Genomic DNA, 65,414 nt, shown 5'->3' with positions numbered 1-65,414 from the left:
GCATCAGGAGTTGGATTTCTGGTCACCTGATTCAGTTTCACACCCCAGTGAAATTAAAGGAATTTTTGTCTTATCTTTCCCCTAAATATTGCTATGACTACAGGGCCAGATCTCACTGCAACTGTCTGCAGCTTCCCCAGGTTGGTATTGCAGTCTTTGCTGTCCGGATTACTTCTCGTCAGCCACTAGGTTGTATGCGGTGTTGTTGCAGCCTTGTTGGTCCCAGGATATTACAATGACAAGGAGCGGGGGGATATTTTTTACTCTCTCATCAACAGAAGTTGGCCCAATAAAAAGATAATTCCTCACCCACCTTGTCTCTCTTACTTCTAGAGTATCAGACCGCTAGATGGCAATATAGCAGCACTGATGTCACCTTACATAAGGCATTGCCTACAACTATCACCTTCTCCATTTGTTCTATAGGACAAAATCTGGACATTGCAACATCTAGATGTGTGGTTGCAGGTTGGGATGGATTCCAATACCTCCAAACTTTGGGGAACGTTCGAATCCAGAGTCAAGTCATGAAGCCCCGCTCTGCCCCGCTCTGCTCTCCAATTTATTTGCAAATATACACGAATGATTTCATGAAAACATTCATGCGTGCGCTCGAATGGGGTGTGCTTTGGGCACAGTTAGTGAAATGTTCAGGAACAGCTCGTGATTATTCTTGTGTATTTGTGAAAAAGCAACAGACACTCCCGTAGGCTAGTGAACAATCAGCGACTGCTCAGGTGTTCGAGGAGGCTGTGCAAGCTGTTTGCAGCTCAATTCTGCATTGAGGTCCCAATTCTGCTATGTATTTAAGCCCAGGCGTGAACATGGACCTCAGTGGGACTTTAGCATGGGCTTAAACACTTTGCTGTTTGCAGGGGGTCTTAAAGCAATTCTGTGCGTCATACTGCTGCCTCAGCGAAGTGATCATTGATCTGTGATAGCAAAGCAAAGGTTTCTGTACTCTTCATTGGCCTCCTGATGAGACCCTGGCAGCAGAGTCTCCTTCCTCCAGACAACAGGGTGGCAAAGATCCACGGGGTGGGGAGAAGATGGTACATTGAGGCAGAGCATGAAAGAGAAAGGAAGGGGAGCTTGCAGCATGGAGAGACTGAAGCTATAGAGACCCCAATAACCTCCCCCAAACGCTTTGTGGCAGATGCAGGGTGTCAGCTTGGTTGCTGTTATCTGACCTTGCAGGACCATTACAGGTAGACCCTGAGCATTGTAGCAATAGGTGTTGCTCTCTCGCACCCCCTGGGCAGGAACATCAAGACAGACTTCGAGGTATACATTGATTTTAACAATTTATTGCAGCAAAGGTTATTATTACTGATTGAAAGAAAGAAAAAGAGAGCCCAGAGGAAGGTTAGTTCAGAAGAATCCGTCCACAGGAACTGAAAGGAACAGAAGCATGTGGAAAAAACAGACAAGCTGCCCAGCCCAGCTCAAGTGATGGTCAGGGTGTCTAAGCAATGGTGGCAAAACCGATCCTGTTGTTGCCGATGTCGTAGACGGAGCAGTACTGCCTGAGGAAGACGTCTCCCAGGATCCAGAGGGGCTGCCCGTTCTGGGAGGGCAGGTATGTGGGCATAACCACAGCGGAGCAGTAGCCATTGTTCTGTGAACCAAGGAGGTAGGACATGATGAATGAGGCTCAGAAGGGTTGGGGCATCATGAGCACAAGGTGGATGGGAAACTGAACAAATTACATCCAACCCGCGTAAACACCCCCCTACTTCAGCGCCCTCTGTGGGGATTGTGAGAATGCAAATGACAGGCTGGGCTGTTACACAATGGGTAAGGAGAAGAAAAACGGGACTGCAGCGTCCCCAGGCCCATACAGCTCTGCTGACACCCGCTTCGTTGCAGGAGCCAGCTCAAAGCTGCCCCCCTCATCTGTAAAATGCACCACAGGCTTGTTGATGCCAGCCTGACAAGTTATTTATTTATTATATTGCCACAGCACCTACAAGGGGCTCCACATACTCCAAACACACAAGGGGAGAAGATCTCAAACTTCTGCCTTCTTTATACCCACTGTTTGCATAGCATCAGCCTCCTCTCTAGCTATTCATACAACCTGGCCACCTGTATCCATCCTTCCAGCCATCTAGCACCGTAACTAACTAACTCTCTCAATATGGGTGGGGGATTTTAAAGCCCCAGCTGCTGGAATCTGGAGAAAGCATGAGAGTCTAAGCTTTTTTTTTCTAAAGTACATTTCTAGTTCTGGTCGCAAAGAAAAGCTTGAAAAAGTGAAGCAAATGTGTCTTAAAGGCTCAGAATTCAAAGGCAAATAAAAAGCACCCAAAATGTATTGGTTTAAAGATCTCAGGATTTGTAAGTGCATTTCATTATATTTACAGCCTCACACATGATCTTTATATGCTTGCGGTTGGCAAAAGTGCAAGTATCTCTCAATCTAGGTATTTATACCACATTCACCATTGCTTTATCTGAACTGCCCACAAATGTCTATTTTATATAAACAAGGAGTCAGAGTCTCTATTGCAAAAAGAAAAGGAGTACTTGTGGCACCTTAGAGACTAACCAATTTATTTGAGCATGAGCTTTCGTGAGCTACAGCTCACTTCATCGGATGCATACCGTGGAAGCTGCAGAAGACATTATATACACACAGAGACCATGAAACAATACCCCCTCCCACCCCACTGTCCTGCTGGTAATAGCTTATCTAAAGTCTCTATTGCAGTCCATTCAACTATACCAGTTTACACCAGCGGAGGATCGGGTGCAAAGAAATCTGTTATTCTTACTCTTCTGTTCCACCTGTCATGATTCTTTGCAGCCCCGAGTCCTGTAGTCTGGAACTAACTCTTTGTGCCTGCTCTTCACTGATTCTCCATCTCAAGCCCAGTCTCAACTGGAAACATCCCTTTTCTCTTTTGCCTGTATCTGCTCATTTTTCTCCCTCTCCTCGTGATTAGCTATGTGGCACTGCAGTGCACTGCACTGTATGATATCATATCATCAGAAATATTTCCACACAGTCCCACTACTGGCTAAGAATCCTGGCTCTCCTCTCTGCCGATCAGATTATAAAGAGACGTCAGAGGAGCTCATCCCTTCCAAACCCATAATACGTACGCTGAGGATGTAGGCCGAGGGAGGCAGAGGAAATGAAACTCCATTGATGGTGAAGGAAATGGTGGGCAAGCTCTGGACACGGCTGCAGTCAACCACATACTGTGAAAGGAAAGGCAGGGTCACATGAACTTCCTGTACCAGCAGAGAGCTGGGACTCTGGGAGGGATGCTGTAGCACTGACCATGAGGAGGTTCCCCGGCCTCCGCAGTGCACTCGGCACTTTCAGCAGATAGAAAAGCTGATTATCAGCCTCATTCCTTCCTCCACCCAGGCTCTCATAAGCCCTAGGGGGCCGTACTCAGCTTCACCAGGCCCACTGTGCCGTGCTTCTCAATTCCTGGCATTCCATGAGCATAGAGCAGTGGTTCTCAACCTCTTTACCATTGTGGGACGCATACGCAGCTCTCTGTGTGTTATGTGGGTATCATCCACACAATATATATACTACCTCTATGACCCAGAGGACGTCACAAGGGCCACAGTTGTGTGCTGATTGAGCTGTCAGCAGCCCGTGGACCACGGGTTGAGAACCACTGGCATAGAGATATCATCAGCGACTCTGTAGTGCAGCTGCTCCACCTACCTCGCCGTACTCATTTTCCTGAGCACCTACATGCTGCAGGAAGTAGTTCATGAACTGCTGTGGGATGGTGAGGAGGGAGGTTCCGGTGTCCACGATGGCCTGACAGCCCTGGCTGCACCAGCCTGTTGCCTGTCCACCGATAACGAACCTAAGGAGGAGATAAATGCAGCAGGGCTCACGGTGAAAACGTGGTATGCACTCTCTTTGCTGCACATTGAGCCAAGGGTGCGAGGCTCCCCGTATAAACGAATGGCTTAAGGATCCTTACTCAGCATTGCCTACCTGCGAGGAAGCCAGGCTTCAGTGCTAGCTCTTGGGCCAAGTTATGCCTTGTGTTGCACCCCTGCAATCCCACTGAGCTCTGTGGGGGAAGTATGAGTCAAAATAAGGGCAGAATTCAGGTCCTTACTTTGAACCCCTAGAGCCATGAGTTTTCCTTGCTCATGGGGGCATCAATGCATTTTATAGTGAGGATGATAAAGCCCCCTCCTGAGCTGCGTGCAAGGGTCAGACCCAGCGATATGGCCCCACATGTTCAATTGCAGAAGCCCACTACAGACAATGAATGATTTCGAAATCAGGGATCGAAAACTCAACTCACTCATCAATGCCGATCTGCCAGTACAGCTCTTGAGTGACAGGAGCCCAGTGGATCTGTCCGGAATAAAATCTGCTGTCTACTCCTCCAAAAACGACCTCCCCGCCGTACTGAGAGCTTGGCTGGCTGTGAGCACAAAGGGAAAGTATCAGCTACACACAGTAATCTCTAAATGATCTACCAAAGACACTGTATATCTGGCAGGATTAGAGACTTTCAGTAGCTCTCCAGACTTAAAAAGTCAAGAACATCATTCCCTGCCTTGTGATGAGGATTTGTCAGCATACAGAAAAGCCCCTTCTTGATTGTCTTTGGTTTCTCAACAAAGCACATGGGTCTGAGACAGATCGACAGTTAACACAGGGTGAGGGTTGGGGTTTTAACTCAAGGTAAATTAAATGTAAACATGCAAACAAAGGAAGCGTGTCCCTCTGGCTCTTGACATTACCTACATTCACAACACAATACAGCCAAGACCAGTGGAGTGCAAGGAAGGGAGCACCACACGGGCCATCACAACCGACAGTGGTTACATCAAAAGTGATTTTCCACTGAATGCATTCGATGAAGTGAGCTGTAGCTCACAAAAGCTTATGCTCAAATAAATTGGTTAGTCTCTAAGGTGCCACAAGTCCTCCTTTTCTTTTTGCGAATACAGACTAACATGGCTGCTACTCTGAAACCTATCAAAAGTGATGGCGTCCTCGGCTAGAATTTCTACAGCTGATTATGTTACCAGTGAGAAGAGAAAGGAGACACACAGAGAGTGTGGATAGTTGAGGCAGAGAGAAAAAGAGGGGGAAAGAAAGATAAAGAAAAGCAAAGATAAAGCAGGGAGAGAGACGTGAGAAACAGAGAGAGAGGAGCCAGTGTGAGCTCTTTGGGGCCTGGACTGCCTTTATTTCGTGGCACTGAAATAAATAATAGGATCAATGGATGGATCCATTGCTCCGTTACCTGCACAGATAGAAACTGAAGATTGGCTGAGAAAGCAGGTTTTTCTGCAGCATCCCTTGCAAAGCCGTGGTAACGCCTCCTACCGCCAGGCTAGGGTAAGCCATACCCAGAATGCAATCAAAATGAGCATAAATGAAGTTGGTGCCAGGCTCGTTTTCACTCAGACCGAACTCCTGGTTGGTGACGGCGATGTTCTGGAGCTAAAGAGAGGGCGGGAAAGTGTCACTAAGCCTGTTTGCAGCGGTGGTGTAGCCGTGTCAGTCCCAGAATATGAGAGAGACCTGGTAGGGGAGGGAATAGCTTTTACTGGACCAACTTCTGTTGGTGAGAGAGACACGCTTCCGAGCTACACAAGAGCCTTGGGTAGGCTGAAAGCTTGTCTCTCTCACCAACAGAAGTTGATCTAACACCAGATCCCACCTCACCCACCTTGTCCCACTGATACAACCTCTGAGGCATGGAGAGGTAGAATGCTTCATGGCTGTCATATGGCCGAGTGGCATCACTTATGCCATTCAAGGGTCTCCTTGTCACCCCTTCCACGAGTGGGGGGCGGGGGCACAGGGAGCTGAGCAGCTACCACAGCCCTAAAGGTGAAGGGAAGCTTCCTCAGCGGTGACTCACACCAGTATTAAGGGACCGTGAAAGGCCTCGGATTAGTAGCCACAATCTGCCCCAGGGCCTGGTTCTCCTCTCACTCAGAACAACTCCATTGTGAGAGGGGAGGCAGGGCTTAGGGATTTGTGGCAGAGTGTCGCCCCAGGGCTCTGTGTCAGTAGGTTTTGGCCAGAAAGATCCTAATGATTGTTAGTTATCACTAGACTGACAACACTTACTGTCATGGTGTCATAGCCGAAAACCCGGTGAGACTGCCACTGCCGTACTGCAACGAGAAGGTCTGCCCGTTGGATGAGTAGGTGGAGGAATGGCTGGGGTTGAATCTTGCGTGGTTGCCTAGAAATACAATGCAATTTTACCACTAGTTGTCCCCCCATCTTGCTTTCCATATAAATATGTATTCACATATTCTGTGGTCTCAGAGTTAGCGGATCGGAGTGGGAAACCAGAGTCCTGGGTTTGAGTCCCAGCTCTGAAGGGCCGAAGTTAGGGTTGCCAACTTTCTAATCGCACAAGACCAAACAGCCTGGCCCCGCCCCTGCTCAGAGGCCCCGCCCCTGCTCAGAGGCCCCGCCCCCACTCACTACATTCCCCTTCCCTTGATGGCTCGCTCTCCTCCACCCTCACTCACTTTCACGGGGCTGGGGCAGAGGGTTGGGGTGCAGGATGGGGTGAGGGCTCTAACTGGGGGTGCAGGCTCTGGGGTGGGGCCAGAAATGAGGGGTTCCGGGTGTGGGAGGGGGCTCCGGGCTGGGGCAGGGAGTTAGGGTGCAGGAGGGGATGAGGGCTCCGGCTGGGGTGTGGGCTCTGGGAATGAGGGTTTGGGATGCAGGAGGGGGCTCCAAGCTGGGGAGTGGGGCTGAGGGATTTTGGCATGCAGGTGTGGGCTGCAGGTTGAGGCAGGGGGTTGGGGTATGTGGCAGGGAGGGCTTTGGGATGGGGGGTGCAGTCTCTGTGATGGGGCCATGGATGAGGGGTTTGGGGTACAGGAGGGGGTTCCGGGTTTGGGGGGAGGGCTCAGGGCTGGAACAGGGGGTTAGGGCAGGGGTTGGGACTCAGGGTTGGGGCACAGGCTTACCTCGGGGGGCTCCCAGTCAGCAACACAGCTCCCTGCCTGTCCTGGCTCCATGCTGCACCCCGGAAGCAGCCAGCAGGTCCAGCTCCTAGGCGGGGGAGCCAGGAGGCTCCGACTGCTGCTCTCGCCCACAGGCACTGCCTCCCCCAGCTCCCATTGTCCGTGGTTCCCAGCCAATGGGAGTGTGGAGCCAGTGGTCGGGTCGGGGCGCAGTGGGTGCCAGGACACATAGGGACTAGCCTGCCTCAGACCCACAGCACCGCCAACCAGACTTTTAATGGCCCGGTTGGCAGTGCTGACTGGAGCCACAAGGGTCCCTTTTCGAGCGAAAACCAAACACCTGGCAACCCTAGCTGAAGTCGGGGAGCTAGGATCCCTGACTCCTGGGTTCTATTTCTGGCTCCATCCCTCCGGTTACCCATCTGTAAATTGGAGGCAGTAACACTTCCTGAATAACCACGGAGTTTGTGAGGCCTAAATGATGCCTGGAAAGTGAGTTGCAGTCATCTGGTGAAAGGCTCAACAGAAGGGCCAGGTATTCATGATTCATTATAGGGGCTATTTTATATGTAGATCGGCCTTCAGAATCCAGTTGGCTGTGGCTTCTTGACTGATGAAAATTCGGTATGAATTCAGTTTCTTAGGAATCGAGCTGTCCTGAGGACGTATCTCTGTGCATTAACTGCAGGCTCTAATCACCTAGAAGCAAAATTCTTTAACAGCCAGCCGGGATGGAATACTCACTGCAGGCCTGGCTCTGGCAGTACGTAGAGGGCACCCACAGGTTGGAGGAGCCGGTGTCGAAGAGAACCAGGAAGTTCTGGGGCGGGGTTCCAATACCGATCTCCCCGTAGTAGGATGCCTAGAAAGGGCATATTGCAATATGAATTCCAACAGAGGTTCTGACAGTGAGCCACTCTGAGCTGTGGTGTAACTCCCCATGCAGCCTGAGAGTTACACCAGGAATAACGCTGGTCCCTTGTACACTCTGGAGAACAGACAGTAATCCCCAAATCAGATCAATTTCCTAATTCTTCAGGATGGTCACTGATGGCTGGGCGCTCACAAAGGGAATGGGACATTTGAGTTCCAGACGCACCCCTTGGCCAAATGAACATGAAATGTGATGAGAAGCCCGTCAAAGATCTTGCAAGTTGGGGGCATCTCCTTTTGCACATGGGATAAGCCATGTCCCTTAAAGATAATGTATCCTGTGGTGACAGGGTCCATGGAAGAGAGATGAACAGAGAGTGATTTGTGTTGGTAGAAAGAAAGAAAGAAAGAAAGAAAGAAAGAAAGAAAGAAAGAAAGAAAGAAAGAAAGAAAGAAAGAAAGAAAGAAAGAAAGACCATTACTCACATCCATATACGCCATTGGTTCAAAAGCAACATTGTACTGATTGAAACGGTACTTGCTGGCTGGATCGGGTTTGTGGTGCTTCAGATAGTCCACCAGCACTCCCTTCTCCTTCATTACCTCTCGGATAGTCTTGCCTTTCTTGAGAGTCAGTCTGCACAGAATGAAGAGAAGAAGCCAGGGACTCAGCAGGGAAATTGCTCATCCTTCAAGCATTTGCTCATCTAAGGACCCAACCATGATGCTGTTCCCTAAACTTAGGTCCCCCCACAGCTAATTATGTTGCCACTCACTGGGCTTGAGAAGCTGTGGCAATTAAAGGTTAGCCCTGAACTAGCACTCACTATAGACAGGGACTGTTGTGTTTAGCAGCATGTCAGCTGCTGATGGTTAATTGTAGAGTTTGCCCTAGGGTTAAGCATGACTAGCTGTTGGAATGTCCTTGACTTCATTGAGCGTTTAACATAGTATTAGTTACCGCGGCTCTTCGAGGGTGAGTTCTAACACGACCTACTCTGCTAGTGATAAAGCCAGGTATGGCCTTGCCGCATACTTGTGCATTGCTCCAGCTATCTAGCTGGCTAGTGAGCTACTCTGACCACAGTCACCACCGTAGCCTCTAAGCTGAGATACTCACCTCACCAGCCCTCTGAGAGCTGGAGGAAAGCCAGGGCCAGGATGAGCCACTTCATAGTTCCTGGTTTCTCCACCAACCAGCTCCTATACACGTTGGGCACTGCAGCACAAGTGAGTTGAAGTCTAGCATCCCTACTTTTATACCCGGGGCACTGCCCCATGGTGCCCTATCTGTTTATACTTCAGTTTCCCATATCACTGCACTCACCCAAGGTCAAAACTTTCTGTGTGTTTTCTTGCCTTAAGTATGCTAAGAAAGTCCTTACAGCTCCACTGACCTTTCAGTAAAAGCAAGTATAGCCAGTTACAGTAGCATGAGGTGATTAGGATCTGATAAGGAGGAACAAACTTGCCGATAGATTAGGAAGAAAATTGGGGTGATCAAGAAGTCAAAAGACTCAGTTATTTTAGTCACCTCAGTCTAAAGTTTCTTTCAGAAAATAAAACATCCATTAGATGGTGGGTGTGTTTATAAAATTAAGCAAAATGGATTTCATTTATGAGACACTTCACCAGAGTTTAAATATTTCAGTCCTTGTCCATGCTGTGAGGTGAATTCTGCTCTGATTTAAACCAAAATGAGTCTGGAATAACGCCACTGAAGTCAACGGCATTACAACCAGATCTACAACCTCAATCAGAGCATTCAGCTCCTGTGGCTTTTAAACCATTTAAATGAAAATAACATGTTTTTTAACGTGTTAATGTAAAATTTTTGTAAAGTATGGGTTATGCCCTCTTCTAGTGGCTGGTTTACGTATAGGATAACAGCCTACTTCTGTCATTTGCTCACGAAGTTACTCCTTTAGCTCAAGTAGTGGTCGGGGTATGTACTTTGGTGCTGAAGTTTCCAGATTCTAAATACTGTTAAAGAAACATCTCTGACCTCTGCTGGTCTTGATCTTGATTTGACTGAACAAGGTTAAAATAGGGTTAGAAACAACATGGTCTAGGCTTTACAGGACTGTCTTAGTCAGTCCTCCAAGGCAATCCCACAATGCCATACAGAGCATGCATTTCTAAACTAGAAAGTCAACCCCAACGCCTGTCATCTGATTTCACATACAAATAAGGTGACTGACATATTCATTTGAATGTCCAATGCTTTACATTATATATGGTTTTGTAATTTGAATGCACAAGCATTCAATTCAATTGTATTTGGGTGCTTTGCTGTGTCCAGGCTGATATACCAGAATCCACGCATTGTTAATCCCATCTGGGCCGGTATAGTTGAGTTTGCATGCTCTCAGCATGGAGAAGGGTTATCCTAATGTAACCCGCACACCTTCTGAGTGTGGTGTTCTGTCCGACCTAGTGGCACCAAGACCACTTAAGAGAGAGCGGTAAAATGAGTCTACTCTACAACCTTAGCTAACAGACTTTAGCTTATGCTGTAGACTCATGCACTAAGCTCCAGAGGCCCCAGGTTCAATCCTGCCCGCTGATGACCAGGGTTTGTCAGCATTCTACTAACACATTTTAATCCACACTAAGTTTTTAAAGGCAGTTTTGGAAATTGTGCTTATCAGTCCCCTGCTATTCAGTGGGAGCGGACAGATAAGATTTGTCCTCTTACTCACTCCAAGGAAAGTTATCAGTCACAAACTGAATAAACAGTGGCAAAGGTTCACCTTGATTTACCAGGTATGTTTTGCTTAAGAAAAATCCAAGAAGGCTTTTTAAGAGCTCATGAAACAGAAAACAGCAGGTATGGAGTCTACAGGGCCCAACAAACCCATGTGTCCTGAGGCACAGAAAAGTGGTAACTTGCTATTTTCATTTCAGCCTCCCCTCTTGCTTCTTCATGTCCCCTTTCATTCACCCTCTCAGCCTGCCTGTCTACCTGCATTACTGCTTACATGGTCAGATTTTTAAGGCTAGAAGGGATCGCGATGAGCATCTAGTTTGACCTCCACCATAACCCAAGCCATAGACTGTACGTCTTTTAGAAAGACATCCAGGCTTGATTTAAACCCTTCAGGCAATGGAGTGCCCACCGCGTCCCTAGATAAATTAGCCCAGTGGTTCATTTAACACTCATTTAAACAAGTACACCTTATTGCTAATCTAAATTCATCTAGTTCCAGTCCACCAATTGAATTTCATTATGTTTATGTTAAAGAGCTGGCTTGCATCTCTTCCCCCAACATGGTCTCCGACGCTATAGTACCTGACCACTCCCCAAATATTGAAAAATAGAAATGTCTTAAGTTATTTCCATGGGCCTATGATGATTGCCAAGGCAGGTGCTCCAGGGACAGACTGAGGACTTGCAGGTTCCCCTGCCCAGTGTTGGTGACAAGTGATAGATTAAATCACCTGAAGGGAATTCAGTCTTCAGGCTCCCCACTTCTAACACACTTCTTCAGTATAAAAGTTTGGTCAAGAGAAGAGAAGATGAGAGAAGAGAAAGAAGTACAATGTTTGCTCACCTCAGCAGTTCATGAACCAGCTCCATTCCTGAAACAGGTTTGCCCTATTGGCTGCAACTGGGTCCTGCTCAGACCTCAAAAGCATCTCTTAAACCATCTTTCCCTGATACCCCAGCTACCTCCATTGATTAGGCATGGGAACCAGTTCAAAGGATTCTGGGAACACATCCAGAAAGGGTTGGCGAGTGGCTGAATGTGGAAGGGGTCAGGGGAATGACAAATACGGAATTTGTCTGTAATTGCATCACATGGGAAACCCCCCTATAGTAATGTGAGATGAAACCTTCCAGTACATGGTAATAACAATCACAAGTTATGCATAATAAACAGTTAGGCTGTTCCTGGTGCCTTGAGCACGATATGTCTCTTGAAGGAGCGTGCTCAGTGAGCCAAAGCCAGCTTTCAGTTACACTCACGTAACACGCTGAAGTAGCAGAAGGGATAGGAGGACACCTGGGCGCTGTTCCCCATTTTGTCACTGATTCACAGTGTAATCTCAGGCAGGGATCGTAAAGCCCTGCACCCCACCCTGTGATTCTATGTTAGTAATAAAGAGATAGAATATGAGGACTGAAGATGAGTCATGGAGTGAGGCTAGCAGTTCATAAGCAAAGCCAACTTGTCCCAAAGTCTGGGTGGGTTAGAACTTTCCACTCCACACCCCTTCCCGCAATTCAGGCTCATCTTGAACTGAGAGCAGCTGTTCAGGATGAAGTTTTTCAAAAGACCTTCAGACAACCCCTAAAATTGTATCCGTACATTTTCACCTCTACGTTTTTGTGTGTGCGCATGCAAACACCTGGACTTGTGTGTGCAGACTGCATTTACACATGAAAATCAAACAGTTCTGTATGTTGCACCCAGATCGGAGCAGTCACATCATAACAGTTGACATTTTTTCAGCCTTCTTCCAGCTGATCATCTCAATGCACTCTACAAACATTGACAGGTTTCAGAGTAACAGCTGTGTTAGTCTATATTCGCAAAAAGAAAAGGAGTACTTGTGGCACCTTAGAGACTAACCAATTTATTGGAGCATAAGCTTTCGTGAGCTACAGCTCACTTCATCACTTCATCATAAGCTCAGTCTTGTGCCTCAACCACAAGGTTTCCCTTTCCCCAATCCAGTTTGTGTGCAAAGATCCAAGGGCCAGATCGTCAGCTGATGTAAAGTGGCACAGCTCCACTGAAGTCAATGCAGTTAGGTTGATTTACACTAGCTGAAGCTCCAACCCGATATCTGTGCATGTAGAAACATAGACCTGGAAATCTGTTAGTGCCATTTCAGAAGCTGCTTTGGCAAGTGTGGCCCTTAATTAAAAGTCGACTAGGAAGGACCATATTTTCCATAAAGCTCAGTTCCTATTTAAGCATTTAAATGAAATGGCAGGAGTTTTACAAGTGCTCAGCACAGACTAGTACCCATTATTCCCAACAGGAATATAGTGGGGATTTTCCATTGTTCTCTCTGGGAAGCTACTGAGGTCTCTGCTATTTTGAAAGCCTGTCCAGAAACGTATGACAGAGGGATTAACTTGCTGCTTTATACCCACTTACTAGTTTGTATGTGACAAGAAGGCTGCAAGACCCACAAATAAACAGCTGTGCTAAATCTTTACTCAACAAATGCCAAAGAAGACAAGAGACAATTTGACTCATTGCTGTTTTCTTGCAATGATAGATGTAGAGAGCACTGATAAATATACAAAAGCAGAAGGCAGGTTCACACAGTGTCCATGGTACATTTAGAATGATAGAGTCTGTCCATATAAACTTAGTTTGATTCCATCAGCATCCAGGAGAGAAGATTTAGACAGGAGAGGGAATGGCATGGTTTTGTCCAGCTGACTCCTTGTTTGACTAGGCTGATGGGGCAAAGCCCGCTCTCTTGATGGCCATGTCATAGACAGAATAGTATTCCTTGAGGAGGACATCACCCAGGATCCAAAGGGGTCGTCTGTTCTGTAAAGGCAAGTAAGTGATCTCAACCTCAGCCATGTTTCTGTAAAAGAGAAAACAGACAGAGGCAGCTTCAATGCTATTGTTTGACTACATAGCCTAAATCCTGAAGCACAGGGAGATTTCAGTGGCTTTGATGGGAGCAGGAGCAGGTACCTAGAAAGTCACATTGCTAGAAAACTAACCCCATCATTTAGAGTGCTGTTAGAAAGGACAGTCTAGCAGAGCTGCAGTGTTGGGGAAAGGTCTCTGAATCTGCAGAGAATCTCTGACACCCATGCTTGGTTCACTGTCTCAGTAAGATAAAAGTTGGTTATGTCATTAAGTCAAAAATTAAAGACATAGGCACAGGGGGGCAGAGGGAACTGGGATCCATTAATGATGAAGGTGATGGTCGGCACATTTTGGACATTGCTGCAGTCAGCCATGTTCTCTGGAAGCAAAGAAACAGAGAGGTTAAGTCTGTAACAAATGAGAGCAGAGGATGCCCTTGCAGTGCCTACCAACAGAGGAGAATGGCACTGCCAGGTATCGACCCTTCTGTCCAACAAAGGGGAGAAACCACCCTGCTGCACTCTGCCATCACACGGGCAGCAGCTTCTTCAGTCTCACACCTGCTCCCCTGTCCCCTGCCTTGCATGGGAACAGCAGCAAGGTTACATTCACCATGCCTGCTTCAGATCTGCTGCTGATTTTACACTGGGCCAGCTGAGGTTAGTCAACATAACTCCTCTGACTTCAGCAGAGCTATGTCGATGTATACCAGTCAGTGACAGGGCCCTCTGGCTTCAGCAGATTTATTTTTGATTTATAGTGATGTAAGGGAGGTCAGGATCTCTCTCTCCAAAGTTAAACTCAGGGAAGGACTTGCTGCACTTACTTGCAAATGTAGTTAATGCTGTCACCAGCTTTAAGCCTCCAGCCCCTGGGCTCCTCTAGGAATCTTTGTCTGAACACACCACAGCCCACTTTATGGTCTTGGAGTCCTTGTATTATGCATTGCAAAAATCCTCACAGGATATCTTCAGCATCTGTGCAAAGCCTGTGTAGCACCTACATCCTGGTTGTTCTGCTGAGCACTCACAGCCTCCAGGAAGTCCCCCATGTACTGCTCTGGGATGGTGAGCAGAAACGTACCAGTGTCCACAATGCCCTGGCAGCCTTGGCTGCTGTCCAATAGCAAACCTAAGGAGGGAAGCCCAAGAGACTTCACTGTGTACGTCTCTCAGCCAAGAGAATGCCTCCGATGCAGGCTGAGCCAAGAGCACAAGGCTTCTGATACTCGATAACCGGCAGTTCAGAGACCCTTATTCTATAGAGCCAGCATTGTCGCTGGCCCCAATTCAGCAAAGGACAGAAGCACTCGCTTAACTTTCAATGCATGCTCAGCTCCCTCTCTGTTCATCAAAGCATGCAGCTAACTTTAAGGGCTTTCATGTATCTGAAGTCTAGGACATGCTGAAGAACTTTGTTGAACTGGGGCCTAGGATAGACGCCTTTATCATTACTTGAATGAAAACCCTGGCTCCAAGCGCCTTTTGAGAGTGTCTGAAATCCAGATCCGGACGCCAAGCTCACCTGGGCCAAATTCAGACCTCTCTTTAAGCAGTAATCCCTCCATCTTATCTTGAGGACAGCACAGAGGTTTCTTCCTTTGTTCTGCCTCCTGCCCAGAGAGGATGAGTTAAACAGGGCAGCTGACTCCACTGATGACATCTGGAGAGGCTCCCTACGGACAATAAGAAGGAAAAGTTCATGCCCACATTGATAACAGAGGTTTGCCAACAGGACTTACTCCTCAATACTGAACTGCCAGTAACGGATGTCCATGTAATCTGACTAGGGAACAGCTGAGGGTCAACACATCCAAACATGATGTCCCCTCCATAATTATATGTTGGCTGGCAGGAAACACGAATGGTAACAGATATCAGACAAGGATCAGATAGATTCATAGATATAAAGGTCAGAAGGGACCATCATGATCATCTAGTCTGACCTCCTGCACAATGCAGCCACAGAATTTCACCCACCCACTCCTGCGATAAACCTCTCACCTATGTCTGAGCTATTGAAGTCCTCAGATCATGGTTTAAAGACTTCAAGGTGCAGAGAATCCTCCAGCAAGTGACCCATGCCCCATGCTACAGAGGAAGGCGAAAAACCTCCAGGGCCTCTTCCAATCTGCCCTGAAGGAAAATTCCTTCCCAACCCAGCTACCCTCCTGTGAGGCAGGGAGCATAAAATACATGGGGATGGAGGGTTAGTTGATGGATGTGTGTGAGGAATGGACAGACACAGACAAGACAGGAAAACAACATTTGGTGATATAGAGAATTATAGAAAGAGAGACAGAGATCTTACCGGGAGAAATGGAATCTCTAGATGGGTTCAGTAAGCTGGCCCTGCTTTGTACCATCTCCTGCAGAACTGTGTTGTGTCCTGTCATCACTAAACCAGGATAAACCATTCCCCAAATCCCACTGAAATAAGAATAGCAGAAGGGGCTGGTAGGCTCATCCTCATTCAGGCCAAATGCCTGGTGTTTGAGGACAATGTTCTGGATCTAGAGGGGAAGAAAATAATTGCTCCACACTCAAATTTTACACAAAATGATGGTAATTTAATCAAATGACTGGTTTCAGAGTAACAGCCGTGTTAGTCTGTATTCGCAAATGACTGTATCATTATTAAGGGTAAGCAATGCTCAAAAAATTGAGATAAAGCACCTCACAAAGGTTAGATGCTGATCTGATGCCTTTCTTAATAGCGGCATATACTTGATCTGGGGCTGGAGTTAGTGGAGAAAACACTGCCTCAGAGAAGAAAATTCAAGGCCACTATATAGATGAAAAACAGCAAATAAATATCTATAATCTATCTATCTATCTATCTATATAAATATAGCCGTGGAACTTATGCCTAGTAATGGTCAGTGTAGCCAACATTATTCCTAACCCACCCACACCCTGGTTAATTCAGAGCTTGTCTACATGAAAAGGTTGCATTAGTTTAACTTATAAAGCTTTTAAAACTTATTTAATTAAACCACTGCAAACCCCTCTGTGAATGCTCTTGTTTTGATTTACAGTGAGTTTTATTTCAATGTAGTTTAACAAATTAAGCCAGGCTTATGGTTCTAAGATAGCGAGGTCAAATGATTACGATACAAACTGCTGCTTACAACAAAGCAAGCTGCTATCAAAATGTCAGACCACTGGAGTGTTATCTCTTTGCTTCAGAGGGGCTAAATTGCTGCTCTGTACCTTATATATGTGTACAGAACCTAGCACAATAAGCCTCAGTTTCAATTCAGGCCTCTAAGTGCTTCCGTAAAATCAATATTAAGTAACGATAATGTCAACAAGGTCTCTAGGACAAATCCTTCACCTTATGAAAGTTCCCTGGAATCAAACCACCCTGATTTTTGGGTCTCTTCCAAAGGACATTGAATGGAACAGAATACCAGAAAAGCCACATTGCACCTTCTAGGAATTTCTTTTCTATAGAGGTTCTTATCCCATGTTCATTGATATAGTGTCTGAACACCTTCTAGTAGTGCAATAAGTGATGACAGGCTTTGGACACAGACTGAACCATGTTGTATACTCTGGTATCTAATCTCTCTCACGTTCTCCAGCTCAGATGCCCCTTTTCATTGGTGCTCAAAGGCCAATTAACTAATGCAGCATTCATGGCTGATGGAGTTTTTTCGCCCATGCACTGGTTTTAGTAGCCAGCTCCCCCTCACCAGCTTCATCACATAACGGAACCCTCCTCTGTCCTGAATCCTCAGCCACCGGAGCTGTCTGCTTCTGTCTGTCCGCGTTGCACCCCCAAATCCCGAGTGAATTAAAGTCAATGGCAGAATTCACACAGATTTCAGTGGGCACAGGGTTTGCACAGCTGCTGCTCATGAGTTCTTCTAGTCCAGGGGTGGGCAAACTTTTTGGCCCAAGGGCCACACCGGGGTTCCGAAACTGTATGGAGGGCAGGGTAGGGAAGGCCGTGCCTCCCCCAAACAGCCTGGCCCCGCACCCCCTATCTGCCCCCTCCCACTGACTGCCCCCCTTAGAACTCCTGACCCATCCAACCGCCCCCCCACTCCTTGTCCCCTGACTGCCCCCTCCTGGGACCCCCCGCCCCTAACCAGTCCCCCCGTCCCATGACTGCCCAGACACCTATCCACACCCCCACTGCCTGACAGGCCCCCCAGGACTCCCACACCTATCCAAACTCCCCGTTCCCCATTCCCTGACTGCCCCCCCAGAACCCTCGACCCATCCAACCCCCCCCTGTACCCTGTCCCCTGACTGCCGCGACCCCTATCCACAACCCTGCCCCCTGAGAGGCCCCCCCAGGACTCCCACACCTATCCAACCGCTCCCTGTCCCCTGACTGCTCCCCAGGACTCCCTGCCCCTTATCCAACTCCTCCCCACCCCCACCCCCTTACCATGCTGCTCAGAGCACTAGGACTGGCAGCAGGGCTAGATTACTCAATAGGCAGACTAAGCACGTGCTTAGGGCACTAGCAAAGCAGGGGGCACCAAAAAAAAATTAGATTTTTTTAAAAAAAAAATTTATATTTGATATTTCAAAAAAAACATCGAAGTAGTCATCATGGGAAAAATCTTTTCTCAGCTGAAAAGAATAAAAAACCCTCAGAGAACAACGTGTCAGGACAGACTTGATTCACTTTCCCTATTGTGTATGGAAGCGGACATGCTTCGTCGAATCAGCTTCGATGAACTTAACCAGAATTTTGCAATCAGAAAATCTAGAAAGCAGCTATTTTAATTTCAGTATACATGTACATTTTGTGTCATTTCAAAAAATAAAATTTTATTTTAAGTTATAGTATTGTTTTTATTTTGAATTACCTATGGGGGCGCACCATAATCTGTTCAGTGCTTAGGGCCTCTAAAGGTCTTAATCTGGCCCTGGGCGTAAGTAAGTAGCACATTCCTCCAGGGAGCAATTTAATACACTACACCAGGGGCTCTCGCAGCCGCTCAGCCCAGCAGGGGCTCGCAGCCCCGCCGCCCAGAGCTCTGGTGGCACTGCGGCTGCAGGGGAGAGGCCGCGGGCTTGCCTCCCTGACCGGGAGCTCAAGGGCCAGGCAGGACAGTCCCGAGGGCCAAATGTGGCCCACGGGCTGTAGTTTGCCCACCTCTGTTCTAGTCCATCACCTCTAAGGCCGAGCATGTGTTTCCATATTAGGTTCTGCACTGGCAATGTGTGAAACAGTAATGAGTCTCAGGCAAAACCAAATCTGGTGCCACGATGGGAAGGCAGGGGCACCACGTACCACTCCACTGGTTTGGCTAGTCTTGGCTAGGAACAGAACCGGAGCCTTGGGAGGTCCATGCAGCGTCACAGCATATAAATATTGTACGTAGGTAAGGGGGTAAGGAACATAGTGGGTCCTTCCCTCCTTCACCGCAACCACATTTTGTCCTGTTACGCCCTCTCCCATCTGCGAATCTCAAAACATATCACAAACATCAGTGAATGAAGCTTCCCCAGCCCCCTGTGTAAGCGAGGTAACTATCAGCCTCTCCATCACAGCTGTGCAAAGAAAGAGAATTCGGAAATTTGGTTTCCAATAGGAATACAGGAAGAATTCTCCATTGTTCTCAATGGGAGCCACTAAGGGTCTGTCTACACTGCAGTGTAAGCCCAAGGTTAGTGGACCTCAGCTCACCTTGGCTTAAAAACTCCAGGTCTTGAGCATCTACACTGATGGTTAACCCTACGTTAAGGATTTTCTAATCTGGGTGCAAACCTGGGGCTCTGGTGCCCACGCTGCAGCACACAGATATGAGTCAAATCAACCATTCCCCGGACCCTTCAGCACCCTACTGAAATGTGCCTGCTCTAGCCCTTTGACCCTGGCATAGAGTGGGAAATCTTGCCTGTCTGCCCAGCATGGTACAGGAAGTTTGAACAGCCCACCAAGACAGCCTGCTGAGCCACCATTTTGGTCTGTGCGGTGCCAGCAACATGGAGGAGGTGCCTTTTTCAAGAGCTTTTGTGGCTTGCGCTTTCACTCCTGTGTCAGGAAATAGGCAGAGCTTCCATGACTCACCTGTGGACATTTTGACTGCATTTCCTGACCCACCAAAGGCACCTGGCAAACTTTATGGATGAATCAGGAGGAGGAGGACACAGACACAGCAGACGTGAACTGGCTGATGCTGCTCAATACAGCCAGTATAGCCACTGACGCCCCCTATGTAGACCCCCCTATGGAGCAGGGCCACAAGCACAGTGCGGGGGGAATCACATTGTCATGCTGACCTAAGATGACCAGCAGTGGGTCCAGAACTTGCATATGAAGAAATCTACATTTCTGGAACTTTGTGAGCAGCTTGGCCTAACCCTCCAGTGTAACAATACATGCAAGGGGGCAGCCTTGCCAGTCCAGAAGCAGGTTGCTATAACTGTCTGGAAGCAGGCCCTCATAGACCACCCAGGTTGATTTATAATAGGAAAGCTGATGATAGGACCCTAAGTCCAGGCCCGAGTTTGAGGGATTTGTGTGTAGACAGAAAGGGGTTTGGGCTCAAGTCTGGGACTGAGCCCAGGCTTGCATTGCAGTGTAGACATACCCTAAGTGCCCAGCTCTTTCAAAAGTCTGGCCCAGGGTGGATAACAGAGGCTGGAGCCCAGACTCTGAAACCGTATGAGTGGGGAGGGTCTCAGAGCCCAAGCCTGAACCTCGACACTGTGATTTGTAGCCCTGCAGCCCCAGCCCAAGTCAGCGGAGCTGGGCTCTGAAACTCGGTGCTGCAGGGTTTTTATGGCAGCGTAGATGGACCCAAAGAGGTTAACGTGCTGCTTTGTGCCCCAGTGAGTAGTTTGTGTGCCATCATAAGGTTGTGGGACCCACAAACAAACAGCCGGGCTCAATCTTCACTCCACAAACTCCAAAGACGACATAAGACAATTTGATTCACTGCAGTTTATTTGTAACGATACATTTGGAGAGCACTACTTGGTGCAAGCAAGCCAAAGAAAAGCTGCGGAAGGCAAATTAAGGAGGATGCAATCTGTCCATATGAACGTCGTCTGATTCCATCAGTGTCCAGCGGAAAAGAGGAATGGGAAAGGCTTTGTCTGGTTCAAGTCGATGAACTGCTTCTCTAGACTGATGGGGCAAAGCCCACTCTGTTATTGGACATGTCAAAGACAGAATAATATTCCTTGAGGAAGACGTCTCCCAGGATCCAGAGCGGCTGCCCATTCTGGGAGGGCAGGTACGTGGGCTCAATCCCCACTGTGCAGTAGCCATTATTCTATCAGAGGGAAAAACAGAGAGAGGTCGCATCGGGGCTGCTGTTTGGCGCGGCAGAGGGCTGTGTAGGCCACAGGAGCCCCAGCAGAATTAGTGGCAGCTTTGCAATGGCTGATGGGAGCAGGCCCTACACCAGGGCTGGGCAAACGTTTTGGCCCGAGGGCCACATCGGGGTGCAAAACTGTATGGAGGGCCGGGTAGGGAAGGCTGTGCCTCCCCAAATAGCCTGGCCCCCGCCCCATCTGCCCCCTGACTGCCCCCCTCATAACCCATCCAACCTCCCTCCCCGCCCCGCTCCTTGTCCTCTGACCGCCCCTTCCCGGGACCCCACGCCCCAAACCGCCTCCCCCCGGACCCCACCCCCTATCCAAACCCCCCGCTCCCCGCCCCCTTACCGTGCTGCTCAGAGCGGCAGGAGCTCACAGCCACGCCACCGGTGGGCCCGAGTACCGGCAGCGCAGCAAGGTGAGGCTGCGGGGGAGGGGGGACAGCGGGGGAGGGGCCGGGGGCTAGCCTCCCCGGCCAGAAACTCAGGGGCCAGGCCCGACGGTCCCACAGGCTGGATGTGGCCGTAGTTTGCCCACCTCTGCCCTACAAGCTCACACTGTTGGAATGCAAACACCCCACCATTTCCAGCGATGGTAGGAACGACAGGAACACAGAGGGGCAGTGCAGGAGAAAGGGCTCGGCATTTGCGCAGAAACTCTGACTCCCCGCTGGGCCACTGTCTGGGTGAGATAAAGGTGTTTTATGCTGTTAAAATAATACATACGTTGAAGACATAGGCAGAGGGGGGCAGCGGGAACTGGGATCCGCTGATGACGAAGGTGACGGTCGGCATGTTCTGGACATTGCAGTTCACTACGTACTGTGGAAACGAAAGACAAATGAGGGTTACGACTGTGACAACGGAGAGCAGAAGCTGCCCTTACAGGGCCTCCAATAGAGGCGAGTAGCTTTGCCAGGTATTGACCCTTCTATCCAACAGAGGGGAGAAACCACCCCGCTGCACTCCGCCCTCGCTTGGGCAGCAGCTTCACCAGCCCCACACACGCTCCCCTGCCTTGCATGGGAACACCCGCAAGGTTACGTTCACCAAGCCTGCTTCAGATCTCCTGCTGATTTTACACTGGGCCAGCTCCTCAATTGGTGTAAATCAGCGTAACTCCAGAGCTGTGCTGATTTACACCAGCCGGATCTGGCCCACAGCCATCAGTAGAGTTACTTCTGATTTACACTGGGGAAAGAGAGATCAGAAGCTCTGCCCGCAAACTCAGGAGAGACTTTCTGTTCCCCAGATGGAGTTAGCGTTTAGCTTTAAGACTCCAGCCCCTGAGCTCCTCTCAGAACCCTTGTCTGATCACCGAAAAGCCCATCATTCTCATCTTCTTGTGTCTTAAATTCCTCGTGTCAGGCATTGCAAAATCCCGCACAAACCTCCTAGGCAGCATGGCAAGGCACCTGTTGCTCCTACCTCTCCATTGGATTCCTGAGCACCCACAGCCTGCAGGAAGTACCCCATGTACTGCTGTGGGATGGTGAGCAGAAACGTCCCGGTGTCCACAATAGCCTGGCAGCCTTGGCTGCACCAGCCAGTCGCCTGCTGTCCGATAGCAAACCTAAGGAAGGAAATACAAGAAACATCATTATAGCAACTTGTCTGCAAAAAGAACTGCCTCTGATGCAGGATGAGACAAGGTTTTGGATACACGATAACCTGCAGCCCAGGGACCCTTATTCTATACAGCCAAGCATTGTCACTGACCCCGATTCAGCAAAGCACAGACGCACATGCTTAACTCTTAGTACAAGCTTAAGCCCATCTCTTTCATCAAAGCACTTAAGCATACGCCTCACTTTAAGTAAACACTTAAGTCCCATTAACATGAACGGGATTTCCTCATGTGTTTAAAGTTCAAATTGGTTTGCAGAATAGAGGCCTAGGTTAGGAGCTTTTATTATTACTAGAATCAAAAACCTGGATCCAAACTCCTTTTGAGGGTGCCTGAAATCCAGATCCGATCCAAATTCATCCTCCTCCACAGAGAGCTTGAGTTGACACAGGACAACTGAATCCACTCATTATAGCCAGAAAGGCTTCCTGCAGACCGTAAGGAGGAAAGGAAAGGGCGGGAGGAGGGGTTGCAAACGAAACTTACTCCTGAATACCAATCTGCCAGTAAACCTCTTGCGTCACAGGTGCCCATGTGATCTGGCCAGAGAACAGCTGGGTGTCAACGCCTCCAAAGATGATTTCTCCTCCGTAACTATATGTTGGTTGGCTGGAAACACGCATGGTCACACATGTCAGACATATGTTACACAGAAACTACCCTCCTATGGAGCAGGAGCGTAACATATATGTGGGTGGGGAGTGAGGTGGGGTGTGTGGGGGGGTCAATGGTTAGAGAGAAAATAAACAGAGGGGTACTTATGGTAGTAGACAAACAGACAGATAGGACATAAGAACGGCCGTACTGGGTCATACCAAATATCCGTCTAGCCCAGCATCCTGTCTCCCAACAGTGGCCAATGCCAGGTGATTCAGAGAGAATGAACAGAACAGGTCATCATCAAGGAATCCATCCCCTGTCGCCCAGTGAGTGAAGAGACATAGCGGTGGGCGGGCGAGCAGATGTATAGATAAATAGAGTCAGATAAAGAGTGGGTGGATAAGTTGGTATATGATATAGAGCGAGACAGCCAGACAGACCGATACAATGTGAAAGAGAAATGGAAAAATAGAGTGCTATATATGGTAATAGACTCAGAGAGATGGGTTTTGAGAGAGAGAGATCTTACCTGGAGAAATAGAAACTGAAGATGGGTTCAGTAAGCAGGCCCTGCTTCAACATCTCCTGCATAGGTGTATAGGACCCCCCTACTGCCATGGCAGGATAAGCCATTCCCAAAATCCCATCAAAATGAGCATAGTAGAAGGGGCTGGTAGGTTCATCTTCACTCAGACCAAATTCCTGATTGGTGATGGCAATGTTCTGGACCTAGCCGGGAAGAAAATAATTGTTGTCACCTGGAATCTCACACAAAGTTACGGTAACGAAATCAGATGACTGTGCCATCTAATGTTTCTGATCAATTCAGCTACACCCAAATAAGCCACTCTTAAACAGACATAGGACGGTCGACACTGGGGTTTGCACGGATTTAACTAAATCGGTTTAAATTCACACCTTAAGTTAAAACTGGTGCAAGTTTCTCATGTACACAAGCCCTTATTATGTCCTGTATTAACAGGGCCCAATCAACAACTTAAAAATCAAATGTACAGGACCAATTTCATCTCTGGCGTCACAACACTGAAACCAATGGAATCCAATCATGGATTCATTTAGCTCATAAAGTGTCCTCAAATAAATGTCCTATGCAGTAAAACTAGAGCAACGTGTCACATATTCTAGAGAAAAGTTTTATCAATGACCTCTGCTGTTTTTAATACTAATGCAGTCTGATGATTTTAGAGATGCAGCTCAAATGGATTAGAAAGCATGCCTTATAGCAATAGACTCAAAGAGATCCATCTGTTTAGCTTAACAAAGAGAAAGTTAAGGGGTGCCTTGATTACACCCTAAAAGTATCTCCACGGGAACAAATATTTAATGATGGACTCTTCAGGCTAACAGAGGAAGGTCTAACACGATCGAATGGCTGGAAATTGAAGATAGACAAATTCAGAGTGGAAATAAGACATACATTTTTAACCAGGAGGGTAATTAACCATTGTAATATGTTACCAAGGGTTGTGGTGGATTCTGGCAATTTTGAAATCAAGACAGGACGTTTTTCTAAAAGATCTGCTCTGAGAAATATTTTGGGAACGTGCTAGGGGCTGTGTTATACAGGAAATCAGACTCCATGATCGCAATGGTGCCTTCTGGTCTTGGACTGTGTGAATGATGATGCAGGATAGGGCAGTGCGTATTTCACTTACTGTCACTGTGTCGTAACCCAAACACACAGTCAGGCTGCCACTCCCGTAGCTCAGGGTGTAGGTCTGTCCGTTGTTGGAAAAGGTGGATGACTGGCTGGGGTTGAACCTGGCATGATTAGCTAGATTAAAAACAAGATCATGGTGACTCTCTTGGATTTGGCCACCTCCCATCCAGCTGGTAACTGAGTAGCCTGACAAGGCAGCACCTCCCAACAGCTGACTTCCCGTGGGGTGGAAGCACAGATCCAAGAGTTAGGCCAGGAGGTTTTGCACAACAGAGAAGAGCACTAATACAAATTGCATCACCGCATTTTTTAAGGTCCGTCTTCTGTACCTATCTATCTGTCAGGAGCCAGGGCCTGTAGCAGAGCCAGCCTGCAGAGCGCAGCTGGCCTATGGTAGGTGGCCTGATTGCTGTAAAGAGGCAGGAAACTAGCTCCTAAGAAGAGGCAGTAAACTAGCTCCTAAGACAGCAGACTAGCTCCTTGGTTCTTTCATGGGGCCTCTAACTCCGGTTCAGACCCTGACCTCCAATTCCTGACTACCACCTCCTCCTCTAACCTTTAGGCCTGACCCCCTGTGCTCGCGTCACCGACATTATCTATCTTATTATCTCTATTGCACCCATCACCAGAGTAGCTAAGAAATTTGGGCAAGATCCTCTGTTGTTGTAAATCAGAGTAGCTCTTTTGAAATCAACCCACCTATGTCAATTTACATCTGCTGAAGGCTGGCCAATAGTTACACCATTCAAACCAGTTGTTGTCTACCAGTGTGACTCCTTGAACTTCAGAATACACTGCAGCATCGCCACTGACATTGGCGACCACGTCTTTAGAATGCCATAATACCTGTTCATAAGGAAAGGGCGATCCATATTGTCGCCATAGCTTAGTGAAGAGCTCCAGAAAGGGACTAGCAGATGTGGGTGGATGACATTCCCAAGCCTGTTTGAGAGGACCAGTTCTTCTTGCCTGGTTGGAATTTGACTATGCTTCTTAGGAACAATGCACCCAGGACATGCACCCACCGAACGCTAAGGAACTAAGCAGTACTCACTGCAGGCCTGGCTCTGGCAGTATGTAGAGGGCACCCACAGGTTGGAGGAGCCGGTGTCGAAGAGAACCAGGAAGTTCTGGGGCGGAGTTCCAATGCTGATCTCTCCAAAATAGAAGGACTGCAAAACAGAGAAGACGTGTGGCCAGGTGGATTCCTTTGCACTATTAATAATTTTTAAATAACATTTTGCACTTCTCTAACTACTTCCAGCTGAGGATCCAAAAGGTTTTTAGCGCCTTAATGAGCTAAGCTTCACAAGGGGTGAGAGAAGACGTTTACCATTATTCCCCTATTGCATACTGGACAAAGGAGTCATGGAGAGGGGAAGTGACTTGCCCAAGCTCACCCAGAATTCAGTAGCACAGCCAGGAACAGACCCCAGATTTCTTCACTCCCAGCCCTATACTACAATCCTAACACCGTTCTCTGGAAAGGTCCCAGAGAACATACAGCAAATACTTGAGAGTAACAAAGCAGAAAATAAACAGCAGAAGCCAAGAACCACCTTTTCTACAAATACTTACAGTTTTCCAAGGTCCGAGAAGAGGGATCAAAACCTTCTATTGACTTATCACCATAAAGAAGAAGAAATAGGTACTACTCCAATGGGACCAGATGAGTACATAGATTTATTAGGTAATTATGTGGGTAGGTAGGTAATAAGGAAGGAATAGCTAGTTAGAGCTATAGAATAGTGAAGGAAGAGAGATTTCAGAGTAGCAGCCGTGTTAGTCTGTATCTGCAAAAAGAAAAGGAGGACTTGTGGCACCTTAGAGACTAACCAATTTATTTGAGCATGAGCTTTCGTGAGCTACAGCTCACTTCATCGGATGCATTCAGTGGAAAATACAGTGAGGAGATTTATATACACACAGAACATGAAAAATGGGTGTTATCATACACACTGTGAGGAGAGTGATCACTTCAGGCGAGCTATTACTAGCAGGAGAGCTGGGGGGGGGGGCGGGGGAGAAAACCTTTTGTAGTGATAATCAAGGTGGGCCATTTCCAGCAGTTGACAGGATCGTCCAAGGAGCAGTGGGGGGGGGGGGGATAAACACGGGGAAATAGTTTTACTTTGTGTAATGACCCATCCATTCCCAGTCTCTATTCAAACCTAGGTTAACTGTATCCAGTTTGCAAATTAATTCCAATTCAGCAATCTCTCATTGGAGTCTGTTTTTGAAGTCTTTTTGTTTTAATATTGTGACCTTTAGGTCTGAGATCGAGTGACCAGAGAGATTGAAGCGTTCTCCGACTGGTTTTTGAATGTTATAATTCTTGACGTCTGATTTGTGTCCATTTATTCTTTTACATAGAAGACTGTCCAGTTTGGCCAATGTACATGGCAGAGGGGCATTGCTGGCACATGATGGCATATATCACATTGGTAGATGTGCAGGTGAACGAGCCTCTGATAGGAAGAGAAGAGAGAGAGAGCCTTAATACTCACATCCAGGTAGTTAGCTATTGGTTCATCAGCAACATTGTAATTATTGAAGTGGTACTTTCTGGCTGGATCAACTTTGTGGTTCTTCAGGAAGTCCTCCAGCACTCCCTTCTCCTTCATCACCTCTCGAGCAGACTTGCCTTTCCTCAGTGTGACTCTGCACAGAGTGAAGAAGAGAACTCAGAAATCAGCAAGGAAAGCGTTCATCTTTCCATCACCTGTCATGTTGTCCCTGCCATGATGCTGTTCCCTCATCTTGGTCAATGTTTTACCACCAAAGTGAGGAAGCCCTTGCAGAGGCATAAGTATATTTGCCCATATCACAGAAATAGTAGAAGGTTTAAAGAAAGATAAGGGCATGGCTTAACTGAATACAGAAATGCGGATGTCTGTCTATTACCTATCTAGGTACTTCTATGTCCTCATCACTCCAGTGCCGGCACTGGGATACTCACCTCACCAGTCCCTCTGAGAGATGGAGGCAAACCAAGGCCAGGATGAACCACTTCATGGTGCTTGATTTCTCCACCAGCTGGCTCCTGTACAGAATGTGTCAGTCTCCGGAGCAGAAGTGGGCTGAAGTCTGTGATACGGAGTCGCTACTTTAATACCGTGGGCATTGTACCCAGGATACCGCCCCATGTTCCATTAATTACTGACACCCAATTTCCTATAGCACCGCACTAATCCAACGTCAACACCTTCTGTGTATTTAAAAATTCATTTCTTTTCTTGGGTGCTGAGATTATAAAGCAATTAATGCCTTCGATAACGAGATCAAATGACTGAGGTCCAATAAGAAGGAAACTTCTGCTTCTGACAAAGGAATGTCTTATCAAAAAATCAACACACTGGAATATTATCTGTTTGCTTCCAAAACCGGCTCATTCTTTTCAAAAACAAAGGAAAACATTCTTTAGAATGAATGGAAATTGATAATACTAATGAAGGGGCAGTTATATAAAGTGTATACATTTATATAAAATTTATTTTTTCCTACAAAAAATGTTAATGAAAGGGAAAAATTTTAATTTGCATCAAAATTTCTTGATCTTCCATCAAAAAACAAAAACGTAAATGAAAAACAGTGTAAAGTGTTTGCTTTTCTTTTCTTAATTTTTTTTTAAAAAATTAAAAAATCTGAATTTTATTTGGAGCAAGCTTCAATTTTTGTGAAAAAACCATTTGCTCGTTAAAAAAAAAAAACTTAAGACAAAAACTTTTCAACCAGCTCTAATCTGAAGTCACTCCAACCCACTTACCGCTGGAAGGCCTTGTCGCCACTAGGGAAAAGGTGTGTTCTTACCTCAGAAAAGCTGACACGTGGGATTAAGGGCTTGTGTACATGGCAAATTACTGAGCAGCCAGCCAGGGTATGATGCTAAAGGGCCCCAACTTGCTATGCACTAACATCCCATGTGGACGCTGCTCCGGCACACTGAAAGTGCGAGAGTGTGGTGTGGCGTTGCACTATTTGAAAGCATAGTACACCAAGCCTAACCCTGAGACTTTCTGTGCACTGTAGCAGTGGCCATTACTGCGTGGCAGAAAGATTCACTGCAGATCAACACCCTCGCTTGCTATGCAGTAATTTACCACGTAGATAAGCCCTAAATTCAGGTAAAATCTAGCCAAGAAAAGGTGATGTGATTTTAACACATGACCAGGAAAAGGTAAACCATAGGCTCCACCCAAAAACCACAGTCTTAATCTTGAGCTGCTCCAACACGTGAAAACTCCTAACTGTCTTGTCATCGTGAGGATTTTACCACCTGTCAGCAAACACGAGGCAGGAAAACCCAGGCTTAGAATTCTGTGGAACTGTTTTCCCAGGACAGGATATGAGCTACTCCCACTGATTGCAGCTGAGGGCACCATGCCTGACAACACAATCTGGCCCCAACTTCCTCAGGAGTTACTTCAACACAGGTAAGTGCCATTGATACCAACTCACCTTCTGTAACATGAACTCAGGGGCCAAGAAGTGCCACAGTCCTAGATCTGCACAGGATCTCAGGACAAAGCTCATTGTGAGAACGTAAGAACAGCCATACTGGGTCAGACCAAAGGTCCATCTAGCCCAGTATCCTGTCTTCTGATAGTGACCAATGCCAGGTGCCCCAGAGGGAATGAACAGAACGGGCAAATCATCAAGGGATCCATCCCCTGTTGCCCATTCCCAGCTTCTGGAAAACAGAGGCTAGAGATACCAGTCCTGTCCATCCTGGCTAATAACCATTGATGGACCTATCCTCCATGAACTTATCTAGTTCAAAGAGTTCCAGAGGTTGACTGTGTGTGGTGTAAGCTTTCCTCTTCTTGCCAATTGAAATAATAGGAAGGGTAAGGCTTCCAGGAACTCTCCAAGATATCGCTATTAGTCTACACTAGGAGTTGAGGTCGAATTTAGCAACGTTAAATCGATTTAACCCTGCACCCGTCCACACGACGAAGCCCTTTTTTCGACTTAAAGGGCTCTTAAAATCGATTTCCTTACTCCACCCCCAACAAGGAGATTAGCGCTGAAATCGGCCTTGCTGGGTCGAATTTGGGGTACTGTGGACGCAATTAGATGGTATTGGCCTCCGGGAGCTATCCCAGAGTGCTCCATTGTGACCGCTCTGGACAGCACTCTCAAGGTAGACAGATGCACTGGCCAGGTAGACAGGAAAAGGCCCGCAAACTTTTGAATTTCAATTTCCTGTTTGGCCAGTGTGGCAAGCTGCAGGTGACCATGCAGAGCTCATCAGCAGAGGTGACCATGATGGAGTCCCAGAATCGCAAAAGAGCTCCAGCATGGACCAAACGGGAGGTACAGGATCTGATCGCTGTATGGGGAGAGGAATCCATGCTTTCAGAGCTACGTACCAGTTTTCAAAATGCCAAAACATTTGTCAAAATCTCCCAGGGCATGAAGGACAAAGGCCATAACAGGGACCCGAAGCAATACGCGTGAAACTTAAGGAGCTGAGGCAAGCCTACCAGAAAACCAGATAGGCGAACAGCTGCTCCAGATCAGAGCCCAAAACATGCCGCTTCTATGATGAGCTGCATGCCATTTTAGGGGGTTCAGCCACCACTACCCCAGCCGTGTTGTTTGACTCCTTCAATGGAGATGGAGGCAACACGGAAGCAGGTTTTGGGGATGAGGAAGATGATGATGATGAAGTTGTAGATAGCTCACAGCAAGCAAGCAGAGAAACCGGTTTTCCCGACAGCCAGGAACTGTTTCTCACCCTGGACCTGGAGCCAGTACCCCCCGAACCCACCCAAGGCTGCGTCCTGGACCCGCCAGGTGGAGAAGGGACCTCTGGTGAGTGTACGTTTTAAAATACTATACATGGTTTAAAAGCAAGCATGTTTAATGATTAATTTGCCCTGGCATTCGTGGCTCTCCTGGATATACTCCCAAAGCCTTTGCAAAAGGTTTCTGGGGAGGGCAGCCTTATTCCATCCACCATGGTAGGATACTTTACCACTCCAGGCCAGTAGCATGTACTCGGGAATCATTGTAGAACAAAGCACTGCAGTGTATGTTTGCTGGCATTCAAACAACATCCGTTCTTTATCTCTCTGTGTTATCCTCAGGAGAGTGATATCATTCATGGTCACCTGGTTGAAATAAGGTGCCCGTTCCTGCTGGGCTGTTTGCCTGTGGATGAACAGAAATGTTCCCCACTGTTAGCCACAGGGAGGGGGAAGGGGCTAGCCATGCGCTGGGGGGGAGGCAAAATGCGACCTTGGAACGAAAGCACATGTGATATGTATGTAATGTTAACAGCAAGGTTTACCGTGAAAGAGTGTACCCATTGTTCTATAAAACGTGTCTTTTTAAATACCACTGTCCCTTTTTTTTTCTCCACCAGCTGCATGTGTTTCAAGGATCACAGGATCTTCTCCTTCGTAGAGGCTAGCAAAGATTAGAAGGCGGAAAAAACGCACTCGCGATGAAATGTTCTCTGAGCTCATGCTGTCCTCCCACACTGACAGAGCACAGACGAATGCGTGGAGGCAGACAATGTCAGAGTGCAGGAAAGCACAAAATGACCGAGAGGAGAGGTGGCAGGCTGAAGAGAGTAAGTGGCGGGCTGAAGAGAGGGCTGAAGCTGAAAGGTGGCGGCAGCGTCATGAGAGGAGGCAAGATTCAATGCTGAGGCTTCTGGAGGATCAAACTAATATGCTCCAGCGTATGGTTAGGCTGCAGGAAAGACAGCAGGAGCACAGACCGCCGCTACAGCCCCTGTGTAACCAACTGCCCTCCTCCCCAAGTTCCATAGCCTCTTCACCTAGGCGCCCAAGAACATAGTGGGGGGGCCTCCGGCCACTCCACCCCAGAGGATTGCCCAAGCAACAGAAGGCTGGCATTCAATAAGTTTTAAAGTTTTAAACTTTTAAAGTGCTGTGTAGCCTTGTCCTTCTCTCCTCCACCACCGCTCCTGGTGCTTCTCTCCTCCACCACCCCTCCTGGGCTACCTTGGTAGTTATCCCCCTATTTGTGTGATGAATTAATAAAGAATGCATGAATGTGGAGCAACAATGACTTTATTGCCTCTGCAAGCGGTGATCGAAGGGAGGAGGGGAGGATGGTTGGCTTAGAGGGAAGTAGAGTGAACCAAGGGGCGGGGGGTTTCATCAAGGAGAAACAAACAGAACTTTCACACCGTAGCCTGGCCAGTCATGAAACTGGTTTTCAAAGCTTCTCTGATGCGCACCGCACCCTCCTGTGCTCTTCTAACCTCCCTGGTGTCTGGCTGTGTGTAACCAGCAGCCAGGCGATTTGCATCAACTTCCCATCCCGCCATAAACGTCTCCCCCTTACTCTCACAGATATTATGGAGCACACAACAAGCAGTAATAACAGTGGGAATATTGGTTTCGCTGAGGTCTAAGCGAGTCAGTAAACTGCGCCAGCGCGCCTTTAAACGTCCAAATGCACATTCTACCACCATTCTGCACTTGCTCAGCCTGTTGTTGAACAGCTCCTGACTACTGTCCAGGCTGCCTGTGTACGGCTTCATGAGCCATGGCATTAAGGGGTAGGCTGGGTTCCCAAGGATACATATAGGCATTTCAACATCCCCAATGGTTATTTTCTGGTCTGGAAATAAAGTCCCTTCCTGCAGCTTTTGAAACAGACCAGAGTTCCTGAAGATGCGAGCATCATGTACCTTTCCCGGCCATCCCACGTTGATGTTGGTGAAATGTCCCTTGTGATCCACCAGAGCTTGCAGCACTATTGAAAAGTACCCCTTGCGGTTTATGTACTCGCTGGCTTGGTGCTCCGGTGCCAAGATAGGGATATGGGTTCCGTCTATGGCCCCATCGCAGTTAGGGAATCCCATTGCAGCAAAGCCATCCACTATGACCTGCACATTTCCCAGGGTCACTACCCTTGATATCAGCAGATCTTTGATTGCGTTGGCTACTTGCATAACAGCAGCCCCCACAGTAGATTTGCCCACTCCAAATTGATTCCTGACTGACCGGTAGCTGTCTGGCATTGCAAGCTTCCACAGGGCTATTGCCACTCGCTTCTCCACTGTGAGGGCTGCTCTCATCTTGGTATTCTTGCGCCTCAGGGCAGGGGAAAGCAAGTCACAAAGTTCCATGAAAGTGCCCTTACGCATGCGAAAGTTTCGCAGCCACTGGGAATCATCCCAGACCTGCAACACTATGCGGTCCCACCAGCCTGTGATTTTTTTCCGGGCCCAGAATTGGCGTTCCACCGTATGAGCCTGCCCCATTAGCACCATGATGCCCACATTGCCAGGGCCCGTGCTTTGAGAAAAGTCTGTGTCCATGTCCTCATCACTCTCGTCACCGCGCTGACGTCGCCTACTCGCCCAGTATCGCTTTGCCAGGTTCTGGTGCTGCATATACTGCTGGATAATGTGTGTGGTGTTTAATGTGCTCCTAATTGCCAAAGTGATCTGAGCGGGCTCCATGCTTGCCGTGGTATGGCGTCTGCACGGAAAAAAGGCGCGGAACGATTGTCTGCCGTTGCCCTGACGGAGGGAGGGGCGACTGACGACATGGCTTACAGGGTTGGCTTACAGAGAATTAAAATCAACAAAGGGGGTGGCTTTGCGAGAAATCGAATGGCCCCCTCAAGGATAGAACTCAAAACCTCAAGGATAGAACTCAAAACTGGGTTTAGCCAGCCGTTGATTTCACAGAGGGAGGAGAAAATGAATACAAAACAAATCTGGTCTATTTCTTGTTTTGAGCCACTTCATCTATCTTTATACATCTTGCCGGCAGCAGACTGTGCAGTACGACAGCTAGCCATCGTCATCTCCTGGGTGCTCTGCAGAAGACGGTGCAGTATGACAACTAGCCATCATCTTCTGCTAGCTGCTGATTAAAAGACAGTGCACTGCCGGTAGGACTCAATCTCCATGAGACGAAACAAGGGAAATGACCTGGCTGAGTCAACTCCCATATTTGCCCAGGCGCTCGGTTAAAAGAGCACCCAGGACTATGTCGATGACGGCTACCAGTCATACTGCACCGTCTGCTGCCAAAAGGCAATGAGCTGCTGCTGTGTAGCAATGCAGTACCACGTCTGCCCGCACCCAGGAGATGTACGGTGATGGTGAGCTGAGCGGGCTCCATGCTTGCCGTGGTATGGCGTCTGCACAGGTAACTCAAGAAAAAAGGCGCAAAACGATTGCCTGCCCTGGCTTTCATGGAGGGAGGGAGGGAACGGGGGCCTGACGATATGTACCCAGAACCAACCGCGACAATGTTTTAGCCCCATCAGGCACTGAGATTTCTACCCAGAATTCAAATGGGCGGCAGAGACTGTGGGAACTGTGGGATAGCCACCCACAGTGCAACGCTCCGGAAGTCGACGGTTGCCTCGGTACTGTGGACACACTCCGCCGACTACACGCACTTAGAGCACTTGTGTGGGGACACACACAATCGACTGTATAAAAAGGCTTTCTACAAAACCGACTTCTATAAATTCGACCTAATTTTGTAGTGTAGACATACCCTCAGACTATCCTAGTGAGAGAAGGCCCATACACAGGCAGACTGTGATTTTGATTCTTTGTTTTTACACCCCTGTAACTAGCTAAGTGATAAAAATACACCTAAATTTTTAAGATATAGGCTTTCACAGGCAGGCCTAAATATCTATATTCTAACATGGTATTGAGTAATTTGCAGCAGGGCCATGATGGCCGGTTGCTTCCTCAGTGGGGAGTAAGGTGTCAGGAAAAAGTCTCTCAGGAGAGCTTCAGAGAACTGCTCCAAAGTACGGTCTATTATCTAGTCTTTTTATAACTTAACAAAACACAATGACCCTCTACTGGATCATCACCTCTCCTAACTTCAGTAAACTACTTATCAACAAACATTCCCAACCATCTTAGTCATAATAAGCTTCTCTATCAAAGGCGCCCAAATTCAAGGTTTTCATCCACTTATTTTCTTTCAGGCTCAATTTGTTGACTCTTTTCTCCTCTCCTCCCATTCTAATTAGCAGAAACTGCAAACCTACAGGTAACTTTGACCTTGCTTCCAGGAGCTCTGCTTATTGAAATTAACCCTTAACTATGTGGTGTTCTGTTTTATTAATTCATGGTGGCTGAATGCACACAATACGGTTGCATGACCAAAATCTGGGGTACACTCCTTCCCCTGCCCTCAAATCCAGGGCAACATTAGCACTCTTTCTCAGTTTTGCTTTGGCACATTCATGCCCTCTGACTAGTTTGTGAAGCACTTTCCTTTCCCAGCCTTCAGACAAGGGAGTTTCCAACTCTCTGCTCCCTATAGATACTGCCACAGCAACACATGCTCCTCAGCATGCCAGCACAACGGGCCAAGATGCTCCCTGGTGGCAAATGGTTGGATCTGAAATGAGGGGCATTGGGAATTGAAACAAAGAACCCCAGCTCACAGCTCTTGCCCTGGCACATTTCTACATCTAAAAGCTTTTCATTCCCTTCCTTGTGCCAAATATAGAGGCTCCGGGACATTTCTCAGTGGTAAAATGATGGGGCCAAATTGGGCTTTCTTGCATCTGTGAAAACTGTGAGTAAAGGAAGCCCACTAACATCAGTGGAATGTTGCTGGTTTTATGCTAGTGTAAATGAAAGCAGGATTTGACCCTTTGGGTCCTTTATGCTGATTGTTTGCATTCAAGCCTGCAGGCTTTGAGGTCACCATGTGCTTCCTTTCCTTCAGACAGAATGGGCTGAAGAAGAATGGGCTGGGAAAGCAACATTTATAGATAGACTCCCAAAGCACTACTAGAATGCAGCTGCTTCTGGGGTGGATGGCAGCAGCTAATTAGCACAGAACACAATACACAACTATGAGGAAAGAGGATATTTTGATCAAGAGGCAGTGGCTAGTGCACCGGGCTGGGACTCAGGAGACCTCTGCATTATTGTCCCAGCTTTGCTACTGATCTGCTGTAAAAATCACTGTGCCTCTGTTTCCCCTCACCCACTTTGTGTATTTAGATGGTCAGCTCTTTGGGGCAGGGACTCTCTCTTCTATGTCCATACAGCACCTAGCACAATAAGACCTCAGTTTCAATTGAGGCCTCTAGATGCTACTGTAATATAAATATTAAATGATAATAAGCAAGTGCTCCAGGGTAAATCCTTAACCTTACAAAAGTGCTCTGGAATCCAATAACTATGGATTATAAAGTCTTATCTAATGGACCCACAGACATAGTAAAACACACACACAATGCTGGAAGGGCTGCATTGCATCTTCCTGGAAATTCTAGTCTAGTCTAAACAGGTTCTTATACCATGCTCATCACCATAATATCAGAGCACCTTCCAGTAGCACACTAAGCGACAACATGGTTTAGACACGAACTGAACTATGCTGTGGACTGTAGTATCTAATCTCTCTCACGCTCTCCTGCCCAGATTCCCCTTCTCCAGTGGTAGACAAAGGCTGATTTGCAAATGCAGCATTCGCGAGCAAGGCAACCTCTGGTGGACGATGGTATTTCAGTGGACAGTTCCCCACACCCATCAGCTTCATCACATGAGAGAACCCTCATCCGTCCTGAGTCCTCAGCCATCCTGGCAGCTCTTCTGCCGGTCTGGGCTGCACCTCCGAATACTGATCCCACTGAAGTCGATGGCGGAACTCCCACAGACTTCAGTGGGAGCAGGTTTCGCACAGCTGCTGTCTGTGTTTTTTTCCTAGTCCGTCACCTCTCTAAGGCTGAGTTTGTGTTTCCATATTAGGTTCTGCACTGGCAACATGTGAAATAGTAACCAGCCTTTGGCAGAACTAAAGCTACTTAAGTGCAGTCATGGGAAATCAGGAACTCCATGTACTAGGGCTGTTGATTAATCGCAGTTAACTCATGTGGTTAACTCAAAAAAATTAATTGCGGTTAATCGCAGTTTTAACCACATTGTTAAACAATAGAATACCATTTGAAATTTACTAAAAAAAATGTGGATGTTTTTCTACATTTTCAAATATATTGGTTCCAATTTCAACACAGAATACAAAGTGTACACTGCTCACTTTATATTATTTTTTATTACAAATATTTGCACTGTAAAAATGATAAAAGAAATAGTATTTTTCAATTCACCTCATACAAGTACTGTAGCGCAATCTCTTAATCATGAAAGTGCAACTTTCAAATGTAGGTTTTTTTCTTACATAACTGCACTCAAAAACAAAACAATGTAAAACTTTAGAGCCTACAAATCCACTCAGTCCTACTTCTTGTTCAGTCAATTGCTAAGACAAACAAGTTTGTTTATATTTGCAGGAGATAATGCTGCTCACTTCTTATTTAAAATGTCGCCAGAAAGCAAGAACAGGCATTTGCATAGGACTTTTGTAGACAGCATTGCAAAGTATTTATGTGCAAGATATGCTAAACATTCATATGTCCCTTCCTGCTTCGGCCACCATTCCAGAGGACATGCTTCCATGCTGATGAGGCTCATTAAAAAAATAACGCATTAATTACATTTGTGAATGAACTCCTTTGGGGAAAATTGTATGTCTCCAGCTCTATTTTACCACACTCTGCCACGTATTTCATGTTATAGCAGTCTCAGATGATGATTCAGCACAAATTGTTCATTTTAAGAATACTTTCCCTGCAGATCTGACAAAACGCAAAGAAGGCACCAATGTGAGATTTCTAAAGATAGCTACAGCACTCAACCCAAGCTTTAAGAATCTGAAGTGCCTTCCAAAATCTGAGAGGGATGAGGTTTGGAGCATGCTTTCAGAAGTCTTAAAAGAGCAACACTCTGATGCGGAAACTACAGAACCCGAACCACCAAAAAAGAAAATCAAGTCACTTGCACATCAAGTCACATCAATCACTCTGCAAGTGGCATCTGACTCAGATGATGAAAATGAACATGCATCAGTCCGCATTGCTTTGGATTGTTATCAGGCAGAACCCCGTCATCAGCATGGACGCATGTCCCCTGCAATGGTGGTTGAAGCATGAAGGGACATATGAATCTTTAGCACATCTGGCATGTAAATATCTTGTGACTCTGGCTACAACACAGCCATGTGAATGCCTGTTCTTATTTTCAGGTGACATTGTAAACAAGAAATGGGCAGCATAAATCACAATTAATTTTTTAATTGCTTGAGAGCCCTACCATGTACTATTCCACTGGTTAGGGTAGTCTTGGATAGGAACAGAGCCAGCACCTCAGGACATCTATGTGATGGTAATAGCATGTAAATACAGAGCACAAACAGGATCTCTACCTTCTTCACAGCAACCACATTTTGGCGTGCTATCCCCATCCCATCTGAGAATCTCAAAGCTTATTGCCAACATCAGGGGATGAAGCTGCCCACATCCCCTTGCCAGCTAGTCAAGCATCAGCATCTCCATTACAGCTGTGCAAAGAAAGGTCATTCTGTGCTACAGAAGATTTCCTAATAGAAACAAAAGGGGGATTTAATCCATTGTTCTCAAAGGGAGCTGCTATGTGCTTAGCTGTTTTGAAATTGGGGCAGAAATGGATCACCGAGAGGTTAATTTCCTCCTTTATACCTAGGTAGCAATTGGTGTGTGTTAATAAGGTTGTGATACCACAAACAAACAGCTGGGCTCATTCTTCACTCAACAAACTCCAAAGGCAACAAAAAGCAATTTGACTCTTTGCAGTTTATTCACAATAATACATCTGGAGAGCACTGATTGTTACCCACAAGCCAAAAGCAAGCTAAGGCTGTATGAATCATAGAATATCATGGTTGGAAGGGACCACAGGAGGTCATCTAGTCCAACCCCCTGCTCAAAGCAAGAACAATCCCCAATTTTTGCTCCAGATCCCTAAATGTACCCCTCAAGGATTGAACTCACAACCCTGGGTTTAGCAGGCCAATGCTCAGACCCCTGAGCTATCCCTCCCCTGCTTGTATGCAAGGTACATTAAGAATGATTCAATCTGTCCATATGAACTCAGTCTGATCCCAACAGTGTCTGGGAGAGAAGCTTTAGACAGGAAAGGGAATGCCTTCATCTGGTTCTGGTGAGGCCTGGTTTGGCTAGGCTAATGGGGCAAAGCCCACTCTGTTGTTAGCCATATCAAAGACAGAATAATATTCCCTAAGGAAGATGTTACCCAGGATCCAGACTGGCTGCTCATTCTGAGAAGATACATAAGTGGTCTCAACCGCAACTCTGCAGTAGCCATTGTTCTGTAAGGGGGAAAAAGAGATAGACACGTCTGTAGGGATGTATAAGCTGCACTCTGACACGCCAGTGGCATTTTTAAGAGCTTTGCAATGTTTCTGATGGGAGCAGGAGCAGGCCCCCATAAGCTCGCATTGTGGGAACACAAACACCCCATCGGTTTTTGAGTGCTGTTAGAAATGACAGGCAAACAGAGCTGCAATGTGGTGGGATGGAGCGGGAAAGGTCTCTGTCTTTGCACAGAAGCTCTGACTCCCTGTCTGACACCTGTGCATGGTTCATTGTCTCTGTAAGATAGAAGTTGGTTTTGCCTTTAAAGTGATACATACATTGAGGACGTAGACGGAGGGAGGCAGCGGGAACTGGGATCCATTAATGATGAAGGTGGTGGTCGGCACGTTCTGGACGTTGCTGCCACTAGCCATGTACTGTGAAAGAAAAGAACAAGAGGGGGTTGAGACAGTTACAACCTAGAGCAGAGGCTGCTCCCAACAGAGGAGAATGGCCACTATACAGCATCTACCATTCCACCCAACTGAGGGCAGAAATTAGAGCTGGGAGAATTGTTTTGCTGAAAAATGGACCAAAACTATTCATGAACTTGATCTGATCGTTTCAGCTGGGGAAAGTTTTCTCAGGGCCAGGAAACCATGTGCCAGAGCTCACACATGTGTTCCCTCTTTATAACCTTTGGTGAGGGCCCTTTCCTGGGAGGTGGGAAATCTACATTAAGATCCCCACCCTGTAGCAGGGACTTGAACTCAGATCTCCCCTGTGCCAAGTGAGTGCTCTAACCACTAGTCTATTGCAAGGTGTGTTTCTCTCAGTCTCTCCTGTTGAAGCTGTTCCGTTTCAACATGAGAATCCAGGCAGAGAATGATTTAAATCCACACTTCTTACCCATCAGATGAGCGTCAATAGAGGATTCGCACTCATTCACTCTCTCTCTCTCTTTGGCACTATAAATATTTAAGCATTTATACGAAGTGGAACAGCTTCAACAGAAGCAATTGAGAGCAACCCAGCCCTGTCAGCCTGTGACTTGACTCACCCCTATACTAAACTAGCCTTGAGTGAAACTCAGGGATTTCACCACTAAAATTGAGAAAAAATTATTCCAGTGCTTAAAGCATCCCCACCTCAGGAATGCCTCTAACCAGAGTTATAACACCAAGGGCTGTAAAATAGAGACACCCAAGTGTTGGGAAGTTTTAGGGGGGATACAGAGAAACCCCAACAAATGGTAAAATAGATCAGATAAGCTCTGACCAGAGAATTTATGCTGACCATCTGCACAAACAAAGAAAGTCATAAATAAGTTACAATTCGGGTATGAAAGATAAAGCACAAAAAAGATTTGAGCAGGGAGGAGGAAACATAGGCGCCAGTGCACAATAGGTTAAATTTTTCTGCCTAGGGGGATCGTATAATGTAATAGGATTAGTGAAGTTAAAGGCGGTCACTAGTTTTACCTATATAATGCAAATAAAAAGCCATGCTCTTTGGGAACCATCTCCAGAGCTAGAACTCAGACCCCTCTGCATGACCATGACGTGCAGAGGCATCAACCGGCACCCCCAGGCAAGGGAACCCTGAAGGGGTGAAGTTTGTCTGTATATTGGGAGTGGTAAGCATAAGAGATTGGTTTGGCGTATGTGTTCTCTGTACGTTGCTAATAAATAGATGTTCAGAGCACAGCTGTGTAAGGCTTTTCACTGGGAAAAGATCCTGCGGACCCATATGGCCCTGAGCACCGTGGGTAAGGGCAGGTACTTAAATTGACCAGGTTTTCCTTGAGCCCTGTGAGTAAGGGTAGGTGCTTTACAACTTAAGCCCTTGGTAGGGAAAAGGTGGACTACCTAAATGAACCGGATCACGTCTTGAGCCCTCAGTAGCGTATAGCGTATAGCGCCCTAGATTTATATATATATAAACTATATATATAAATATATTTATATATATATACGCTATATATATAGCGTATAGCGCCCTAGATTTTTGCAGGTAACAGCCCAGAATAGCCTGACCCTGGCGGTTAGAGCACTCCCCTGGGAGAGAGGAAGATCTGAATTCAAGTCCCTACTCCAGAGCAGTGATTCAGACCTGGGGCTCTCCCATTCCCTAACCATGGGGCTATAGCTTATCAAGGGAAACACTCACACCAGGTATGATGGCCTGACATTAACTCTTCCAATCTGCTGAAAAAATTAACCTTTTTTGGAACAGAACCAAATATTTCCCCCGAATTTTTGGTTGGCTGGAGAAACTGCAAAACCAGTTAGTCACACAGCTCTAGTAGAAACCCCTCTGCAGCACTCTGCCATTACATGGGCAGCAATTCACCAGCCTCACACACGCTCTTCTGTCTGATGGGTGACCACCTGCAAGGTTACGCCCAACCGGCCTGCTTCAAATCTCATGCTGACTTTACACTGGGCCAGCTCTTCAGAGTGTGTAAGTCAACGTCGCTCCAGAGCTATGCCCATTTACACCAACTAATGATCTGGCCCACTGACTTGGGCAGAATTGCTTCTGATTTACACTGGGAAAAGGGGGATCAGAAGCTCTCCCCCCAAACTCAGGGGAGACTTTCTGTTTCCCCAGATGGAGTTAGTGCTGTCACCACCTCTGGTTTAAACCGCTGAGCTCCTCTAGGAATCCTTGTCTGATCACCCAAAAACCCATCAGTCTCATCTTATGTCTTGGATTCCTCGTGTCAGGCACTGCAAGATCCCTCACAGATGTCCTCGGCAGTGTGGCCAGGCACCTCTAGCTCCTCCCTCTCCGTTGGATTCCTGAGCACCCACAGCCTCCAGGAAGTCCCCCATGTACTGCTCTTGGATGGTGAGCAGAAACGTCCCGGTGTCCACAATGCCCTGGCAGCCTTGGCTGCACCAGCCAGTCGCCTGCTGTCCAATAGCAAACCTAAGGAGGGAAGGCCAAGAGACTTCACTGTGCACGTCTGTCAGCCACGAGAATGCCTCTGATGCAGGCTGAGCCAAGAGCACAAGGCTTCAGATATTCCGTAACGTGCAGTTCAGAGACCCATATTCTACAGAGCCAAGCTCTGCCACTGGCCCCGATTCAGCAAAGGACGGCAGCACACGCTTAACTTTCAGTGCGGGCTTAACTCCCTCTCTCTTCAGCAAAGCACTTAAGCACTTAAGCATCAGGACTTCAGGATATGTTTAAAGATAATGCTTAAGATCTTTGCTGAATTGGGGCCTATAATAGGCGGTTTTAGCAGTACTTGAACCAAAACCCTGGATCCAAAGTCTTTTGAGAGAGTGTCTGAAATCTAGACCCAACCTTTATCCTGGGCCAAGATCAGATCTTGTGTAAGTAATAATCTCTCTAGGCTAGCTAGAGAAGGACACAGAATTCCTTCTTTTTTCAGCCTCTGGCACAGAAAAGTTGAGTTCACAAAAGGCAGCTGACTTCATTAATTACAGCTGGAAAGGCTGCCCATGGACAACCAGGAAGAAAGGCTCACACCCATGTTAATAAAGGGGGAGATTGCAAACAAAACTTACTCCTCAATACCAATCTTCCAGTAAACTTCTTGGGTAACAGGAACCCAGGTAATCTGGCCAGAGAACAGCTGGATATCAATGCCTCCCAAGATGACTTCCCCTCCGTAATCATACGTTGGTTGCCTGGAAACACAAATAGTTAAAATATCAGACAAATAGTTAAAATATCAGATTCTGACCTCTGGAGCATGGGGCATAAAATACATGTGGATGGGGGGCCGGGTGATGGATCGACAGTAAGAAACCAGACTAAGGGGTAAATATATGGTGAGAGAGAGAGATGGAAATATAGACCTAAAATATATAGGAGAGGTGAGAGAGAGATCTTACCGTGAGAAATAGAAACTGAAGGTGGGTTCAGTAAGCTGGCCCTGCTGCAGCATCTCCTGCATAAGTGTGTTGTACCCCGGTATGGTTACAGGAGGATAAGCCATTCCCAAAATCCCATCAAAATATGTGTAATAGAAGGGGCTGCTAGGCTCATCCTGACTCAGACCAAATTCCTGGTGTTCAATGGTGATGTTCTGGATCTACCAGGGAAGAAAATCATTGGCCGTGGCGAGAATTTTATCCTAAATGTTGACAATGAAAACAAGTAACCATTTCATTCTCAAGGGTGGCTGACGCTCAAGACAGTCTGATAAAGCACATCATTAGGGTTAGATCTGATGCTTCTCTAAGCAGCTGCATATGCTCCATATGGGGTGGGAGTCAGTTGAGGACAGTGTCTCAATCAGAGAAGAAAATTCAAGGCACAGCAAAATCGGGAAAAAAAACATAGCCATAGAATTTGTGCCTAGTAATGGTCAGTATAGCTAGCATTATTCCTAACTGACCTATGCACTGGTTAACTCGAGGCTTGTCTACACAAGAAAGGTGCACGAGTTTAACTTAAATCACTTTTTAAACCAGTTCAGCTAAACTGGTGCAAACTCCTGTATAGAAGTTTTTCTCTCGGTTTAAGAGTGGCTTTATGTCACTTTGCTTAACGAAGCTAACCCACTCTTATGTTCCCGATCAACTTTAATGACACCAAAATAAGCCACTCAAAACAACACAAGGGCATCCACACGGGGGTTTGCGCGGATTTAACTTAATCGGTTTAAATTCACACCTTAAGTCAAAATTGGTGCAAGTTTCTCATGTACACAAGCCCTTATTATGTCCTGTATTAACAGGGTCTAATTAACAACATAAAAATCAAATGTACAGGACCAAATTCACTGCTGCTGTCATAACTCTGAGGCCAGTGGAATTTACCTCATAAAGTGTCCTCAGATAAATGTTTCCAAGCCCACTGCAGTTAAACTAGAAAGATGTATCACCTATTCCTGCTGCTATGTGGGGTACACGCTTCAGTAAGTTGCATTCAAGACAAGACATTACTAACCACAACCCCATTAATCCCAGTGACGTCCGATGATGCCAGAGACACAGCTCTAATGACAACGCGTGATGGGAGTGGCGCAAATTTCACTTACTGTCACTGTGTTATAACCTAAAACCACAGTCAGGTCTCCAAACCCATAGTCCAGGGTGTAGGTCACTCCAATGTCGGGAAAGGTGGGTGACTGGCTGGGGTTGAACCTTGCATGATTGGCTAGATTAAAAACAAGATTGCAACATCATGGTCATTCTCTTTGGTGGCTGCAATGTGATTTGAGCCAGTCCCACTGCGGACTGAGTGCCCTGACGAGGCAGCATTTCCCAACAGCTGACTTCCCGTGGAGTGAAATGACCAGACAGCAAATGTGAAAAATCGGGACAAGGGGTGGGGGGGCAATAGAAGCCCGTATAAGAAAAAGACCCAAAAATCGGGACTGTCCCTATAAAATCAAGACATCTGGTCACCCTAGAAAGAACAGGGCCAAGAGTCAGCCTGGGAGTTTTGATATGACTTTTTTTAATGCCCATCTTTTTTATTTACCTACCTTGTACCCGAAACCATAACCTTTAAGAATTATGGGCCAGATCCTCAACTGGTGTAAATAAGTGTCGCTCTACTGAAGCCAATTTATACCAGCTAAAGCTCTGGGTAATAGTTTTGCCATTCATAACATTTGTTGCCTCCCAGCATGACTGCTTAAACTTTAGTATACACACTACAGTATTCTACAGTGCAGTATCTCAGCTGTAGAGTTTTGGACTACTATTTTACAATATTGTAGTACCTTTTTATAAGGAAAGAGTGATCCATACCATATTCAGGGCTTAGAAAAGAGCTCTAGGAGACTAGCCGATACCTTAGTATGACATTCACAAATACTGTCTGAGAGGATCATTTTTGGTTTGCAAGATGCTATATCTTCTTGCCTAGTTGGAATTGGACTCCGCTTCTCAGGAGCCATGCACACAGGACATGCATCTACTGAATATTAAACAGCTGAGCAGTACTCACTGCAGGTTTGGCTCTGGCAGTATGTAGAGGGCACCCACAGGTTGGAGGAGCCAGTGTCGAAGAGAACCAGGAAGTTCTGGGGCGGAGTTCCAATGCTGATCTCTCCAAAGTAGAAGGACTGCAAAAGAGAGAAGATGTGTGGGCAGGTGGATTCCTTTGTGTTCTTAATCATTTTCCAACAGTTTGACTTCTCTAGCATCTTCCATTTGAAGATGCCAAAGGTCTTTACAGCCTTAAAGGAATTAAGCTCCACAGGGGTGTTCCATTATTTTGCATACGGGGGAATCGAGGTATGAAGAAGAGAAGTGACTTGCCCAATTCACCCAGCAAGTCAGTCGCAGAGCCAGGAACAGAACTGTGACTTCTTGTCTCCCAGTCCTGCACTATAACCATAAGCCCAGTCTCTGGAGAAGACACACGATGTATCCCAGGGAATACACAGCAAACATTTGGGAATGATAAATTGGGGGGTGGGAGGGGACAGGGCAACCTAGACTCTGCTTTTTCTCCAAACAGAAATATAATTCGAAGCAGAACTTGTGTGTTCATTGTATTCCGTGAGATTTTTTTCATCCAAACCACTTCAAAATAGTTACAGATTTCCAAGGATTGAAAAGAGGGGTCCATTGACTTGTGACCACAGAAGTACATAGACTGACTAGGTAATAAGGTAGGAAAGAAGGCTAGCAAGACTACATAAAGAAAGAAGACAGACGGAGAGAAAGCCTTAATACTCACATCCAGATAGTTGGCTATTGGTACATAGGCGACATTGTAATTATTGAAGTGGTACTTCCTGGCAGGATCAACTTTGTGATGCTTCAGAAAATCCTCCAGAACTCCTTTCTCCTTCATCACCTCTCGCATAGACTTTCCTTTCTTCAGAGTGACTCTGCACAGAAAAAGAGCAGCTCAGGAAATGGTTCATCCTCCCAAGTATCTCTCATGTTGTTCCCCTCTGTATCCTGCCATAATGCTGTTCCTTCCTCATACAGCTCAGTGTGTTACCACCCAAAGTGGGAACGCCTGAGCAGAGGCAGAAATAGATTTACAAATATCATACAATTAGTAGTACTTTGTAAGGAACATAAGGACATGACTTAACAGAATACAGAAATGCTGATCTATTTACTATGTGGGTACTTCTACGCACTCCTCACTACAATATCTGTTCTGGAATACTCTACTCACTTCACCAGCCCTTCTGAGAGCCAGGATGAGCCACTTCCTGGTGCTGGATTTCTCCATCAACTAGCTCCTGATCCTAACACGTTGGTCACTGCCACAAAACTAGGCTGACACATCTGATCAACAGCCCCTATTTTTATATCCTGGGCACTGCCCCCTGCTCCATTATCTGCTGGCACCCAAATTTCCATATCACAGAGCTCACCCAGCGTCTACACTTGGTGTATTTTATTTCTCCATGAAGTATGAAGACATTTGTTTCTTTTGTCGGGTGCTGAGATTGTAAAGCAATTAGCACTGTTGGCTGCAAGATCAAACCATTAAGATCTGCTCAGAAGCAAACCTCTGCTCACAGCAAAAGAAAGGTGTTGTCAAAATGTCACCACACTGGTGCGTTATCTGTTTTCTTCAAAACTTCCTTGCCAAAAATGAAGAAATCCGCCGCTGGCTGCAATGAATGGAAATTTGATACAGTTATCTCTTTTTGACCCTAGTGGTTAGCCAAAATTCAAGGCCTAGCTGATTGTTTTGCTTAGGAGAAGAAAGTCACGTTGGAGTCAGGTAGTTCTTTGATGCAATCTGGTTCACTTACAAAGACTATACGAAGTCCTGTTTCCCTGAAAACAACAGGAATCAAACATCAGGAGACAGTTTCTTTGCTCACAGTTCCAAGCCCCTTTCTAGCTAGCACTTAGCCCCAAAATCTCCCTCTTTCTAGGCTCTGTCTCAGAGCCATGCTCCCAGGCCTTTTCTGAATTTGTTTCTGTGGTGTTTCTCTTCTTCCCTCACACGCATAGACACACCGCTCCAGTCCAATCGATCCCCTGGTCCTGAATTTATCAGATCACAGTTAGAGCTGTGTGAATAACTGATTTGTTTTTTAAATCATTGGAAGTACCAAAAAAAAAATATTTTGGGCCAAAGTGCCTTGTTCAACCCAAAACAAAGCCTTTGGTTTTGCTTTTGAGCTTTTTAATAAATAAAAAACAAACGAACAAACTAGGAGTACATTTCTAAACAAAATTTGTTGTGAATTGCTCAGAAAGTTTCATTTATAAAATGTCATAACTAAACACTCGTTTGTTTTTTCAACTGAAACAATTTGGTGAGTTTGAAACAAATTTTCAAAACGTTTTGGCTGAAACAAATCTGCATTTTTCCTGGAAAATTTTCAGCCGAAAAATTCTGCCCTGCTGTGATCGCAACAGAACTCCCTTTGGGCCTCAGAGCTGGCTCCTACTCCAGTCTTGCCTGTGGTTTTGCTTTGGGTGGAGGCTTCTATTATTTCAAGTATTTATGCCTTAAAGGAGTTCCATCCTGAATTACATTTATCCTGAATGAATGGCCGCTGTTATGCCTACCAGCTTCAAAGAGGTTTAACCCAACCCATAGCAATCCTCATGGTGGAGCTGAGTAGTTATATGAGCTAGATTCTGCTCTCACTTGTGTAAATCTAGGCCATCTCGATGCTACCACATGTCGGCAAAACTTACGTTGCTCAGGGGTGTGAAAAAAGCACACAATCCTGGTGACATACGTTTCACCGGCATGAATAGTAGTCCCACCAACATAGCTACCGCCGCTCATTGGAGGTGATTTAATTATGTTGATGGGGAAGCTCTCTCGCGCTGGCATAGAGCAGCTACACAAGAAATCTTGGTACAGCTCTGCTGCTGTAAAGTCTTTCATATAGACATAGCCCTACAATAGAATTGGTCGGTTCATTTTTTTCTTCCTGTAAAAAATTTCCATGTACATGGAAACATTTTATTTCCATCAACATTTCTTCGACTTTCTTAAAAAAACACCCAAACTTTTAAATATTTCAATTTAAAGGTGTTTCGGGGTTAAAATAAAAAAATTTCAAAGAAATCCAAATTTTTGAGGGAGACGTTTTCCATTTTTGTCAAACCACCATTTGTTATTAGTAAAAAACAAGAGATAAAAAATTTTCAACCAGCTCTGGTCTGGCGTAACAGATGTTGTCTTCACGGGAAGCCCTGGTCTTCGCTAGGAGAGAAGGTGAGTTCTTAGCTCATCCTAGCTAGCATGTGGTGACTAACTGAGGTAAAATCCCAGGGAAAATAGTTTTAACCCTTGGCTCCCCCATAGCCTTCACCTCGAGACTTGCTCACTGTGACCGGAGTCTCAGGGGAGCCACCTAAGATCACTCAATTGGGGTGAACTGCAACGAATGGGGCAGGCAATCCCCAAAGCTGGTGGATATTCCAATACTTAGATTTACCAAAACAGCTTCTATAATACCCCACTGGTTACCCAGAAGCCAGCAACACAGTTCCCTTGAAGTAACCCAGCGTTCAGCCTCCACCCAGACACCCAAGTCAAATATGATGAGGATTACTGAAAATCTTATTCATCATATAAAAAAGTTCTACCAATCAAAGGATCGGACACATGACCTCCCAGATTAATGAATATTCCAGACCTTACCCAAATACACGCTTACAGCCAATCCTTATTAACTAAACTAAAATTTATTTAAAAAGAAAAGAGCAAGAGTATTGGTTAAAAGATCAGTATACAAACAGACAGGAGTACAGTTCTGAGCTCAGATTCATAGAGCTTTGTAGCTGAAAAGAGTGCTTTCTGAAATAGTCCATAGGTTATAGTCCAATGTCCATATTCAGGGTGAAGGACTGGAGATCTCAGCCTTGTGGCTTAAGCTTCCCCTGCATGAAACATCAAGCAGATCTGAGATAAAATGAATTAGGACACAAGGCATCTTTATACAGTTTCAGGCCTTCTTGTGGCAGCTCCGAGTCCTTTGGTGAGCAACAGACAATTATGGGGACTTTTGAAGTAGATCCATTTCCTAAGCATCACCAGTAATTAGCTATATGGATTAACAGAAGGCAATTGCCCGTTTTCCATCATTCTCAGGTGATTTGCTATACATTTCAAAGAGACAAACACGGTGATGTTACTATGTTTACAATTCATCTAAATATTAATATATCCTTTTGATCTCTGAATCAATAGCTATAGTGACAGACAGGAACTGTCTGTTTACATGCTAGCATCAAACAAAATATGAGTCCACACATACAATTAGTAATTTGTAAGAATATAGGTTTTCATTTCAAAGTTCTAGCCTATCTACCATGGAATGGCCTTAATTACCATTTACATACTGTTCTAACATCTCTCTAATGGTTGACTTTGGGTCAATTATCCTGCAGGATGCTTATCCCTTTCTGGGCATACATCACACTTTGTATAAGATTTGTTGCAATTAAATAACAGTGGTAGCAACAATGATTTGCATGATCATATTTTAATTAGATAACATCACACTCCCACACATGAAAACCACACATTGCCTTGTCTCCACTAGGACTGTACCTCATGTTAGTTACCATGTGTTAGCTAACCTGAGGTAAGAACATATCATCTTTTCAAGTGAGCAAATCACAACAACTGGTGATGAAGATGGGTCCCTCATCCTGGGGTTCCCTCAACACAGGGACCGGTAGTGACCTGCTCATGGAGATAAAAAATTAATTTAAAAATGTTTGGATGTCTGGGGGACATTTATTTGTTTGATTGTTCAGTAGAGGGCTGAGCCAACCATAGTGCGAGACCGGAACAGTGCACCAGAGCCAACGATATCCAGGAGAAAAAAAGGTTGGTGGTTTTACTGAGCGTAATGGCAACTAAAACCCGTAACTTGCTGCCCAGCCTTACTCCTGTTAAGCCAACCGATGAAAGATTTGCTGAGATCATGGAAATTCTGTTAAGTCTCTGCTCCTCAATGCTTCCAAAAGCAAATATAAAAGACAAAGACAAAAATGGTGCTTAATAATGGGAGCTCATCCACTAACCTTTTGTGATACGGCCAAAAGGTAGAGGAAGAGCTGCGGCAGCTACAGGATGCTGAAATTGTATCCAAGGTTAACTGCAGTGAATGGAGCCCCCTTATAGCATCAGTAGGAAAAGAATGGGCCTGTCCGTATTTATGGTGATTTCAAGGTAACACACATGAAAGTAAAACTTCACCAGGGGGCAATGCCTACATTTTTTCAAGCTCATCCACTACCATTTGCAATACAGCCGGGGACAGAGACACACTTACCGGGCTCTGGAAATCTATCCAAGGTTAACTGGAGTGAATGCAGTGAATGGCCATTTCCAGGATCCCATAAAGCCAGTATTGCACGTGGATCAGTGTACTTTACATGGGAGAGAGATGATTTTTGCCTCATCAGTTGGGAAGAGCATTTCTCCATGATCAACCTCGCCCACCCCTATCTCCAAATTCACACACATAAAGGCTTACTCCAATATAACAGGCTAGTGTTTGGAATAGTTTGTGCACCTGCCATTTGGCAGTGAGCCGTGGGCTGGGTACGATAGGGCATTCCTGGCACTCGGTTTTACTAAGACGATATACTAGTCCTGGCGATAGTTATGAAGAGCATTTTGAGACTCTCCAAAAGGTATTTGTGAGGTTGGCTGTGCAGGGGCTTAGAGCAAACAAGGGGAAATGTGAACTTTTCAAAGAGTTACTTACATCTTGTGGCCACACCACTGACCAAGAAGGATTACATAAATCACAAGAGAAAGCTGAAACTGTCCTTAGCACGACCCAGCCACAAAACATGCCCTGTGGTTACATTCCTTCTGGGGCCTGGTCATTTAGTACCATAGGTTCTTACTAAAGCTGGTGGGAAATTATTTGTCTGAACCATTTCCCAAGCAAAACGCCCTGTTTTGCAAAATCATGGGAAATTTTCAGGTTTTGCCAAAAAAAAAAAAAAAAAGTCAACTCCCTGTCAAGAAAATCAAAGTGACAGCTCCCCGGCAGGCAGGCAGGCTGGGACACTCTTGTCAATTTTATTTCATCCTGCCTGCAGCTGGAGGGGGCATGGAGGCTGAGCACCCAGGCTTTCTGCCCCTCCAGCCCCAGAGCTGGGTGGGGAGGCAAAGCTGCAGTCAGGATCCTTGTCTTCTATTGCTGAAGCCACTGGAATCCTGCCAGAGCAGCACCATACCCATGGAGCTTGTCTTTGTCTATCTGCATGCAGTTAGTAAACCTGGTTCTTTGGAACCCAGTCGGGGCTGTGTGGTTTCCACATATTCTTAACATTGTGAAGAGAGCAAAGACACAACCGTCATGTTCCAATGTGACTTAATTTTCCAGCAAGGAGCAGCCTGGTGTTAAATTATTCTAGGTTATGTGGGTGTAGCGGAGATAAAAATCCTCTCTTCAGAGTTCAAAGTGCTTTCACAAATGTCAAAAGAGGAAGCGGCAGGTTTGCCAACCCTCCAGGATCATCCCAGAGTCTCCAGGAATTAAAGATGAATCTTTAAGTAAAGATTATGTTCAGGAAGATGTCCAGCCAAAACTGGCAACCCTAGGAGGCTGTGAGGGTAAATTAAGTAAGGAGGAAAGTGTTCCTATCCCCAAATGGCAGAGAGTGAAAGTGACTTGCCCTCTGTCACATCAAATGTCAGCAATAGAGCCGGGACTGAAATTCTGGGGCACCGTTACCCCAAGACAGGTTACAAGCGATTCCCACTGATTGCAGCTGAGAGCACTGTACCTGAGAGCAAAATCTGGCCCCTAGATTTGCCAATGCTTGGAGTAGCTCATCAGGAGCAGCTAGATGTTTCTGCCCAGGAGTTCAATGTCCCATTGACATCAACTCAGATTCTGTAGCAGGAGATTAGGGGCCAATAAGCCCCCAATTCCAGGGTTTTGAAATGTGCCGGGTTCCCTTAAGTTCCACCTTCCTGGTTCCGTTGGCTCTTTGGTGAAATCAGGCCAGATTTGTGAAATGTTGTAGTTTTGCTGAATCAGCAAATTGTTGAATCAGAAGTTTTTCTGACCAGCTGTAGTCTTCAGTTAACAGATGGGTAAACTGAGGCCCACAGCGGGGCCTGAGTTCAGATAGGAATTCATTGGCAGGGTCAGGAATGGAACCAGCACTCTTGCTTCTCAGGCCTTTTCCATAACCACCAAACATTCTTATCGACCTTATCTTAACTAAAGGAGGGGCAATCATTTTCTAAGTGACCAGCGTTCTGCTTAAACCTCACCCTCCCTGGGCCTCTGTTTCCACATGTCAGAGTGCTTTGAGATCTACAGATTCAAAGGGCTGCATATTATCAAGCCACTAGTCCCAACAAAGGAAATGAAGGTGTAGTGAGCCAGGTGGCATTTAAACTTGGAGACGCAGCATGACTGAGGCCACTCTATCCTACACCACCCTCTTAAGAGTGAGTGGTATTTAAATGGAATTCCTGTGGTTGGTTTCGCTTTAAATTCACCCCTGCTCAGAGCAGCTGTGTGTTCCTGCCCATGACATACCGTTTCGATGCCATGCTTCCCTCAGCCATGAGTTTATTTTGCACCAAGAGATCAAACCAAAACACATTTGCTTCATGGTTTTAATGCCTTTTATTTATTTGCAGTCACCTTCGAAGGAGAGCCCAGAATCTCATAGTCCAGATTTCACCAGAGAAAGGCTTCAGAAATTTGCAAAAGATCAGTACAGAGAGACATTCAAAATCTTTGGAAAGAGGCATGTGGGGGCCACAGTGTCAGCCCAGCAGTTTGGAGGAGAGGCAGGAGACGGTTTGAAGCAGCATGGATGACAGTCGGTGGCGGTTACGCTGCTGGGGCAAAGCCCATCTGATTGTTGCCTACATCGTAAACAGAGTAATATGACCGGAGGAAGACGTCACCCAGGATCCAGCGGGGCTGCCCATTCTGGGATGGCAGGTAAGTGGGTGAGATGCCCACGGCACACTCCCCGCTATTGCTCTGTTGAGAAGATAGAAAGCTGAGTTAAAGCCCTTTGGTTTTGGAAGCTCTGGTCATAACCCATCACATAGATAACACAAGTATGGGTGTGCCCAGCAGACCCATATCAAATATACAGCTCTCCGGGAGCCCACCCAGAGGAGACTCCACAAGTAAAGGAAGGTGAGGATAGCGCATGGCTATGAAAATCCATACCGGGAGCACGTAGGCAGAGGGGCTCAGCGGGAAGCTAGTTCCACTGATGGTGAAGGAGATGGTAGGCATGCTGTCAATGCTGCTGCAGCTAACCACGTACTGTGGAGAGAGAAAGCAAGAGCAGGTTTATGTACTGTGCACAGCCACTGCAGACAAAATGCTACGTCCCGCATGCCTCTTGAACCCACACTTCTCCACACAGAGCCGCCTTCCATCAACCCGGGAAAGCTCTTTATAACAATCGCATGGAAAAGGAAGGAAGTCACATGTTTTACTACACTCAAAAGGCCTCAACACCCTGAACAAGCAGAAATTATTAGGTCCAATAGGCACAAAAAGGCACAAAAAGGTTAAATGAGTTGCCCAAGACCCAACTGAGAGTGAGTGGCAGATCCAAGAATAGAATCTAAGAGTCCAGACAACTAATCACCTGCTTTAACCACTAGCCCATACTTTCTCTGAGCTGTTTCACCTAACAGAAACCTGCTTAGAGGCAAGGTTCTTCCCCTCTTCCACTTTTAAGCCTCCCATCCTCTCCGTACCTCACCGTAGCCGTTCTCCTGAGCACCAATGTCCTCCATCAGCTGCGAAAAGATCTCTTGTGGAGCAGTGAGGAGGGAAGTTCCAGTGTCCACAATCCCCTGGCAGCCACCGCTACACCAGCCAGTGGACTGTCCGTTAACAGAGAAACTAAGGGAACAGAACACAGGACACTTCAGCAGGAAAATTCAGCAGCAATGTACCCATCTCTGTTGTGTGATGAACCAAGAACATGGGGTCCTGCCATTAGAGATGTTCGAGCCACTGTTTTGTGTTCTCGTGGGATCTCTGGAACTTGTGAAGTTTGGGTTATCTAAGGTCCCACAGAGACTCGGGGGCAGAGTCGGGAATAGAACCTAGGAGCCGAGTCAGGAGTAGAAGCCAGGAGTCCAGGTCTTGACTTCCAGAGTCCTCTGTCTGATCATGGAGGACAGGTTCATCAAAGGCTATTAGCCAAGACCGTCAGGGATGCAATCTCATGCTCTGGGTGACCTTAGCTGCTGATTGCCATAAACTGGGAGTGGACGACAGGGTATGGATCACTCAGTGATTACCTGGCATTGGCCACAGCTGGAAGACAGGCTACATAGACCATTCCTCTGATCCAGTATGGCCATTCTTATGTTTCTTATTATGACCAAAGCCCACTGAAATTAATGGAAGGAACTCCCACGGATTATGATGGGATCAGGATGAGGCCCTACATTCCTACAGAAAATACCAATGACAACAATCTTACCCTTCAATTGCAATTTGCCAATAAGCATCCTGGGTGACGGCCGTCCAGACAATCTGACCAGAGTACAAACTGGAGTCAACTCCTCCAAAGAGAAGTTCACCACCATCCTGCATGCCCTCTTGCCTAAACAAACGCACAGGTGAGAAAGTGCCTGGTTATTTATAGCCATCGACAGAGTCCAAAGACAGCCTGTGACTGGAACATCCAGGATCCTAGCTGGAGTTATAGCACAAAAAGCTTCTCAGAGATAGACCAAGAACCCTGGTGGCAATTGCGCGGGGAGGGGGGAGAAATCAAGCTTATGCAGAGCTTTTGATCATCGTGCACCAGACACATTGGTGCTGTGACACCTGAACATTCATCCAGTGAGTTGCAAACCTGGGCAGTCCCCCGACACCGTGACGGCAGGTGGGTGCCATTCAGTTTGCAATGGGGTGTTGCAGAAAAGCCTCATCTACTGTTTGGAGGAAATGAATCATCTTATAACAAGGGTGGAGTTGTCAATCTAGTGCCTGGCGTTCAAAGGTGCCATGGAAGTAGCTGAGAGTACTCGGCATCTGGGAGAAAGCTGGCGCTGAGTGTCTAGCGCAAATCATAGGACGGGAAGGGACCTCGAGAGGTCATCGAGTCCAGTCCCCTGCACTCACGGCAGGACTTAGTATTATCTAGACCGTCCCTGACTGGTGTTTGTCCAACCTACTCTTAAAAATCTCCAATGATGGAGATTCCACAACCTCCTGAGGCAATTTATTCCAGTGCTTAACGACTCTGACAGTTAGGAAGTTTTTCCTAATGTCCAACCTAAACCGCCTTTGCTGCAATTTAAGCCCTTTGCTTCTTGTCCTATCCTCAGAGGTTAAGAAAAACCATTTTTCTTCCTCCTCCTTGTAACAACCTTTTACATACTTGAAAACTGTTATCATGTCCCCTCTCAGTCTTCTCTTCTCCAGACTAAACAAACCCAATTTTTTCAATCTTCCCTCACAGGTCACGTTTTCTAGACCTTTAATCATTTTTGTTGCTCTTCTCTGGACTCTCTCCAATTTGTCCACATCCTTCCTGAAATGTGGTGCCCAGAACTGGACACAGTACTCCAGATGAGGCCTAATCAGAGCGGAAATGGTACGGTGAGGCCTAGAGACCGTAGCCCATGAGGAACATACTGTGTCTGATTGGGTAGAACCTTCACCCCAGGGAGGGGAATGACCTCAGCAATCTTCCCCATACTGAGCGGTTTGCCCGGCTCTGAGTGGGAGAAGAAGGGGCTGCAGAGAAGGAGTACGCACTTCCAAGGGAAGGGATGAAGTCTGCTCCTAACCATTATTCTGCCGTTGGCCCTCCTCAGGGTATGGGAGACCAGAGGAGCCGACACAAAGAGAAAAGGATCATGGGAAACAAAGACAGCACAAGAGCTTAAAGAGACAGGGGAATGGCCTCCTCCTACTTACCCGCTCAGGTAGAAGCTGAAGAGCGGGGCACTGATGAGGTTCTTCTGCATCAGACCTTGCATCACGGTGGTGGCACCGCCAGCAGAAATGGCAGGGAAACCCAGCCCGAGGATCCCATCGAACTGAGCATAGACAAAGCTGGTGCCAGGCTCGGTCTCACTCAGGCCAAATTCCTGATTTGGGATGGAAACGTCCTCGATCTGCGGCACAAGAGATAGGAATAGCCATTACAACCAGACAGAGCAAGCAGGCCACTGAACCTAGCAAACCCAGGAAGGAGAACTTTGGGTGCACTTATCTAACCCGCCAAGAAATCTCAGAGCACTTTCCGTGGGTACCATCACCTCCATTTTACAGATTGGGAAACAGGCACAAACAGGTGAAGCTATTTACCCAGCCCATCAGAGGCAGAGTTGACAGTAAAAACCAGGTCTCCTGACTCCTACCACTACACCACTCTGCCTCTTACAATATTACTACACCATTGTGTTGTTACTTCAGTACTAGCAAGACCCACTGAGGCTCAGACATTCCTCTAAAGCTCTGCAACTAGCGGATGTCCAACTAAAGAAAGGCTTTCCAGCTACAGGTGCCTCTCCGTACACAGCCCGGGAGTCCGAAGGTTCACTGGGTTGAAAAAGGAATGCTGAGCACCTTGGGTTTTGTTTGAAATACTTAGACTCCCAAACATCCTGTTCCTTTTCTCCAGCCACCTCATTTCTGAAAGCCCACTTCAAAAGCTCACGCTGGATCCTTATCATCTGGAGATTAAAAGTGGAATAGGCATCTCCGTTTTGGCCCTCGGAAAGGCACTATTTGAACAGAAAACTCCCCAATGAGCCGTCTATTCACTAGCTAGAGTGGGTGATCTCAGCCCCCTGGTGAAATCAGAGACTTTCCACCGCTGCCTGCTGAAGGAGTTCGGATGCCAGCGCCTGCCAGCCAGTGCTAAGCTCTAATAACTACATGTCGTCTCCTCGGCTGAGGCTATTACTTACCGTCACGGTGTCATAGCCAAAGACTCCAGTTAGGCTACCGCTGCCATATTGCAGAGAGAAGGTCTGTCCATTGGAAGAGTAAGTGGAGGAGGCGCTGGGGTTGAACAGAGTGTGGGTGGCTAGCGGTAAACACAGATCAGCGTCAGCTGTCAGCTTGTGCGAATGACAGATTCAGACTCAGAGTTGAACTTCCCCGCCCCCACCCTGAATTGAGCCCGCCATTAATCCCCTCTAGAAAGGTCCAAGAATGGCAAAACTTGACCTTTCTGTCGCACCTTCCCCGGCAGTTCTCAAACACTTTGCACCCATTCCTAATAAATGAAGCCTCACCGCTTCCCTTCGAGATAGGTCTAATCACCCACACGTTACAGGTGGGGGATGAAGGCACAAAACAGGGTCGTGCCTGCCACTTGACCATTCTTCCCTGACTTGCCTCTTTCTTCACATGCAGCCTTCTGAACCTGTCACTTCTGCCTACGCTGATTAAAATAGCTTTCTGGGACCCCAGACACCTCCACACGCCATTCTGCAGGGCCGTTATGGAACTGAAAGCGTTGGAGTAACAATTTCTCCCCTTTGTAATACACAGATTGATTTTATTTTTATAGACGTATAAACCGGGCTAGAAATAACACTGCTGCAGAAGATCCAAGACAGACAACTGCGAAGGGCTGGACACGTGTCTAGAGCAGATGCAGAAAGGGTACCAGACAGGGCGAAAGATGCAAGCAGGCAGAAAGAAAGACCAAGGATGCGCTGGATGGACATGGTGAAGACTGACAGACAACAAAAAGGTTTAAAGAGGAACAAAGCCAAGAAGCTGGGACAAGATAGGAAGAGGTGGACAGACTTCGTTCGGCTTCAAGGGTCACAGCTGCACTGACGGATGGGAACCAAAGAAGAAAAGAAGAAGAATCTGTGTTTCTGTGTGTGTATTATATAATCAAACACAATCTATTTTAAATTGTGTGTGCGTGTATATCTGTGCCTAAATCAATTATTATTTGAATTCCCGTAAGAGCCTAGGAGCCCCAGTCATGGACTAGCCCCTCACTGTGCTAGGCACTGTACAAACAGAACAAAAAGAGGGTCCCCACCCCACAGAGCTTCCAATCTACGTAAATGACGTGCACTTTCACAGCCTGGGCTATCTTTCTGTTTGCAGCGGGACTTCAGAACACTCCTATCATATTGGGATTTGAAGGATGTCTACATTATTCCTGACAACCAATCTGGATTAGGGCTCGGTCAGTGCCCAGGATGGGATACTGTGATCGAGACCCTCCCTCCATGGTAGAGACATTTCCCTCAGCCCCTTGTGCATGGGGATTACTCACTGCAGGCCTGGCTCTGGCAGTACACAGAGGGCACCCACAGGTTGGATGAGCCGGTGTCGAAGAGAACCAGGAAGTTCTGCGGTGGGGTTCCAATGCTGATCTCCCCATAGTAGGACATCTAGAGAAAAGGGGGCATTCTTTTCATCACAGGTTCTGCTTCTCATGACCCACGTCACTTGCCAACCAATAGTGCTATTGAGCATGCTGGAGACCGTCACTGCCGTCTGCACCACAAAAGTAATCTCAAATCAGTGGGGCTGCCAGGTGGGTTGATGGTGACAAGAGACGGTGGAATCTCATGCAGTTAGAGGTTTTGCAAACGACGGGTTTCCAAAAAAGGGCAAGCTTTCCCCCCTTCCATTTTAACCCTTCCCTCTCCCCCCAGAGAGATTCAATTTCTTAAATATATATTCTAGCTAAGGGCAGCCAGTGCTCTTTATTAGGGCCGGGAGAACAGTTGGGTCTTTTACTCCTCACGGAATAAAAACTATATGGAGGAACCACCGGGCACAGCTGAGTCCCAAATAACTGTGTTTACTCACTACAGCAGAACCTCAGAGTTACAAACAGCAGAGTTATGACCTGATTGGTCAGCCGCACACCTCATTTGGAACTGGAAGAACACAGTCAGGCAGCAGAGACCAAACATAAAGCAACTACTGTACTGTACAGGACTGTGTTAAACGTAAACTACTAAAAACATTAAGGGAAAGTTTAAAAAAAAAGATTTGACAAGGTAAAGAAACTGCTCTGGTGCCTGTTTCAAAATGGCTAAAAGCGGCATTTTTCTTCTGCATCGTAAAGTTTCCAAGCGGAGTTAAGTCAATGTTCAGTAGTAAACGTCTGAAAGAACAACCAGAATGTTTTGTTCAGCATTACGAACAACCTCCAGCTATATAGCTCTTAGCTATATACATGTGGCTGCTCTAGAACACAGTGACCACCACGAGAGGGCCCACAAACTATTTAAGGGGATACTACCCGATTCCTGTACACTACAAGAACCAGTCCTACAGAAGATGGGCTGGTGCAAGTTGGATATCGTATTTTCCATTTGAATTTTCTCTCCTCCCATCCCTGCTCCTCAGTTGACAGCCTCCATCATTTCCTTGTCTCTGCTCCATTTTTGTCATTTTTTCTTCCAATCAGGCTCATACTCACATCCAGGTAGTTATCCAGGACCTCATGGTCAATAGCGAAGTTGTTGAAGTACTTGCTGGCTGGGTCATACTTGTGGTTCTTCAGGTAGTCCTTGAGTACGCCCTTCTCCTTCATCACCTGCCGCATGGATTTGAATTTCCTCAGGGGGATTCTGCACAGAATGAAAAGACAGTGACCAAGTCTCCCCTCTTTGTTTTCCCTCTTCCTATTCCCTCTCTCCTTTTTGGTCTCACTCTTCCTGCTTCTCTTCCATAGCTTCAATAGGTTTGGGATGGGGTAGTTTAGCGGTATGTTTTCCAGCCACTCAAAGAACCCAATGCGCTAGGACTAATTAGTTGGGTTCCACAGGGACTGACTTCATTGTAATTGCAGCAGGGATAAATTTGACCCAATCTCTTCCATAGTCTTGGCTCTCTTAAGACCTCCTTGAAATACGGAAGTAGCACACTGGCAAGCTAAGAATGGGAGATGGACACTGGGGTAATCATGTCAATGTTAAGGCCAACCCTGGACTATTGTTTCCTTGGTCTCTGGGAAAATGCAAAGCCATGGAAGAAAAAGCCGAATGTTCTTAAGAATAGTACTTCACACTTGTACAAGCTCTACTGATTCACTGATCTGCAAGTCTCATAAGGTCAGTAGCATTGTCCCCATTTTACAGATAGGTAAACTAATGCACAGAGAAATTAAGTGATTTGTCCAAGGTCATAGAGCCTGTCAGTGGCAGAGCCCAGGACAGAACCCAGGAGTCCCACTCTCCTTCTCAAACCACTCCCCACAACATTCCTATTCTTTCCTTCACCCCAGCATAATCAGCCATCACTGTCATGTGGCCATGCTCTTATTCCATGCTCACCTCACCAGCCCCTCCGAGAGGTGGAGACACACCAAGGCGAGGATCAGCCACTTCATGATTCTCTTCTTTTGCAAGCAGTTTCTAAACAGACCACCACTTCAGTCCTGGACACCAGGCTGAGGTTGGAGTCCCAGGCTCCCTGCCTATATATACCCAAAGGGTGCACTGTTGTCTCCACCTCCTTCTGCCACTATCTCATTCACATATCAGAAGCTTATCAACTGTCAATAACACTTGATGCTGAGGCTTGCAATAACAGGGCTAAGGACCCTTTATCTCAAGAACAGCTGCTTAATCAGAAGGCTAATTGCCATTTTATTTTTAAATTACTCCTTGAAGGGAAATGTTGGAATGATCAGAGGAATCGAAGTTCTTAAACTCCCAAAACACCCAACAACCCACCAGCTTGTTCCCCTTTATCTTCCACTTGCTTGCAGTCTGATAGCTCCATCGCATGTTTTCTCCAAAGAAGGAAAAGTTTGATCACACACAGCAGCTGACTTATAATGGAAAGAACAACAAGATTATAATCGTTTTGGGGGACCTGCGGCGTGTGTGCAACTGTAGGCTTAATTTGCATTTGCAATTTTACACGAATGTGTGACAGTCAATCAAATCTTTGCACGTAAGCACAGTAAAAATTGGAGTATGGAGGCCAGCTAAGTACTTAAAAGAGATGACGCAAGGTTAGGTGAGACTCTTACATGAAAAAGACCAAACATTTAAGTCATCGTTAGCTCCGCAAATTCCAATTTGCCATCGAACGTATTGCCGGGGCAGTGGTAACTCTTAACCTTAACTCTGGAGTTAAGTTACGCTCATGGAGCAGTGGGAGACACGCAAAAAGTGTCTTTAAGCATCAGCTTTGTCTAAGATGGGATACCAAACCCTAAAATGCCTTAATCGTAATCTTATTGCTATTAAATGGTGTCACTGCACAGCAGAGTTAGTTATTTGGGTTTCTTCACCATGCATTTCCATTTCTTAATAAAAATCTTAACTCTGAATTTCTTGGGCTTGGAGATGATCACAACATCACTGTCATGTTTTCTACCCTGGCCTTCACTGAGACGGACTCTACACCTTCATTCCATTTTAATCGTTTTTTTTGGTCTGCGATTTAATACAATACTTAGGATTGCCAGCATGGTATTTCAAAAATATAGGCCAGTTTTCAAAGCGCGCACACACATGGATCCTGGGCTGACACTGCAGAGAGGTATTCATTTGGGGCAGGATGGCAACTTGCCAAAATTTGGTCCCTGTAGTTTGCATATTAATTATTATTATTATTATTAAACAACACTCACCGGAGTATTTCTTGCTGCTTTTTGCAGCACTCAACAGCTCCTGATCCTGTGGTGCAGCGAGGAAGAAATCTCTGCAGGGTGCCATTTCAGATTTCAATGTGGGGTGAAGGGCTAACTTTCAGCAGGAGGTCCAGAGGCCACTTTGGCATGACGGAGGAGCAGCCGGGACTAATTTGAGCAGCGCTGAGGCCCTCTACGGCCAGGTCAAGTTGCCAACTGGCGGCTCTTCACAAAGTGCAATCCCGGAGGTGGAGCACGGTTCTGCCCCTGATTTCTGGTGCCAGAGTGATGCCCCAGACCACTCTGGCTGCAGGCAGTGCTACACTCCTGGTGGAAATACTGGAGAAAAGGCACTCGGTACTGATTTTTTATTTAAATAAGGGGCATCCCTTATAACATAGGACTGTTATTATCCCTGTGGAGGCGCAGCCCAGCAGACCACTGGGGAGGAGAGCTCTGATCATAAACTCGATCACCCTTGGATCTGCAAGGGAGACTTTATCAATGGCCTTGCTCGGCATTGGAGAACGAAGCCCCCGTGCACAGGACAGGAACGGCAACCCCTTCCCCACTCCTCAGCAGCATCTAGCTCAACTCCTGTGTCTGTGAGCTTGAGCCACCACTTCATCATCCAGTTCCCATCAATACCCTCCAGCGTCAATCCCTGCCCTGGTCATTATCACTGTTCTCTCCTGAGCCCCAGGTAACGTGGATTCAGACATGAGCTGCTAGGGGAGTGAATTCCAGATATGCATCACTCACTAGGAGAAAAACCCCTCTGGACATTTCATCTAAACTTCAGAGGTTCCAGGTCCAGGGACATCCGTGTTGTCCTGTTGCTGCTAAGTTCAAAGGGAGCTTCACCTGCACCCTTGTGATCGACCGTGATGGGTCTTCCAAAGATTTCACAGGGGGAAGGGCCAGAAGGGACCGTTTCGATCATCTAGTCTGAGCTCTGCATAACATAGACCAGAGCATTTCACCCAGTCATTCCTGAATCAATTCCAGTGTCTGGATCAAACCGCCAGTGTGTAACCCTGTTCTGAGCCCATCGTACCTACTTCTGGCAGATAGCTGGGGGTGGGAGGTGTCTCTCTCCCCTCTTCCCCCACCCCACTTTCTTTTTAAACTCACTTTGTCAACACTTGAAGAACTTTTCATGCCAATCAAGTCTTACGGAATTGCTTCCTCCATAGTCTCTTTTCTTAACTGCAGAGGGGTAAATTGACCTAAGAGCAATGCCATACTTTGCACCAGGTTAGATGTATGATCACCTTGATATCTGCGTGAACAGGGGGCGGTGCAGAGCAGCAAGGAGAAGGAAGACTCTCAAGCTTAGCTGTGCAAGCAGCAGCCCTTACTCTCCACCCCCAAAGATTGTGACTGTTCTCAGCAGAGGTCTGTGCTACGTGGCCCATATCCCGGTCTCTGGATTGTCATTGACAAAGGGCAAATATAAAGATCAGCTCACTCAAGGGGAACTTTATCACCAGGGGCATAGATAAACAGTGGAAACTGCTCACCCCATGGGCCAAAATTACAGAAAAGCAAATAGAACATGGGTGGGAAAGGGGCATGGAATAAACCCTGTTTCCCCACCACACACACTCAGATCAGATTTGGTCTTGCAGAATGTTCCTTTCTCCTTCAAGCTTCATAAAAAGAGGGCAAGAGGCCAGGTGCCTGGTTGTATCAGCTAAATTTATTTATTTATTTATCCGCTGATTTATTGCCAACACTAGAAAGGTAAGAATTGCTACACTGGTTCAGAGCAATGATCTGTCTAAGTCCAGGATCCTGTGGCCATCATTAGCAGATGCTTCACGGGATACTACAGTGAACATCATAGTGGACAATTATGGAGTAACCTGCTCCTAAAGAAACTTTATTCCTGACCCTAGGCAGTAGTGGTTGACCTATGCCCTGAAGCATGAAGGTTTATAGTCCTCATACATTTTCTATCGTGTCTGAACCAAACATCGATGTTCTCATTATTGATTTAAATATCTACTCATCTGACATCCTACCAGATTTTTTAGGTTCAGCGATCTTTTGTGGCAGAGACCCATACTTTAATTACGTAAGGTGTAAGAAATGTATTTTCGTCTCAGTTCTAAAATGCACTGCCTTTCCGTTTCATTAGATATCAATTTGGTTTTGTCTTAAGAAAGAGGTTACTAGGGTACATAGGAGTCACCATAGGAGACGACGCCTCGATTGCATTCATTATTTCATATTTCTCTCATGACCCCTTTTATCCAACTCCTCTCCAAAATAGATAGTCCCTGCTCTCTCTTCACACCGATGCCTTTCCAGGACTCATCATTCTATCACCCAGCTCTGCCCCTCTCTCCTTCCGCTAACATGCTTTTTGGAGACGGAGAGACCAGAACGGAACAAATCAGTGAACTTCAGAGCCATCTAGGCAATTTGGCTACACAGCACTCTTTCATTTCAATGAGGGGGGGGTGGATGAATCATAGTCAGCTTTGACAATCTCAGGCAGAATCCCAGGTGCGGGTGTAGTGTTAATTGAGAAATCGGCATAACTCCACAGCACTATTTTCAATCTCTATCTTTAGAACACATTGTTTCGTTTTCTGCCCACTACTATACACCAAGCCAGGGTTTTCATCAAGTTGTCCACTGTAACACCGGAGTCTTTTCTTTGCCTTATTTCCATCACTTTAGAACCTAGTAAGCTGAATTTTATCAGCCATCATTAGTTCTTTGCCAACTTCTCTGGTCTTAACTAACCTAAATAATCATTGTGTCTGCAAATGTTGCCACTGCTTCGTTCATCCCATCCCATCTCATTTATATAATAAATACTAGCCTTAGCGTAGACTTTTGCGGCACACTGCAGTGTTAATCTTTCGACAGGTTGAAAATTGGCCATTGACTCCTCTTTCTTTTCTGTCTCTTAGCCAGTTTCTGATCCATGAAAGAATTTTCTCTCTCCCTCCTGGTGATCATTCAGTTTTCTTAAGAACTTCTTTGTGAGGGACTTTGCCAAAGGCTTTTTGAAAGCCCAGATAAGTTCCATCAACCAGTCCTACTTATTCACTAGTTGGTCAAACAAGCTCAAAAAATTCCAGTAGATTAGAGAAGCATGATTTTCCTTAACTGGAACTGTCCCCAAGTCTTGTGATATTTGGTGGTTTCCTTAAAGGTCACACCACTGAGATCAAGGGACTTTCAGATTTCATTAAAAATATATATTTATAGCGCTCATGTTTACAGAGAAACCCTAAAAGCACAACCCCTAAAGGCTCACACATCCGAAAGCACAAAGAAAGTCCCCCAAATACTTGTTATTTTTTAAAAAGTTTAAGATTTTAAGCCAATCTCAGGATTTTGGGGGGGGGTCTGATGTGATTTTCAAATGCTTGAGATTTCAAATGCCTGCAGTTTGACCTATTCTGGTACATTTCACCAGCTGATAAGTTCAAACAGGAGCCTGCTATTAAGGGATAGCTCAAAGCTAAATAGATCGTAGCTAGTCAGCACTTTGGGACTTCTAGTCTCTTCTTCCATCTCCACCATTGTCCTTTTTATGCTTTACTCAAGGGTGCCCCTTTGTGCTTGGCACAGCCCCTAAAATCCCACCAGCCAAAGAGCTCCCCACAAATAACTTGAAACACACCTCTCTTGCAATGCCCTTTCACTTCCTTTTGTTGGAACCAGTGGGCTCTGTATTGTATTATCCAGGTTAGATTTAAGCTCTTTTGGGCAGGAACTGTCATGCATATTCCACAAAGCACCTTCTATAAACAATGAGAGATTTTCAAGGGCACACATGGCAGGCAGGTGCTTCAATTCCATTTTTCCTTTGAAAGTCTCCCCCTACACAGCGAATAACCAGGTAGAGGCCATTGCTGGAGGCAGGATACAGGATACATGGAGCAATGGGCTGTTCTCACATGGAAAAGCTTATGTTCCATTGCTCGGGAAAGGCACAGGGCTGGAACAGCAGGTGGTCAGAATTGAAGCGCATTGGGGTAACGGTTTGTGGGGAGCCCAGGACTGGTAAAACAGAGCGTAGTGCAGGTCAGGACTAGGGGGCATTGGCACAGCTGGTCACGAGATGAGGAATAGAATGGCAAGTAGTGCTCCAGGCCAGGATTGCCAGATACCGGCAGAGCTAGAGGTGGCGTCCAGG

At 46.5% G+C, this 65,414-nt stretch overlaps 4 protein-coding genes across 6 annotated transcripts; all 4 read right to left on the bottom strand.

Moving 5' to 3' along the window:
• Positions 1 to 1,460: 1,460 nt before the first annotated feature.
• Positions 1,461 to 8,987, bottom strand: LOC140901200 (gastricsin-like). Its single transcript, XM_073319606.1, is given in 10 exon segments — positions 1,461 to 1,618; positions 3,109 to 3,207; positions 3,692 to 3,839; positions 4,293 to 4,415; positions 5,247 to 5,446; positions 6,083 to 6,105; positions 6,108 to 6,200; positions 7,684 to 7,801; positions 8,299 to 8,449; positions 8,929 to 8,987. Coding segments are annotated over 10 exon segments (1,167 nt in total). The 3' UTR covers positions 1,461 to 1,465.
• Positions 8,988 to 20,472: 11,485 nt separating this feature from the next.
• On the bottom strand, positions 20,473 to 27,593 carry LOC140901212 (pepsin B). The gene is made up of 9 exons (XM_073319633.1): positions 27,538 to 27,593; positions 27,086 to 27,239; positions 25,633 to 25,750; positions 24,574 to 24,692; positions 23,427 to 23,626; positions 22,784 to 22,906; positions 22,099 to 22,243; positions 21,397 to 21,492; positions 20,473 to 20,625 (listed from the first exon to the last, which is right to left on the bottom strand). The coding sequence occupies exons 1-9, from the start codon at positions 27,591 to 27,593 to the stop codon at positions 20,473 to 20,475; spliced, it is 1,164 nt and encodes a 387-aa protein (XP_073175734.1).
• An 11,021-nt stretch (positions 27,594 to 38,614) lies between these two features.
• On the bottom strand, positions 38,615 to 47,431 carry LOC140901484 (pepsin B). The gene is made up of 10 exons (XM_073320409.2): positions 47,419 to 47,431; positions 45,885 to 45,921; positions 45,432 to 45,585; positions 44,694 to 44,811; positions 43,777 to 43,895; positions 42,626 to 42,825; positions 42,296 to 42,418; positions 41,537 to 41,687; positions 39,092 to 39,190; positions 38,615 to 38,767 (listed from the first exon to the last, which is right to left on the bottom strand). The coding sequence occupies exons 1-10, from the start codon at positions 47,429 to 47,431 to the stop codon at positions 38,615 to 38,617; spliced, it is 1,167 nt and encodes a 388-aa protein (XP_073176510.1).
• A 4,874-nt stretch (positions 47,432 to 52,305) lies between these two features.
• LOC140901324 (gastricsin-like) lies at positions 52,306 to 62,383 on the bottom strand. 3 transcript variants are annotated; one of them, XM_073319955.2, is made up of 9 exons: positions 61,253 to 62,383; positions 59,087 to 59,237; positions 57,926 to 58,043; positions 56,589 to 56,707; positions 55,591 to 55,790; positions 54,143 to 54,265; positions 53,406 to 53,553; positions 52,864 to 52,962; positions 52,306 to 52,668 (listed from the first exon to the last, which is right to left on the bottom strand). In XM_073319955.2, the coding sequence occupies exons 2-9, from the start codon at positions 59,210 to 59,212 to the stop codon at positions 52,513 to 52,515; spliced, it is 1,089 nt and encodes a 362-aa protein (XP_073176056.1). In that variant the 5' UTR covers positions 59,213 to 59,237; positions 61,253 to 62,383; the 3' UTR covers positions 52,306 to 52,512. The 3 variants fall into 3 exon arrangements, with proteins under 3 accessions (XP_073176056.1, XP_073176059.1, XP_073176058.1); XM_073319958.2 differs by lacking the exon at positions 61,253 to 62,383 and adding an exon at positions 59,943 to 60,197; XM_073319957.2 differs by lacking the exon at positions 61,253 to 62,383 and having other exon boundaries at positions 59,087 to 59,396.
• Positions 62,384 to 65,414: the final 3,031 nt, after the last annotated feature.

This window comes from Lepidochelys kempii, chromosome 21 (assembly GCF_965140285.1).
Source record: "Lepidochelys kempii isolate rLepKem1 chromosome 21, rLepKem1.hap1, whole genome shotgun sequence".
Taxonomy (NCBI): Eukaryota; Metazoa; Chordata; order Testudines; family Cheloniidae; genus Lepidochelys; species Lepidochelys kempii.
The sequence above is the reverse complement of the archived record's forward strand: the minus strand, read 5'-3'. Positions and strand labels throughout refer to the sequence as shown.

Bases quoted from the DNA above. Each gene is read 5' to 3' on its own strand.
- LOC140901212 (XM_073319633.1), bottom strand. From the start codon at position 27,593: ATGAAGTGGTTCATCCTGGCCTTGGTTTGCCTCCATCTCTCAGAGGGA. The intron at 23,627-24,573 runs GTAAGTGAAATA...CTTCCCGGCTAG, and splicing joins TGGGTTACGACACAGTGACA to GTCCAGAACATTGCCATCAC. The intron at 22,244-22,783 runs GTAAGTTTCGTT...TTCCTTCCTTAG, and splicing joins TGGCAGATTGGTATTCAGGA to GTTTGCTATCGGACAGCAGG.
- LOC140901484 (XM_073320409.2), bottom strand. The intron at 43,896-44,693 runs GTGAGTACTGCT...TTTTTAATCTAG, and splicing joins CTGCCAGAGCCAAACCTGCA to CCAATCATGCAAGGTTCAAC. The intron at 42,826-43,776 runs GTAAGTGAAATT...CTTCCCTGGTAG, and splicing joins TAGGTTATAACACAGTGACA to ATCCAGAACATCACCATTGA.
- LOC140901324 (XM_073319958.2), bottom strand. From the start codon at position 59,998: ATGAAGTGGCTGATCCTCGCCTTGGTGTGTCTCCACCTCTCGGAGGGG. The intron at 56,708-57,925 runs GTGAGTAATCCC...GTTTACCGCTAG, and splicing joins CTGCCAGAGCCAGGCCTGCA to CCACCCACACTCTGTTCAAC. The intron at 52,669-52,863 runs GTATGGATTTTC...TCTTCTCAACAG, and splicing joins CCTCTGCCTACGTGCTCCCG to AGCAATAGCGGGGAGTGTGC.